This window comes from Emys orbicularis, chromosome 4 (genome assembly GCF_028017835.1).
Source record: "Emys orbicularis isolate rEmyOrb1 chromosome 4, rEmyOrb1.hap1, whole genome shotgun sequence".
In the NCBI taxonomy this organism is placed as follows: Eukaryota; Metazoa; Chordata; order Testudines; family Emydidae; genus Emys; species Emys orbicularis.
Genome location: NC_088686.1, coordinates 151,115,823 through 151,184,718, shown reverse-complemented (window position 1 = coordinate 151,184,718; position 68,896 = coordinate 151,115,823). Strand labels below are relative to the sequence as shown.

At 53.0% G+C, this 68,896-nt stretch overlaps 5 protein-coding genes across 6 annotated transcripts in view; 2 read left to right on the top strand and 3 right to left on the bottom strand.

Annotated features, from left to right (window-relative positions):
* Positions 1–182, bottom strand: part of TMX2 (thioredoxin related transmembrane protein 2) — a 9,877-nt gene extending 9,695 nt beyond the window's left edge. The window contains exon 1 of the mRNA XM_065402757.1: positions 1–182. This exon is cut by the window's left edge and continues 43 nt beyond it. Coding sequence (XP_065258829.1) covers positions 1–146 — 146 coding nt within the window. The 5' untranslated portion in view covers positions 147–182.
* Positions 183–597: 415 nt separating this feature from the next.
* MED19 (mediator complex subunit 19) lies at positions 598–3,806 on the top strand. The gene is made up of 5 exons (XM_065403559.1): positions 598–832; positions 1,731–1,987; positions 2,200–2,296; positions 2,458–2,552; positions 3,424–3,806. The coding sequence occupies exons 1-5, from the start codon at positions 598–600 to the stop codon at positions 3,490–3,492; spliced, it is 753 nt and encodes a 250-aa protein (XP_065259631.1). The 3' UTR covers positions 3,493–3,806.
* Positions 3,807–16,804: 12,998 nt separating this feature from the next.
* Positions 16,805–56,357, bottom strand: ZDHHC5 (zinc finger DHHC-type palmitoyltransferase 5). The gene is made up of 12 exons (XM_065402720.1): positions 56,256–56,357; positions 41,332–42,742; positions 24,791–24,912; positions 24,033–24,190; positions 23,220–23,392; positions 22,863–22,965; positions 22,658–22,749; positions 22,028–22,160; positions 21,497–21,620; positions 19,704–19,816; positions 18,146–19,017; positions 16,805–17,041 (listed from the first exon to the last, which is right to left on the bottom strand). The coding sequence occupies exons 2-12, from the start codon at positions 41,433–41,435 to the stop codon at positions 16,876–16,878; spliced, it is 2,160 nt and encodes a 719-aa protein (XP_065258792.1). The 5' UTR covers positions 41,436–42,742; positions 56,256–56,357; the 3' UTR covers positions 16,805–16,875.
* Positions 56,358–59,255: 2,898 nt separating this feature from the next.
* Positions 59,256–64,079, bottom strand: CLP1 (cleavage factor polyribonucleotide kinase subunit 1). Of its 2 annotated transcripts, XM_065403170.1 has the most exons (4): positions 63,983–64,079; positions 62,406–63,028; positions 61,730–61,837; positions 59,256–60,354 (listed from the first exon to the last, which is right to left on the bottom strand). In XM_065403170.1, exons 1-4 carry the CDS (start codon positions 64,077–64,079, stop codon positions 59,683–59,685), a joined length of 1,500 nt encoding a protein of 499 aa, XP_065259242.1. In that variant the 3' UTR covers positions 59,256–59,682. The 2 variants fall into 2 exon arrangements, with proteins under 2 accessions (XP_065259242.1, XP_065259241.1); XM_065403169.1 differs by lacking the exon at positions 61,730–61,837.
* Positions 64,080–67,715: 3,636 nt separating this feature from the next.
* The window catches only part of YPEL4 (yippee like 4), a 5,398-nt gene continuing 4,217 nt past the window's right edge, over positions 67,716–68,896 (top strand). Inside the window, exons 1-2 of the mRNA XM_065404380.1 lie at positions 67,716–67,856; positions 68,156–68,199. Coding sequence (XP_065260452.1) covers positions 67,716–67,856; positions 68,156–68,199 — 185 coding nt within the window. The remainder of the gene's footprint in view (positions 67,857–68,155; positions 68,200–68,896) is intronic.

Here is a 68,896-nt window from a genome sequence, read left to right as displayed (position 1 = left end):
AGCCCCTGGCAGAGCGGCGGCAGCTTGCGCACCAGCAGGAAGGCGGCGGAGAGCAGCGCCGAGAGCGGGTAGTAGGGCCGCGCCAGCCAGCGGCAGAGCCCGGGCACCGAGTAGAACAGCGCCAAGAGCGGGGCCAGGACCGCCATCTTCACCTACACTGACCGGCCCGCCGCCGCGGGGACGACCACGCACGCACCACCGCTTCGTATTGGGCAACCACGACGCCAATCATGATGAAGGCGGGGACTGATGGGAGACGTCCATCTTCATTGGTCGCAGCCACTGCCACTCACTATCAAACACATCCGATTGGATATAGGGATCGCAATGGAGACGGGATCGCTAGAGCAAGGGAGCAATCAGATATCGAGAATTGGAAAGACGTGAGTTCCAGATCAAGTTGTCATCATAGTGCGCAAGGGAGACAACCAATCACGTCAGGGCGGAGTTAATGTACCTTTTTGTCCAATCAGAGACACACAGGGACGTGATATGGGGCGGAGTAAAAAAGAGATTAACCAATCAAAGACATGTATACGATGGGCCGCCCTCCAATGAGGACGAGGCGGACGGTCATGTCCCCGAGGAACCAGGCCAATGGGAGGAGAGCGCGTGGAGCATGCTGGGATGATGGAGAATTTCTCGGCTCTCTTCGGAGGGGCCGAGCCACCGCCTCCCGCCGCGGCTACCGCGCTGGGCTTCGGGCCGGGGAAGCCGGGGGGTCCCGGCGCCGGGCCGCCCCCCGCAGCCGCCGCGCCCCAGACCGTGGAGGACGCCGCCCGCAAGGCCGCGGCTGCTAGCGGCCCCTTCTACCTGATGCGGGAGTTACCAGGTACGGGGCCAATCGAGCTCGTGGGGGCGGCCCTGAGGGGGCTGGCCAATCGCATTGCTCAGACGCGTCTGATTGGCCTCTCTCTCCACCTATCTATGGCTGGGGCTGCTTTCTCCAGCCCAATAGGCAAAACAGACGGGCCAGTGGAGGCGGGACTTGGGGGGCCAGTGTGTAAGATTGCGTGGATTGGCAGCTCTGGGAGCCAATAAGGATGGAATAAGACGTTTGTGACGAGTCGGGGAGATGGAGTCTCGTAGCCAATGGGAGGATAAAGTTTGTGGGCGATGGTGTCGGGGGTGGGGGGCTGCTCCCAACTGGGTCCGCCTTAACCCTTTCCCAGACTCCTCTGGGCCAGTGCTGGTGGTGGGGAGGGCTCAGCAGGGAGGGGAGGATGGGGAAGGGCAGTGGAGGTGGGGGCATGTTACGCTCTCACCCGACATAGACCCAAGGCCCTGGCTGCTCATTCCAGTTCCCCCGGGGGCTGGGCCGTTTTGTGGGGTTAAATCCCGTCTCCGCTCCCCCATTGCCAGCTGGACACGCACGTCTCCGTTGCTCACTGTGGTGCTGCCATGCCCCGATCCGAACTGGCCTTAGCGGAGGGGGTCGCCCCCCGGTCTTGAGCAGTCCAGGCTCCGTTGTGCTCTGCCTGTAGCCAGTGCGCCACAGACATTAACGAAGCCTCACAGCCATGCTGGGCCAGGCAAGTGCCAACCCCAGCTTGCAGCGGGAGAGAGAGTTGAAGTGAATTTGCTCAGGGCCAGAGGGGAAGTCAGTGGCAGAGCTGGGCAGGGAAGCCAAGAGTCCTGGCTCCCAGTCCTGTGTGCAGACTGCTCCATTTCGCTGCCTTCAGCAAGGCTGGGTGTCAGTGTAAAGCGCTGCTCTCCTGGTTCCTTCCCAGGCAACATGGAACTGACGGGCAGCACCAACCTGATCACACACTACAACCTGGAACACTCCTACAACAAATTCTGCGGCAAGAAGGTGAAGGAGAAGCTGAGCAACTTTCTGCCTGACCTGCCAGGGATGATTGACTTGCCGGGCTCGCATGACAACAGCAGCCTGCGCTCCCTTATTGAGAAGCCACCCATCTGCAGCAGCTCCTTCAACCCCATCACTGGCACCATGTTGACTGGCTTTCGCCTGCATGCCGGCCCGGTGAGCTTCCCCCTGTGCTGCTGGGAGTGGGAGGGTAGCATTGGGGTCAGGGAAGGGGGGACTCTGAGGTTTGGGTTGGGGGAGATGAGGCAAAGAGTCTGCTGAGAAAACAAAACACCCCTGCTGGTTGACAGGTGATATGTAGTGGGAAGGGAGGTGATGTTTGGAGAAACTCCACCACCCCCACCTACCCTGATCTTTGTCTCTTCCAGTTGCCAGAACAGTGTCGCTTGATGCACATCCAGCCACCCAAGAAGAAAAATAAACACAAGCACAAGCAGAGCCGCACCCAGGATCCTGTTCCCCCAGGTAAAGGCTGCACTCCCCAAATCCAGCAATTCCCTCTCCCAGACATAGAGCAGCACCCCCCAAATCTTCACCAGGCCCCAGTAATGTCATAGCTAGGCCAACCCTCCCCCATCTCCCAGGAGGGAACTCGCTTGAATGCAAATATATGTCTCTCTTTGCAGAAACCCCCTCAGACTCTGACCACAAGAAGAAGAAGAAGAAAAAGGAGGAGGATCCAGAGCGGAAGAGGAAGAAGAAAGAGAAGAAGAAAAAGAAGGTAGTTGGCAGCAAGGGGGAAGAACTCCTGGTTCACTTCCCCACCAGCCTGGCTATGCTCACCTTACTGGGGAGGGACAGGACTTGGAATGTATCCAACCCCCTCCTGGTTACCCCCCTGCTCTGGAGCCTCTGTCCTAACGTAACGGCCCTGGAGAGATGGGGTTCGGATGTCGCTGGTGATCCATGTGGTCCCACCTAGAGCCGGCAGAAAAATAGGCTTTTGCCCTCTGAAAAAGTGTCTGAGACAGAGAGAGAGAGAGAGAGACCCCCTCAGAGGTGGGTGGGGACTATGTGGGTGTGACCCCTCCCTGGGGGGTGGGGGGTAGTTTTTTGGAAACTCAAGACTCAAAGATTTTTTGATTAAGAAATGCTGGTGTGGTGACTCCTGGGAGTTGTAGTTCAGGTGCCTCATACCCCCTCTTCTATAGGGCAGGCTTCTTGGTTAGTCTACGTCTCCCATGATGCACCACTTTCCCACTCCATGAGAGTCCCTGGCCATGGTACACCATGGGAGATTTAGTCTGGCTAGGGAGCCTGGCCTAGAGAGAGGAATGGAGACACGGAGCGCCTGAACTACAGCTCCCATGAGACACCAAAGCTGCATTTGCAGATTGAAATATTGGGGGTGTTTGATTTTTAGTAGGAAACTGACATTTCCTGTGGAAATCGCATGCTGTTGGGGGACAAGTGGGTACACATAGAAACCCCAGTTGGGGGGCTGGAAAACACTGAGGCCAAAAATTCTGAGTCTTCTTTCCCCCCCTTGCTCTGATTGGTCCCTGGGCTGAGGAATCCTGTCCTGACTCTCAACCCCCATAGCCCCACTGTGAATCCTCACAGGGGTCGGTCTGTCTGTCTGTCTGACTTAGAACCGGCACAGCCCAGAGCACCCAGGCGTGGGCAGCTCCCAAGCCAGCAGCAGCAGCAGCCTCCGGTGAGGTGCCAACTCTGACCGTGGCACTGGGATCACTCCAGAGAGACGCCCATCATCGACTTGCTGGGGAGAGCGGCGCTGGAGGCGACATTAGGAATACCCCAGAGCGGCTCGCAGGGGGGAACTGGGCTGCCCCACCGGGGGCCCGTGTGTACAGACATCCCAGGGCATCAGCCTGGTGGGAGCACAGACTCCGCTGGAGAGGGGGCACCGGCTGCTGCCTTTAAGGCTTGCTCGTCCCTTTTATACCAAATAATCCTCTCGGGAGCAGAGGCTCTTTTTTATTCACATTTTAATTAAATCTCTGCTTGGAGGAGACGCTGGTGGCTCTGTTTGAAAGTGCCCTGCTCACTGCCTGTGCCTGGGTAGGCCTGGGCTCCCCACCCCTGGGCCAGGGCAGCAGGGCAGAGCGGGTGCTGGCCCAGCCACCAGCAGAGTGAGCCTTCAGGACATAGATTTCAGCAGGGGCCTGGGCTGCGGGAAGCAAATAACAGGCCGGATGGGCAGAGTTCAGCCTCCTGGCTGTGTGGAGTAGAGGGGAGGAAGGGGCCGAGTCTATTTCCTAAGGGGGCAGGTGTCCGGCTCACAACTCTCCAGGGCGTTAATTAGACCCAATCCTGACCGGGCAATGGGGAGCAGACTCCTGCGTTCAGCCAGGCAGCTCTGCTGCAGGGCTCTGGCTCTAGCATGGCTGCCCGGAGCTAACAGCCCAAGCCTCATGGGGGTGGGGGACAGCCTGTTGTTTTCTGCTGCCCTGGCCAGCTGGGATCACTGGCCTAACAGGCCAGCAGGGGGCAGTACCCTCACTAAATAAACCACACGGTGCTGCAGTGCCCAGGGCTGGAGGATGCTGTTCCTACTCTGCTGCTGAAGGTAGTGACTGCCCGAGTCAGTTTGGTTCCCTGTGCATCCCCTAGGAACCCTCCCACCCCAGCCAGGCTCTCAGCTGCCTCTCTTCCTGTTAAGGGGGCAAAGTGGCTGGTGCCTTAACCAGTGGTTCTAGTTCCCTTCCTCCTTCTGCGGGGAACTGCTTCACCGTGGAGGCCTGGCCGCTGTGTGCTGCTCCTCAGGGCTTGACTCCCAGCAGTTCCCAGGGGGCCACGTGTTTTACATCAATGGGAGGTGGACTCCCCTGAACTAGCCTGAAGCAGAACAAGCTCACAGCACCCTCTGCATGGAGCATCTTGCATGCGTCAGGGGTCAGCTCTCCTGTGGTGGGGATCCCCTGTCCCAGCAGGTTTTGGGGCCTCTTCGCTCTGGACTGGGCTTCCTCACTGCTCCTCAAAGCTACCTGTGGCTCTCTTCTGTGCCAGCTGCAGGGCGGGGGCAGGGGGAGGTGTCACCACTGCTGCACTGGGGTTTTTCCCCCAGGCTGGGTTTTTGTTGGGGGAGGGAGAATGCGCCCTCTGCCCTGTAGGTGTGAGCCAATCACAGGCTATCTCCATGGGGTAGCAGCTGCTGCCTTCCTGCAGGAACCATGTGCCCTGCCTGGCGTGGGGCGTTCAAGCAGGAGGAGCTCCATCCCTTTCCTGTGGTCCTCTCCTGGAGTGGTGGCTCCACCCATCCTGTCCCCGCACAGCCTGCAGGGTTAAGCTGCATGCATGCTGGGGCGGGGCAGTGCAGTGCAGACCTGCCTCCCAGTGGTGATGACAGACTGGGGCCAGCTGGGAGGCAATGTGGGTCAGCTGCTGCAACCTCAGAAGGCAGCAGTGGCCAGAAATCCACCCCAGGTGGCAGCTCAGCCCCTCCCCAACAGCTGTGGGGTGGCCGTTGCCTCTCCCCCCCCCCCTCCACTCCCTTGAATCAGATGCTGTCTGACCCAGGCAGCTGTGTTCACCAGGCCCCCTGCAAAATACCACCGTGCAGCCTGGGTCCAATTCCTTCACGCAGCCCCAAGGGTCCCCGCTCCAGGGCCTGGCTGAACTGACTGCTGCTGTCTTGGAGGAGGGTGGCGGGAGACTCGAGCCTTTGCCATCCCCCCACCGCAGGATCTAGGCGATGGCAAACCGCTTCCCCTGGCAAGAGAGGGTAGCTGGGGAATCTGGCCCCAGCAGCAGGGCCTGTGTGGGGGAAGGGCCTAGCTAACTGCATAGATGGGAGAGGCCCAAAGAGACAGCAAGCTCCGCTTACTGTTGGGCAGTGCCCCGGAGCAATGGAACAACCCTTCTCCCATGAGACCTGTAAGGCCAATGCAGCTCTGGCCCAAGTATTCAAGTGTGCAAGCTTGGGATAACATGGCCAGCATAGAACCCAGGAGTCCTGACTTCCACTCCCTGGCTGTAGCTACCATCCCACACAGCTGTAGGCAATAGGGTCACCCTTGCCCCAGCCCCAGCCAAGCAGGGAGCAGAGCTGCTCAGGTGATTACAGCCTCCTCACAAGGTTGAACTGGGTTGGGGGTGGGGCACAGCTGGGTTCCTCTCCTGCTTTTACAGTGGAAGAGGGGATCCAGCCTGGGGCCCAGGTGCAAAGGGGCCAGCTGCTGCCCCCTGCTGTCTGTCCCCCCAGTAGGGCATCCCTTCTAGTCCTGCTGAGGCTAGACATTCTCTGCCTATTCCCCCTGCCCCCCCAGCACCCACTGAGGTACCCCATATCTGTCCCTAGGCTCCAGCCCCCTTCCTTTCTCTCCCCCTACCGTCCTAGTTCAAGGAAGCTGTTCCCAGCTGTTACTGCACCTCCCTGGCTGAAATATCCACAGGCACAGGAGAGCTGTGCTTTGGTTACAGACAGGCCAATACAGAGATGCCCAGCTGGCCGCCCCCCACAAGGACACTCAGGGGAGGGTTAATGAGCTGGTTGGAGCTCTCCCTGGAGCAGCCAGGGCATCCTGCTGTCTCATGCACTGGATGGGGGCCCTCTTGGGACATATGCTCTGCCTGACCCTCACTGGATCCTGGCTACCACCCCGGCGTGGCGGCAGCTTTGCCCCATTCCCCTGCAGTCCCACCAGCTAGAGTTGGGAATTGACTGCCTTTCCCTGCCCCGGGAGGCCCCTCTAGCTCCTTAGGGCTGGCTTACGCACCTGTCATTCCTGTTCTGCCAAGGGAGAGGGGTGCACTTTCAGAGCAGCCAGCCCCATTTCTGACCCAGCTTCAGCCACTAGGCATGTACACAGCTGAGAGGGGGGATGCAGGTGGAGCCCAGTTCTGCCACATCCCACCCTGCCTCTAGACCTGGGCTAGAGTTGTCTCCCCTCCTGTTGGGAGGGTTAATTGAAGGGGTGACCACAGGTGCAGTAACCAGGTTTCCTTTGCTCGGGTAGTCATGCCCACCCCAATCATTAGCGTGTTGTGTTTCTCTCTCCCTGTTTGCATGGTGCTCAGCTTGGCCGTGGCAGCTTTGCTTTCGCTTGCTCGTTGCCAGTTTTACACTCAGGTTCCCCACAGCACATGGTGGGGATAGTCGGGTTGCAACCATTGCTGGGAAAGGCGTGTTTGCTTTAGTGAATCGCAGAAAGGTTTCCTTTACTTGGCTACGCACACACGTTTGGGGGCAGATTTGACCCTGACATTCAGGTTTCCAAACTGCCTGGAAGTTCTAACACTCTCCTAATGTGACAGCCAAAAATCCTAACACCCCACACACACACACTAAGGAGCAGGTGGGAAAGCACAAGGGTGGTTCTAGTCAGTTCCTACTACAAACAATGAATGAATGAGGAAGTTGTTCTCCTGCATCAAGCCTGCCAGCTTTTCACAGCAGAAACGAGGGCGTGAGCCGTAGTGATCAAAAAGGGGCACAGATCTGAGCCTAGGAACATTTATATGTTTACTGCAAACAGCCACTCCTACCACAGAGCAGCAATTCACACGGAATAAAGTCAATGTTCGAGAGAGGGCGAATAAAGGGTGTGTCCAGTGTTTTCTGCTTGTCTTATTCTCCACTTGTATCTCAATCCCTTTTGGTATCTTGGTTCAACCTCATTTTCATAGCTGTTGCTCCTTTCTGAACAGTTGCCATCAAAGTGCAGTGGTTTCTCCCAGCCACAGTTTGAGCCTGTGCCTTGGTTTCAGACGCCACCCGCATACAGAAGTTACCCAGCTAAGGTGAATCCACTCATTTGTATGGAAAGATCCTCCCCAGTGGGCCTGCACAGGCAATGGCCTGTCTAAAAGGTTTAGCATAGACAGCACCACATCACAAGTGAGGGGCCCTTTGCTATTAATTTGTGGAGAAGGACCTCACCGAGATGGGAACAACACTGCAGGACCATCCACAGAGGTGAAGTGGTCACTGCTGCAAGAAGGAATGTTGGAGGAGGCCAGGATAGCAGCATCTCCATGGAGTCCAGTGTAGGGGAGGAAGATCCCTATGATCCAAGGAGATTGACACTGAAGAAAACTTACCCCATTAGACACTTAAGTTGTGAAGTATCAAGAAGTTCAGGCTGAGCTTTCAGACACTTTGCAAGGGCTGCATCCATATCCCCATCACATTTCTCTCCAATAAGCACCTTACAACTCAGATGACAAGTAGCGGGGCAATCAGGGCTGGCTGGCTACAGTATGGAAAGTTGAAATAGTTGCCAGACATCACAGTGGGGGTTTTACTGTTGACTTCAATAAGGGCAGCCCCGTTAGCCCTCACAGCCAAAAGACAACCCAATCACATGGGAGGGACGTGTTACAGCTGCTTCACACCAGGTCACAAGCTTTATTCCCAACCTTTGACCATTTCTAAGCAGCCAAGAGGTTTTGATGCACATTGACCCTAAACCAAGCCCCAGCTCCAAGCCTGAGAACAAGACTGGTTGTTGCTAAACATCCTAGATAGGAATAGTGCACAAGCAGAGCATTGGAAATTGGTTCATAGACTAAGAAGAAAACTCCGTGCTCCTCTGGGATACTCTGCTAGGACTGCGCTAGTAACACGAGTCCAGTCACAGTACAGCCAGGACTGATGACCTTATACAGGTAACTTATGTGAGGACCAGTCCCCCAGAGATAGTGAGCCGAGGTCAGAATGCACAGAAGAGTCCACCTGATGGAATGGGCTCTGGCCGTCTCTAACGTGAGTGCACCCAGCCTTGTCCTGACCCATGTGGGGACATGAAGACCCTGGAATCCGTCTCTCTCCAAAGGTTTGTCAGAGGAGACATACATGATAGTCCTTTCCCAGAGGATGGGAAAGACCTCCATCACCAGAGGGCTGCAGAAAGAGCAGCTGCGTTCAGAGGCATGGCAGCCAGAGTCCTCTTAGGGTGATCCACAAAGAGTGATTTGCTTCGCCACCTGCTTGACCTAGATGCCACACCTGGGGGGGGGTATCACCACTGGGCTGGGCTTGGCTGGGTTCATGTTCTTCCTTCTCCCTCAGGTTGACACTTAGGACCTATTGGGTGAGCCAGGTTCCAGTGCCCCACCTCCATAGCTTCTCAACACAGAAGAGAACCTATCCCTCGCTAGTTGTCTATGAAACTCTGACCCAACTGAATCAGAGCCATCTTCTGGAACACCTATGCCCAAAGCAGACAGGAGCCACCTCCGCGCCAGGATGTTTGGATTCCTGCAGAGATCCTGCACCCCAAGAGTAGGGTTCTAAGTCCCAGGGCAGGTGCATCTGTGGTCACTACAGTTTGGACTTGTGGAATTTAGGCAGTAATTCCATATCTCAAGTGCTCCCAAGTCAGTGCATGTCCAAGGGTCTGCTAGAGGCATGGGGAGCTGTGTGGTCTGGAGCCTTTGAGGATGGTCTCTTGTACAGATATGCCATAGCTCCCATAAAAAGTTACAGCCACGGGCTGCAACTTTCCTGGGGTAGTCTCTGCTGCTAATTCTGCCACACCTACAACACCCCAGAGTGCTAAAAAGCGTTTGAAACTGACCCTTGGCTAGCAGCTATGTATTCCAGCTGTCCCACAGGGATGAGGCTTTGGGTAATAGAAGGGGAATTCTCATGACTCAGCAACCCACTGGTAGAACAGAATTTTTAAACCCTTCCGAAGTGCTGTTAGTCTGATGGAGGAACAACCTTTCTTTGGAGACACCTACTACCTAGCTCTCTCTAGGTGCTTAGATGGCTCCCATTACTGCCGTATCTGAGGGCCTCACAAACAATGACCCCTGTGGAGGCAGGGGAGTGTAATTCCGCTTTTACCAATGGGGACCTGAAGCTCAGAGATGGTAAGGTCTAAGCAACTTGTCCAACAGCACAGGAAGTCTATGAGAGTTGGAACAGAACCCAGCTCTCCTGAGGCTCAGTCCAGCCCACATCCTCCTTACACAAAAGTGTACACTAGCACCCTTTGAAACACTAGCTCGGAAAATGTGTTTGTCCTAAAAAAGTCCAGATTTGCTTGGAATGCATAGGACACTGTTTCTGCAAAGTCAAGGGGGAGGGATAGCTCAGTGGTTTGAGCATTGGCCTGCTAAACCCAGGGTTGTGAGTTCAATCCTTGAGGGGGCCATTTGGGGATTTAGTTGGGGATTGGTCCTGCTTTGAGCAGGGGGTGGGACTAGATGACCTCCTGAGGTCCCTTCCAACCCTGATAGTCTATGATTCTAATTCAAATGGATCATTACAAAAATGACCCTGATTTCAGCCTTTTGCTGTAACATTTCTGCATCCCGCTGTAGCTCAAAAGTGACTTCACTATGCTTCAAACTGACCATCTTGTCACTATACTTTGAAACTTCTGACCCAGCTGCATTTGAAGGAAATAAGCTAACACTATTCATTTTTGTTGGGGAAGCTCTTGGACCCAATTTTACTCCCACTAAATTTCAATGTCATTTTTTGGTTACTAATTTCACTGGATGTAGAATCATTCACTGTATGAGAGATCGTCAGCTGGCTGAAGTTTAGAAAGAAAATAAGGGTCCCGCTATAACCGACAGCTAACAGATCTTCCTCTCGCTCAACAGGACATGACAGCATTTGCGATGCTGCAGCATCAGAGTTCGAGGCAGAGTTCTCTACAGAGGAAGGTGGTTTCTTATGGAAAAATGATTGGTAAGGTGCCATGGATGCCAGTCCATGTATAAAGCTGATCTTGTAATTCCCAACAAAAATAGCCTCATGCTTTCAAACTTTTAGTACCAACTAGCAAATGCCCTGCATACTCGGTCAATTAAATGGTTTTCAGAGAAGACAACTCCAAAATGGCTCCCTCTTCATTTGAGATTTTAGCAGTGTTGCATGTTCACATCCCTCTTTTAGACCAACAGAGAGTCACATGACACCACTCACTTTGAAACAGAGGTGGACTGACGCTGGCTTATGAAAGAGGCAAGTTTTCAAGGGCAGAATAGTCAAGAGTTTAAGAAACTCCTACCTATTTGAAAACTTGGACACAATTCTGTCAATGAAAGCAGGGAGAAAACCAGGTGAGAGAATATTCTTAGCAGCCTCCAACCCAAGCTGAGATACTTGCCTCCTACGTTCCCTGTTGGCCGAAGGGGAATGTGCACAAGTCCACTTTCCAGACTGGGTAAAGAAAAAATAAATGACTTAAAAGATCACTGAGGAGGTCTGTGGTAGAGCCCTGATCTTTGCTGTTAGACCCATGGCTTATCCACTCAACCATAGAAACTCACACATTATCTTAGGCGGTGGTGTTGTAGCTGTGCTGGACCCAGGATATCAGACACATGTTGGGTGAAGTAACATCTTTGATTGGACCAGCTTCTGCTGGTGAGAGAGCTTTCAAGCTTACACAGAGCTGAAGAAGAGCTCTGTGGAGCTCAAAAGCTTGCCTCACCCACAGAAGTTGGGCCAATAAAAGACAGCACCTCATCCACAATCTTGTCTTGGTTTATATTACCGAGATCAGGGCCCCATAGTACTAGGAATGCTAATCCTTTGATCTACAGATGAAAAAATGAAGGTTACTTGTAACTGGAGCTTTTTTCGATGACTCTGCATATCCATACTTATGGGTATAGAGCTGCCTGGTGGCGCTTTATGGTAGAACCTTCTCCAAGCAGTGCCTGCTAGAGTGCATGTGCACCCCCTCCCACTCCTCTCCTCAATGTCTCTGAACGTTCCGAGGGCAAGGCTATAAAAAGGGGTGCTGCACCCTCTGCCGCCTCAATTCCTTTCACTGCCAACCCAGAAGACCAGGATAGGACTCTGAGAAAGAGGGGAAGGTCCACGGATACTACAGGCAGCTCAGGAACTTGAGCTAACCCCATCTGGAAACAGCCTGAGCAGACAAGCTATGACCCATATGAATCTTAGCATAAGTAACAGTCTGGATGACATCCTAAAACTCTTAGTTCTATCTAAGTAGTAAACAAGAGCTGTCTTACAACCTAACAGGTTGTCTTACAACGCAGGCTCCACTTTACTAGCATGAAGGTTGGGAAAGAAAACTGGCAAATTTAGTTCTCTGACTGATGTGAAACTCAAACGCTACTTTTGGTAAAAAACCTAGGATCAGGTCTAAGAACCACTTTCTCTCTGTGAAGACTAGTAAATGGCAGGTCAGCCATCAGATCATGTAGTTCATTCACTCTTCTGGCCGATGCAATAGTGATTAAAATAATGAACACTCTAATTTGGGTTCAAAGGGGTGACCTTATATAGATAATACCAAATTAAGGACCCAAGATGGGACAAGATCCCTTGAAGCAGGATATATATTAGACATCCCCTTCATAAACCTTTTGACAGAATCATGTACAAACAATCTACCCTCAACCAAATCACTGTAAACTGAAATAGCAGCCAAGTGAACTCTTAAAAGAAGGATTAGCCAATCCTTCAGACTTTACACACATTAAATACTCCAGAACACAGGGTATAGAAGCTGGAGAATCAGATTTTCTCTCCCTCCAAGCGACAAATGTAATCGTTTACATTGGTAACATGGTCCTGTCGACAGAAATTAGCAAAACATTCTGTACCAAGGAAGAACATGACTGCTCACAACTAGGCAAAGTCCGATGGCCCACGCAGTTAGATGAAGAGACTGTGGGTCTGGATGGAGAATCCTGTCTCGTTGCTGTGACAAAATATCCAGAGACAGTGTACCATCCGTCTGACAGATGACACAGGTCTTGAATACCACTGCTGTCTTGGCCAAGCTGGAGCAATCCAAATCATGCTTGCCCTGTCCTGCCAAATCTCCATCTCCTTTTTCTGAATGGCGGGGAGGAAGCATACAGCAGGCCCTTTCGCCCATGTAGAAGGAAGGCATCTGAAAGGGACTGACGGTTCCTCCCAGCTCTTGAACAGAAGATGGGGCATTTTTCATCACAAAACAGGTGTGCCTCAAGTTGACCCCAACAGGAAAAGATATCTTGAATTACTCGATCCTTCAGGGACCACTCGTGAATTTGAGAACTCTCCCTGCTGAGAAGACCTGCTGGCAGGTTGCTTTCCCCGGCTAAATACAGGGCCATTGGATAGATCTCATGCAGAATACACCAACCGGCATATAACTGGAATGAGCGAGCTCCCCCGGTTTGTTCAGATAATACATAGCAGTCGTATTGTCTGTTGATGCCTGCACCATGCTCCATTGTATATGAGGAATGATCTGAGCACCAGACGGATGGCTCTTAATTCTAACACACTGATGTATATGGTCTTTTCTTGGAAAGCCCCTGATCGTAAATTGAGACACATGGGCTCCCCATTCCATGTTGGAGGCGTCTCATGTTATCGTCACCAATGGGGAAGGGGAATGAATAGCACACCTGGGAGAACATTTGATCTGTTCGTCCACCAGCTCAGTGAATCCAGAATGTCCTGAGGCATGGTGACAAACATGTGAAGACTCTCTCGACTGGATGTATAAACTCACAACATCCAAAAGTAGATTGACCACATTCTGATGTGAGCAAAAAGGGTATACACACACTCAGGGACTTGAGGGTCACTCTGGATTCTTTGAGCCCATGGAGCTTAGCATCAGTCTGCTCTGAAAAGAGCGAAGCTCCCTCACAGGGGAGGCCTTGAACGGTTTGCTGGACCTCATGCCGGAGACTACTACTGTGGTGGCTATGGACCTGGCCACTGAATCTGCTGCATCCGCAATGAAGCCCTGGCTATCGACTTCCCTTCTTCCACCACTGACAACTTCTGCCTGGACTCTTGGGGAAGCGACTCCTTGAACTTCAACATGGAGTGCAGCCCCCTGGTAGAGTAAACTTTTCTACTGAAAAGCTCCAGCTTCTTGGAGTCCTTTGCCTGAGGAGTCATCCCCTACAGACCTTGCCTCTCCCTTTCGTTGGCTGCAGACACCACTAAGGATCTGGAAAGAGGGGGGATGAGTATAGAGGAACTCATAAACCTGGGCAGGCACATGAGAACATAAGAACGGCCATATTGGGTCAGACCAAAGGTCCATCTAGCCCAGTATCCTGTCTGCCGACAGTGGCCAATGCCAGGTGTCCCAGAGGGAATGAACAGAACAGGGAATCATCAAGTGATCCATCCCCTGTCGCTCATTCCCAGCTTCTCGCAAACAGAGCCTAGGGACACCATCCCTGTCCATCCCAACTAATAGCCATTGATGGATTTATCCTCCATGAATTTATCTAGTTCTTTTTTTAATCCAGTCTTGGCCTTCACAACATCCTCCGGCAAAGAGTTCCACAGGTTGACTGTGCATTGTGTGAAGAAATACTTCCTTTTGTTTATTTTAAACCTGCTGCCTATTAATTTCATTTGGTGACCCCTGGTTCTTGTGTCATGAGAAGGAGTAAATAATACTTCCTTATTTACTTTCTCCACATCAGTCATGATTTTATAGACCTCAATCATATCCCCCCTTAGTCGTCTCTTTTCCAAACTGAAAAGTCCCAGTCTTATTCTCTCCTCATAAGGAAGCTGTTCCAGACCCCAATCAAATACTTCCTCTCAGCTCTTCTTGAGGTGGAGGTTAAGGGAAGTTGAGATTTGCCACAGGGCTTTCACTGGGTCCATAAAGGTCTCATTGAGGGGGCAGGGCTACTTTTGGCGGCCATGCTATGGCCAGAATGTCAATCAGGCTGTGGGAGGATTCTTTCACTACCTCCGCCTGCAAGCCCAAGTTCGAGGTCACCCTCTTCAGTAGCTCCTGGTGGGCCTTATAGTCGTCTTGGGGAGGTGACATGCCTGGCCCCTGACACAGCCTCATCCGGAGAGGGCTCTAGTTGCTGCTTAGGCAGGTTTCATATCCAGAAAACTTTCCTTTACCCTTCAATGGAATAGATCAAGTGGGGAGGGCTGGGTGGCGCCCTTATTTCCCATCTCTTTCATTACCATCAGCCTCCATCTTCCCCAAAATGCAAGCACTGCCTGTTTCACAGCCAGGCCCTGGCCCTCACCAGGTTATGCAGATGCCCTACTTGCAAGCTCTCACAGACTCATCGATAGCTGCCCTTCACCCGAGCCTTACTCAGCCCTTCACTGATAGTTTCCAAAGTCAATTTGTCTTCCCACTCCTCACACACCACCAGGTAACAAGGAACTGACCACTACTAGCAGTTATGCCTCATTAGCAAGCAGGCCTTCCCCTTTGCTACCACAGCTCAGAACACAGCGCGAGGACCCACTCATGTACCTTCTGGAGACCTCTCTTGGCAACTCAGCTTAATTCTTTGACCTTCTGGCTCTTCAAGACTTAGGCAATTTTTCCGCAGATCTTTCTTTTGGATGGAATAATGGGAAAGGAAGATACCAAAGGAGACAACGCCTCCCCCTAGGAAAATGAAACAAAAACCACACAAGCCTGGAGGGTGGCTTATTAGATTTTTTTTATTCCTCGTTTTAAAATGGCTAATCATAATAAAAAATAAAAGTGCGGCTCTGTGGAGGCCACAAGAGAGATATTGCCATAGAGAAAGAGTCAAGTAGTGCCTGGAGATTAGGTTGGATTTCTGCTTGGTTTGCTTTGACTTTCATGGGGTTTTGGTGTGGATGTCTATAATTTTTTTGGCATATGACATGAAAATATTGCTTTTTGGGGTTTGGTTTTGTTTCTTCTTTTTTACTCTTCCCCAGTTTGGAAATAAAAACAACCGTGTGACAGTGAGAAACCATAACGGAACCATCAAAAATAAGAAATGTAAAAACATCAGAGAGAAGAACTGCTAAAATTGGCTGTGGGGGAGGGATTAGATACAGGTCAAATCTCTGTACAGGGGTACACAGCCCTCAAGCCCCCCACTGCTCTTCTGAGCCCCAATGATATGTCTCTAGCGCTGTGCAAGTTCATCTGTTTGTTGCGGAAGGGGTAGCATCGGGAAACAGAAGAAACCCACCAGTCCCTTCTCCCCACTTTGCTGGGAGTCAGTTTCATGACACATCCCATCTCATCTGAATACTGGGGGCTGTAAAAATGGGAAACTGAGTCCTTAATTAAACCCACCCGTACAAGGGAGACATGGATTTGCTCACCCCACTCAGCTAAAGGGGAGGTCACGCCTAACCACTGCACGATGGGGGTGGGAGGGCTGCCTTCCAGCTCTCCCCCTTGCTTTGCTTCCTCAGGATAGGAAATCTGCCCAGGAACCAGAGAAGCCAGAAAGGGGGAGATGAGACACAAAAGGCAGGCCGGGCCCAGGACCTTAGCACGGCTGCTAGAGGAAGGACAGGCCGCAGAAGAACTGAGCAATGGTCAAGCCTAGGATCACATGAGCAAGGACCTGGAGTCTGTCCCTAAATATAAAATACTTTCCCATCCCTCCCATGCTGGCAATTCCACAGGTGCCTCCTTTCGAATTAACCAGGCACCTGTGGTAGAAAGCCCCCCGTCCCCCACCCCTCTGGATGTATATACTCTATACACACACACACACACACCCATGTCGTCCTTCCTGGGGCCGAGTGTCCTAAAGGGGCACGTGGGGCCTGGGCCCTTGCGGGGTGATTCTTCCCTCTCTCTGGTAGATATATAATTTCTTTTATATTTATATTTATATATAGATATTTATATATACACACACCTGGTAACTCAGAAGAGGGGAAAAAAATAGAATCCGTAACAATCATAAAAAAAATTATCCTTGTTTTAAAAACGATCCGTTCCTACCGCACGAGGCGAGTGATTGCACGAGGTCCACGCGTATCTGGCCCATCGGTGGTGGCGCAACTGCAGGCTGCGCCTCCCCCCACCAGCTGGGGGCGCTGCCGTGATAGTCCTCCCCCCTTTCTTTCGGCAGTGTGTGCTACATTTGCAGTCAATCAGCTGGTTGGGAGGAGGAGGGGGACCGAGGCTGCGTTGCAGCTGTGATGATTTAGGGGGTGCCCAGGGTCTCACCCCAAATCCCAGGGGTCATATTTTAAAAGGTCACTGTCCTCTCAGCTATTTCCCCCCGCAGTTGGAGGATTCTAAAAAATGTCCATGCATGTGAGAGAGCAGGGTGCCTTGCTCCTGAGCATGGCCCCTGCCCACCAGGGCCCAGGCGTTTTGGTATCAGCCAGGGAGTAGGCGACAGTGGGGAGAGAGCTCCGCCCCTCATACAGAGATCTCATAAGTGGTCCCGCCCACTCCAGAGACCTTCTTGACTCCTCCTCGAGTTGGGCTGCTGAGAGGTGGCTGGCCAGGGGAGGGGGAGGCCGGGCCCAGACTCTTGGTCTGCCCATTGGACTTGCTGTAGGCGGTTCTCATCTGCACCTCGTCTCTGGGGAAGGAAGGACACAAGGGCGTCAGGAAGTGACCACACACCACAGGGCTGGGATCGGTGGAACTTTCAACCACACAGCACAGCACGCTCAATGGCAGGGGGATGGAGAGGGGATCCACACACACAAATGGGGAAGAGAAGGAGGATTCGAGGTGCGTCCGACACCCCAGGACAGAGGGTGGGAAGGGGAGAGTAGGTATGTACAAGGAAAGGGGCAAAGGGCCAGGAGCACACTAAACCATGAAGGTGGACAGAGCCCAGCGCACCCCTTCTGGGAGAGAGATTCCCACTGCACTAAGGTGAAAGAAGGGTCTCGCACACTGGGAGGAAGCCCTGCATTCCCCCAGGAAAGAGGGCTAGAATCCACATTGCCCCCTCCTCCACTGATCAAAGGATGGGAGACACCCACACAGCCTGTGCACTCCCCAGGGAGGGGTCGGACACGCAGTCATGCACAAACACAAACACACACAGCCTGTGCACTCCCCAGGGAGGGGTCGGACACACAGGCGTACACACGCACACGCGCACACACACACACACACACAGCCCGTGCACTTCCCAGGGAGGGGTCGGACACGCAGGCATGCACACACAGCCTGTGCACTCCCCAGGGAGGGGTGGGACAGACACACCCACACCCTTGCTTTCTCTCTGGGCACAGGAGGGAGAGAGAGGACACACCCCACACTCCTCAGAAGGGTGGAGGGAGGTCTCACCCCCTTACACTGCACTGGGGATGGGGGAGAGGTAACTCACAGACACAGGGCACTTCCCAGAGAGGGGGAAAGGCAGAGCAAGTCATGGCTCTCCCTGGATGGAAGGGGAGAGGAGGGGCATGGCTTGGGGGGTGGGGGAGAGGAGGAGAGGGTTTGTCTCACACCACGCTCTCTGGCTCATGTGTTGGAGGGAGGAGGGGGAAGGGCCAGACGAGGGCAGGCAGGACTCCTTGTGGATCACCCCCAGCCTCTCCCTCCTGCGTGCTGTCGGCTCCCTCCGAGCTCCTCCGTCGGCATGGCGGTGGGGTGCTTGCCCAGGCAGCTTGTCCCCCGCCGAGTCAAGGAACACATAAAGCGCGCGGTGGGCAGAGTTGGTACTTACTTTGGTGCCAGTAATGGCTGCAAGGCCACCTCCTCTGTCTCCGGGATGCTGGCCTGAGGCGACTGTTTTTGGCTGCTGTAAGACACGACTTTGCCCAGCTGGGGGGCAGTGAGCGGGTCGGGCGAGCGTACTCGGAGTGGCTCCGGTTTGCCGAAGCGGGGTGGCACTGGGCGGGTCAGCGGGTTCTTGCCCAGCGGTGAGCGCTTCGAATCGTCCGAGGAGGAGCTGGTGCGTGGGGCGTTGCTGGAGCCCGGTGTTGACTGGATGCCCGAGTCCACCAGCCCCGTGTCCTCCTCCCTGGCCAGGGGCGGAGGGGTAGGCGACTGCTGCAGCAGCTTCTCCCGCTCCTGCATGGAGGCCACAATGTGGCGGGAGAGATTGTCATAGCGCATGGGCAAGAGCTCGCATGGGGGTGGGTGCTTGGGCGAGCCGGCGCCAGGGAAGTGGCTGTGCAGGTCGGCCTCACGCTGCTGGGTGATGCGGGCCGAGAGAAAGGGCGAGGTATAGCCCATGGGGGGCTCCGGCTCCGGCCCAGCCTGCACTGACTCGAAGTCGGGGCTTTCAGAGGGCGTGAGCAGGCTGTCGTAGGATAAGCTGCCATTGCGCGTCTGGTTCACCAGACTCTTGTAGGAGGTGGAGGTGGTGCCCTCTGAGCGGATTGACTGAAGCTGGCCCAGCTCGAAGCCCGTGCCCTGGGCCGACTTGAGGCTAGAGGAGCGTGAGCCGCTTGACAGTGGGTCAAAGTGGAAGCTCTTGCCGAAGGTGGGAGAGCGGAAGCTCTCGGGCTCCAGGCTCGGCTCCGAGCGGTAGCTGGGATTCCGGCTGCTCTCGGCGATGGAGGTGGGCTCCTTCAGGCTGTCCCCTCGGCTCAGCTGCAGGGCACAGGAGATGCACGGTATAGTCAGAGACCCCCTCACCTAATACCCACAGAACTAGAGACCCACTCCAGCCTGCCCTGCCCCCCATACTGTCCTGGGGGCTGGAACAAGGCACCTCCAGAGACAGCCCAGACCCTACCCCATTTCCCAGGGTTCAACCCTGCAGACTCCTCATCAGGCATCCTCAGAGACGGGGCAGAGGAGCTCAAAGCAAGGTCTCCCCTAAAAGGGTCCGGAGCCCCCTCACAGCCCAGCCCCCACATTCCCCCCAGCTCTGCCCCGTAGGGTTGGCATAGGGCATCCCCGGAGGCAGGGCAGAGGACACATCCCAAGAGATAAAGCAGGGGGAACTCAGCACCCCACCCTGCACTGCCCTGCGAGATCAGCTTCAGGAGCTGGGGTAACATCCCCTTAAGAAGGGCCCTGGCCCCTCTCCCAGAACTGCCCTCTGAGGACAAGCCTGAGTCCTGTGGGAGTCGTGAACCTGTCCCCTTATAACATCACAGCCCAATGGCAATGACTAGGAGGGTGGCCTGGGGCTGGACCCAACCAAGACGTTCTGAGACACTTAGTCCTTGCATATCCCCCTTCCACTACCTCCACCTGCCCACGGGCAGCTCCTAAGAAGGGTCACTCCCCACCCCCACCCAGCCCCCAGGGCCTTCCAAGGGCAGCATTACCTTGGCGCTGGTGGAGTGCGGCATGGCAGCTGAGGCGCTGCTGCTGCTGTAGCCAGGGCGGTACTTGTACATGGTCGGAGTTGGAGGGCTGTCCCTGCCTAGCAAGCTGCTGTCTGTGGAGGGGAGAAGAGAGACACACACACACTCACACACAGCATTCGTGGCCTCACCGCAGGGTCCTCTCCCCGCAGTTGGGGGACACCACAGTCATCGTGCTGATCCGTGAGAACCGTCTCTGAGCCTGGGATAGGGGGTTGGGATGCCAAGGAGGGGGAGGAGCTGGGTTAGATGGGCCAAAGGGCAGCACTGGGAATGGGATGAAATGGAGCAGGAGGGTCATTTCCCAACAGTGAGATCAGGCAGGCAGCTTCCAGCCCTGCGTGCAGCTTGGCCAGCGCTGGGTCATGGGTTCTCGGCTCCACTCCGCTGAGCAAGGGGTCCTGTGACTGGTGGAGAAACCCCACACTGAGCTGCGCAATACTCAAGGGGCTCCACTGCTTGGGGCTTTTCTAACCATGCTGGAGAAACGCTGCGGGGGAACAGTCCTGCCCTGGCGCCCAGGGGACGGGCTTTGTGGATCGTCTTAACACTGCTCCAACACAAGAGCCTTGCCTGTTCTGAGCGCAGGCAGAAGCCCGCAGCTCTCCTCTTCCTGACGAGGGAGGGTGGGGAGGCGTGCTGGGCATTTCGGGAGCTCTGTCCAACTGGCGTTACAGACGTCACAGCTTGCCCTCACCTCCTGCCTCAAGGCCAAGAATCTTGCCGTCACCTTCTAGGCTCTGCCCCTGCCCAGATCTTATCCGCCTCTCCCAAAGCCTCTTCTCCCGCTGCTCCAACTCCTCCCACACGAACCCTGGAATTGCCTCCACTCTAGCCCCATTCTGTCCAAATGCCGCCTCTTCCACCACACCCTGTAGTTCTGCCTATGGAGCCTCGCTACATTCCAGTACAGACCCATCCTGTGGGGAGTATGAACTGCTGGGTCCAGTCAGCTGGGAAACAGGTTGGGACAAGGACAGGGTCTTCCTCTGCAATGACCCGTTGTGCATTCTAACCAGTAGCTCATGCCTCCTCTCCCCACAGATAGAGCTCAACACCATCTCTCAGAGGCAGGCAAACACTTGGAGAAACCGCAGCACAGAGAGGGGAAGCCATTCACCCAAGGTGTCACTAAGTGAGTCAGTCAGAGCACAGAGCTCTGGACTCCCAGGAAGGTAGTCTAGTCACCAGACCATGCCTCCTCTCCACACACATTCCCTTAGATTCCCTCTCCCAGCGGGGGACAGAGCTGGCAGGCCAGGAGCCAGCGATAACGCCTACATGAGAGAAATTAGCACTAGCATCTGTGCTCCCACCTACACATCAGGACAGTCACCACCATCGTGACATCAGGCTACAGACAAGACTCAGGCCCCCTCTGGATCCCTGCTTCCCACACACGAGGGTAGCAGCACAAACCATTCTAACTCGCTAGTCCAGAGAGCCACCGCAGCAACCTTCCCGGCCAGGGATCAGTGCAATCTAGGCAACGCAGTCACCAGCTCCGCTTTGCCCTTCACTAGGCTGTGTGCAACACAAACTAAGCCCTGCAAATGCTCCAAGAGACATTCCTAAAACTGCCCAGCCGCTTCTACGCACAGCTCTGCTGACACACTTTGCTTCTGCTCTGCAGCCTTCTGCTATCCCAGCCCTGGGCTCTGCCGATGCACCTCGATCCTGGTCTGCGCCCCTGGGCTCCCCTCCCTGCGTCGGGTGGGGCACAGCTGCTCGTCAGCCTAGCATGCCTTCCTTACCCTCATTGGTGGCCAGGGTTAAGTGCGTCCTCAGACCTGTGTAGCGGCTGAGGTCTGGCTTGGGTGGGGGTGGCGGCTCAGCATCGGCAGACTGGCTCTCCATCACCTCCAGGCTTCCTTTGGACTGCAGAGACAAAGGGCAGAGGAGCAATCAGAAGGGTAGGGCAGGACGCAAGGTCCTCCCCGCTGGGCTCAGCAGCAGTGAGGTGGTGTTAAAGGGGCCTTGCTGCCTCCTGGCGCTGACAAGGCATCCCAGGAGCAACGTCCACTTGCGGCTCGGATGCTGGGTGGGAAAGGAAGAGGTGCCTCAGAGCTACCCGGGAGGAGAGAGGGAGGGAGGGTGTGAGCCTCATGCAGCAGTGGCCGCCACATGGAAGGAACACGGCTTCAGTTGCGGGGCAGGCTGGACGAACACAGTGAAACCACAGAGAGGGGAAGAAAGGGAGCACGTGAAAGGCTCACTCGGTTCCTACTCACGGCTGCACACTGCACCCCCTGGGCTCTCCCCGCCCAGGGTGCCGTCCTCCTCACCTTTGTTCTCTTCAGTTCAGCCTGGATACCGTTGTCCATTATCTTGACAGTGACCTGTCCATCCGACACCTCAGGCCGCAGGAAGGGCGGCTTCACCAACACTGTCTGCTCTGCCTTTGGTCGTCCGAGGTATCTAGTGAAGCATAGGGGAGAGGTAAGCACTGGACTCGACACGCGAGCGGCTGAGCTGGGACAGTGCCCTATGCACACAGACTGCTCCTGCCTGGTTGGCACCCTACAGGAAGAGCTGCACGCCCCAGAGGGACCCCCACGAGAGGGAGGGGGAGAAAGAAGAGCCATGCACTCTATGATGCTAAGCCCAGAATGAGGGTGCTTTTAGCCATGTAGTTCCCCAATCACCAAGCAATTCTACAGGGGACATCAAAGCCTCCCACAAAGCCAGGAGACGCCCCTGAATGCAGCGCCCTCAGGCGAGTGCCTCAATGAGCAGGATGCTGGTGGCTGCGCTGAGAACACCCAGGGGCAGGTTTGGATTTAAAGCAGAGGATCAGGGACTTGCCCTAGCGAAGCAGACACTCACATGAGGACATCCACCTCCCAGAACAGCTAAGCAGGCCTGGGACCAAGGGGCTGGCTCGGATCTCCCTGTAGCAGGTGGGGCAGACTTACCTGGGGGCTGGGGAGCTGCAGAGAACACGGCTGACGTTCTTACAGCAGCCATTGGTGAAGGGGTTCACACCACCCCGGAATTTACCCGTAACCTGTGGGAGACAGAGAACCATTCAGGGGAGCCAGTACGGAGATGCAGGGAGGGGAGGCCGGCCACCGCTCTCCCTCCCACCCTCCAAACACCTGTGGCCTGCAGAGTACGTACCTGTTCATTGGTAGTGCGTCCCCTGGCTACCAGCACCACGTGGAACCCCGTAAGGCCAGCGACAGGGATGAAGAACAAACCAGCCACGCACATCACAGCCATGCTGCCAGCAAAGTCAAGGAACCAACCACAGTGCTGGTCTCATATACACTCCCCGCTCCAAGCCCTGCTGCTCATCCTGCCCCGACTGGGAATGCTCTTCTCCTGGCACCCCCATGCACCTGGGAGACATCCCTTCCCCAGCCTGCAATGCTCATCTCCTGGCACCCCCACGCCCATGGGAGACACCCCCTCTCCTGGTCTGGGCTGCTATTTTAGGCAGGATTTCGCTGCACCGTGGAGATGGGAGGAGGATACGTGACGGCCATGCGGACCCCAGAGAGCTCTTCCACCTGGTAGAGGACATAGAGCAGACCAAAGCCGAAGACGCCCATGATGTGCACGGTGAGCGAGAGCAGGAAGAGGAAGAAGTAGCGGTAGTTGCGCCGCCCGATGCAGTTGTTCACCCAGGGGCAGTGATGGTCAAACTCCTGCCAGTTACAAGGGAAGGGCAGAAAACAGTCAGAGGCTTCTGTTCAATAGCACAGGGCTACAGGCACTAGCCAACCTGCACCATGGGACAAGCAGAACACAGGCCCCCTGCCACCCCACCCTGCACGGAGAGTGGAGCACAGGACCGCCCTGCCACCCCACCCCACAGCTCCTCCCCCACAGGGAGAGCAGAGCACAGGACCACCCTGCCACCCCACCCCACAGCTCCTCCCCCACAGGGAGAGCGGAGCACAGGACTGCCCTGCCACCCCACCCCTTCCCATGGTTCCTCACCCTCCAGGGAGAGCACAGAGCAGGACCATCTACCTGGTATCAGTGTGTAGGACCCTCACTGTCTGAACTTCTCATCCTCATGGTGATCAGAGCAGAAGGCTCTCCCACCCACCTGCCACAGGGAAGCAGAGCACAATATGCCCTTGTCCTCTAGGGTCCTCACCCCATAAGCCATAGGGCAAATAGAGTGCAACTCAGACAGACCCACCCTCCATGTCCTGCAGCCAAGCACAGCACAGGACCACCACTGGCATGCAGAGCTGTGCAATACATAGGGTGCTGCGGGCACAGTAGCTCAGATCACTGCAGTCCAGCCTGCACCCTGCCCTGCCGGCGGTTCCTCACCTCCACACAGTTGTCACAGACGCTGCAGTGGGAGCAGCGCGGGGGCCGGTAGAAGCGGCACGTCGCACACCATTTCATGCGCACCTGGATGCCCTTGATCTCCACTGTCTTGTAGAGTGGGGCTCTGAAGTCATCCTCCTTGTCCTCATCTTCCTCTGCTGAGGGAGGGGAAATGCCCAGCAGAGCAATAAGTCAGAGCACTGGGAAGTCACAGGCCAAACCCAGCTGCTATCTACCCCCAAGAGTTGGGAGAGCTTCTGAGAACCCCAGTCTTTGCTGTCCCGATGCTGTTGCACTGGACACCTCAGCTGCCCCCTAACAGGAAAATCCCCAAGTCTGCATTCTGAGCAGGCATGGGGGCCGTCTAGAGGACCCCAAATATTGAACCATCTATCGGGAGGGTCTCCTAGGCCTTGGCCTCTCAGATGTCTGCTGACCATGGGAGGCTCAGGGACCTGATCCAGGAATACAGGATTTATATCTGTTTTGGCCATTGGTCCATCTGATCCAGAATGCTGGCTCCAACAGAGGCCAATACCAGACATGACAGAAAAAGGAAAACCCTCACAATGCATGTCCCAGCACAATACCAAATGACCAGGGCAAAGAGGTTCTTTCCTCAGCTGTGTGGCCAGCCTTATGCCCTGAAGCTGGAGATCTGGGGTATCAGCCCCTGTCCCGTCATCAGCAGAACATGGAAAGAGTTGGCTCCTGACAAGACACTTCCTGGATTGCACTGAGACGGGAACAGCTCTCACCTCGTGGGAATATGCCCGGGTCCATGAAGGTGGCCATGCTGAAGTTGGCCAGCACGAAGAGGAAGACAACAGCATTGTAGATGGGGATGATCGGGGAGATGTACAGGCTGAGCCCTGGGCACCTGCACACAGACACAAGAGATGAGACAATGAAAAATCACCTCAACTCATGACCTAATTGGACTCTAGATAGGATGCCCCCAGCCCTTCCCACCAGCACTTCCCCAATTTAGTCTAATAACTGCATTCTGCAACCCCAAGAGAAGCCCTTCAGACTCATCTAGCCAAGGAGGGACTCCAGGCAATGCTGTTTGGAGCTGTGAACTGGAAAGGGGTGAGGACAGAGTCCTGCCTTCAACCCTGTGTATGAAGGCAGAAAGAGTAGCCTTTGATACCCTTTCCCCAGCTGCTGCTCCTTGCTGCAGAGCTCAGTAGGGCAGCAGCTGGGCAGACTGGATGGACGTGCTGGGCACTGGACAAGCCGTCCCTGCTGTGCTTTGCAGTGTCCCAAAGTGGAAGGCCACATTCCACCCCCGACAGGTGGGTCATATTTCCCACTGGGCAAACATTGGAGGAGGGGATTCACACTCCCCAGGGGAGCTTAGGAACCACATTGCACAGGAGCCAAAGAATTTCCAACACACAGCCGTTAACCCTTCTCCTCCCGCAACAGGCCACTCCCCTTGGTTCTCTCCAGAAGAGCCAACCAGGACAATAGTGCACTTGGAAACTCGCCTGCAGCCTTCTCAGTAGGACAGGGGTATGCCAAATAGCCAAGCAGCACTAGGAGACTAGGGTACACAGAACTGATTGCGTCCCTCCTCTGGGACAGAGGGGGCACTTGGGCCCTCCAGCAGAAACAATGCCCAACAGTACTGGCCTGTCTTCTGGGCCACAGGTCCCCTGGCTAGATCCTAATCTTGTTCCACTGAGCACCAGCTCTTGCTTGAGCTGGCTGGTATAGAAACTCATTCCCATAACCTCTCCCTACCCTCCTGTAGCTGACTTTGAAATGCAGCACATTCCCTCCACACTCTGAACAGTAGCTGCGGGGCATAGGGAACCCAGAGAGTCCAGGAAGGGAAGTGATTAGCAGTGGGCACATAAGGGAAGCATTCTGCTGGGCCCCTCTGACCAGCTTGGAAAATCCACTGGAAGGGGAGAGTGAAGAACAGTCCTCCCCTTCCATCCCATCACAAATGTCCCCTCCAAATTCAGCCATGTTGGAGGACAAGATGGTCATGCCCCAGCAGTTAAATGATGGTTCCATCCTACTGTGTGGGATCTAACCATGCCCCCAGTCTGTGCTCAAGGAAGGATGGCCCAGCGGTTAGGGCTCCAGACCAAGACTTAGGAGAGCTGGGTTCAAGTCCCTGCTCTGCCACAGACTCTCTGTGTAACCTTGTGCAAGTTGCATGGCCTCTCTGTGCCTCAGTTCCCCCTCTGTACAATGGGGATAATAGCACTGCCCTGCCTCACACGGCGTATGAGGGTACATGGGGTATGAGTTGCTGAGACACTACAGGAATAGGGCCTGCAAAATTACCCAAGGCAGACAGAGCCCTGGACAAACCAAAAGCAGGACTAACCCAACTCATTAAGGCAAACTAGACAGGGAGGGAGAGAAACAGGACAAGCCAGTCTGACCAGTAGCTCCACACACAGAGAGCTTGCAAGGGAAAAATATGTCCCCCACAACATGTGCAGGGAGACCAGGTTAGAGTGGGGAAAGCAGCTATTGAGCAGAAAGAACCCAAGCAGAATGTCCAAGTGAAAAAGACAGCCCTATGTCTGAATGCTGGGACAGTCAGTTAAGGCTCCCCAAACAGTCCTAACTCTGCCTTCTGCTGGGATGTGGGGGGGGGGTCAAAGAAGTTCATTGTCTGCTCCCCAGTGCCCTCTGGGGGACAAAGGGAAGTCACAAGCATCTAGGCTGTACCGGAGGATGGGATACTTTGGGGGGAAAAGGTCTCTAGTTATAGCAAGGAGGATGGAATCAGAGTGGAAATCTGGGAAGGGCCCACCTTTTTCTTCTGTGATTATACAGCACCCACACAATGGTGCTCTGGTCCATGGCTGGGGCTACTAGGTGGTACCATAATACTCCTAATAAATAATGTACAGTGCTTAGTTCAATCGTGCTCTGGTCCCTAGCCAGGGCCTTTATGTGCTACTGTAATACACACAATAAAATCTAGCTCAGTCATGGGCGGTGGGTCTGAGATCCACAATGGCTAATACTCTGCTATTGCTAAGCCTGTTTGGGTGGAGGTCAAAATAGGGTAGACAGTGATAAGGGAGTTCCAACCTTATTTATAGAATCCCCACCACGATACCCAGACCCACTGGAATTAACCAGACCCCATACAGCAAAGGGCTCCTATAAACCTTGAGGTGCATTTCAGTGCCGAAGGCCGGGATGCAGATGGACTGGCAGAGCTGATGAGGGTGGGGCAGGACGGAAAGGGCAGGAGCCAGACTGAGGTGCATTAGCAAAGTAGAAGGCATGACTGGAAGAGCAGGAGTCACTACAGAGTAGAATTGCGTACTGTGGTGCAAGTGATGATACTGGTGTGACATCCCTTAGAAATCTGCCACCACCCACTCTCCAGCTCTGGAAAACTCTCATGGTGTGGGAGGGCGAGGTGTGCCATGGGGGAGACAGGGCTCAAGTGCCCCTCATTCTAGATAGAGCCCCCCCATTCACTCACACACACACACACACACACACACACACACACACACACACACACACACACACACACACACACACAGCTGGGTGTTTGGCTGGCTGGCTAACAGCTCCTCCAGAATCCCAGGAGGGTTTGGAGGGATGCTGAGAGTGGTGTCAGAAATGGTACACACTGGTAGGGGAATCACCGTCCCTCCTCCCCTGGAGGAGCTTGGGCTCAGGAGATAGTGGGCTTCCCCCTTGAAGGCGCCGGTGTAATACCCTAATCTGCTTTGCTGCTGGGAGTTTAATCTCACAGATCTAGGGCAGCATCTGTCCCTCTCCCCCCACCCCCAACTCAGAGCAGTCTGCAATACATGCAGAGGGATTTAGGCAGCAGGACCACAGAGACAGAGAGGAGAGCGCATGGCCGGCTGAACAGGATGACATATGGCATGACTGGGGTAATCCATGGTAGCCTCAGAGTCTGGGGCAGCAGTTGTGGGGCACACACTAGATTGGGCAGGGATAGCCTGCCCCATTGCTCATTGTTCCACTTCCAGCCCCTCCTCCGCTGCCAGACGGGATCATTTAACATTCCCTTTAAAGGGACAGCTAGGACAGAAAAGCCCACTTTAACCATCCTCTCACATGCAGGTCAGTGGGAACACAGACAATCTCCAATGGAGGGCAGGGGTGGGGCAACAGCAGCCACGTGTGCTATATGAACCCTGGCTCTGGACTGCTAACCAAAACCAAAGTGCGAGATGGGCCAGGGGAAGAGTATGTTCAAATGCCAACACCTACAGACTAGGCCTAGCAAGAGGCAAGCAGTCCAGTGATGCCGGGGGAGGGAAAGGCTAGGCGGCAGGCTGCGGGGAAGAGGGGAGGGCTCGGGGAACTGGACAGTGTCTGTCTGCTCTAGGGCATCAGTTCAAATCCAGTGGTTCATAGTGAATTACTCCTATCCCACTTTTGTTTCCCATCATGCTGCTGAAGCAGTGATGCAGTCAGAACCATCACAGCCATTTGTACTGCTTGTGCAAGGGGAACTGGGAAGGGCCTTGGTACATTTCTCAGTGGACAGATGTTTCCATCCCAAAGTCACCAGCACTTACTCAATCCTCCCCATTAGTAGTCTCAGCAGAGGGACTATGGCTGGACAGGCCACAGATTGAAGAGTCTCTCATCACCCCAGGGCTAGAGTTAGACACTGCTGGGGGAAGCAAGCACTGCCACTGCCTGTGCTGTCCCTGCACACCCGCTCTGTTAGTGGTGCCTGTTCTGGGAGTGCCTGGCAGGGCGGGGAGCTGCCAGCAGGTGGAGTGAGGCCTGGATGGGACTGGTAGGAAGAGGAGCCATGTGCTGAGAGGCAAGGGAGAGGTAAACAATATGTGCCTGTCCTGGAAGCCAAGGGAGGAGCCGCTGCACACACCTGTCCTGGCATGCAGCTTCAAGCAGTGGGAGAGAGAGATGAAAGAAGGGCAGGGAGGCAGAGGGAAATAAGGGCGTGGGGAGAAAGGAGAGATGGCCAGAGAGCAGGTAGGTAGGAAGGGAGGTAGGTGCTGGTGGCCCCACCCAGCTGGAGGCGGTGTTGGGCAGGCTTGCTCATGTCCCACCTGATAATTAACCCAATTAATTCCCCTCACTCTCTCCTGGCAGGGCAGGGGAAGGGAGCCTGCATCCAGGTCAGTGTCCCTCCCAAAATACTCCACTACCAGGCGGGCTCTCACTTTCTCACACACCCTGTTTGGCCTGGGTGGGGGAAGTGGTGACTCTCTCACTGACTGAACAGGCTCAAAGGATGCTTTGCAACCCAGGAGGGAAAGGAGTCGCCTGGACCAGGACTAGCAGAAGTACTGGAATGCCATTCCAGCTCCTAAAAAGGGTGCTGAAACCGTGTACTGGAGCATTCTGGCATGGCTTGAGCCCTGCTCCTGGGTATTGTCCCACACTCTGCTACAGACCTGCTAAGTGATCTTGGGCAAATCACTTCCCTTCTGGGTTTCCCCATCAGTCTCTCACACAGAGAGGCGAGGGCGGGGAGAAGGCTAAATCCACTAATACTCTCAAAGTCCTTGGATAGCAGAGGTGCTACAGACTGCAATTTCTGCTCCAACAAGCCCCTCTTGCAATGAGCCATAACCTAGGTTCCTTCCTACCTGAACAGCCACTAGCCACAGAAAGCACAAGTCATGCACAAGTCAGAGACTGGGAACAATGTACTACGCAGGCTGTGTGAAGTGAAACTGAGGCAGCCTGGCGTGTCACGACCCCGCCCCTAGCACGTTCATTCTGTGCCTGACTAGCAGCATCAAGCTTGGTTTGCCTGTGACTGCCACGAGCGCCCAAGCAGCCTTACACCATCCCTGAGTCTACCCCAGGTTTTAGTAATTTTATACCAGTACCAGAAAGGAAACAAAAGTGTGTGGGGTAGAGGGGGTGGCTTTCAATCCTTTCCGTTCCTGGCAGGGGGATTCCCTGCACAGTGATTCTGAATGGCACACGAAGCTGCACTCCAGAAGCCAGCCAGGGGGCACCCTGCATGGGAAAAGCCTTGCAAAGAGCAGGCAGACAAGGAGCAACACCACCAGGCTTTTGAAGGACACCCTTCCTGGGGTAGCTAAAAATCCTCCCTTCTGCCACAGCTCAGACCACATCAACCCCCAAATCCTCCCTGACTCCCCCCTCACTGCCTTCCCCTTCAAAGCTCTGCACTGCTCAGCCCCTGCCCAAGCCGCCTTCCTTCCTCAGTGCATCCAAGCTGCCCCTTATACGTGGAGCTGTTTCCTGGGCACCTAATCACCACCCCTTTTGTTTGGATAAATTCCTCCTTAAACCTTGCATCTTTCAGTGTCAATCCACTCTCAAAAATGATCTTCATCTCATTGGCACCCTGGGCATCTGGCCATCCCTCCCCCTCTCCTGAAGCGATACCTAGAACCGTCTCATCTGTTCAGGGTAGCCCGACAGCTTCTTAGGGCACAGACTGTGTTTTCCTTTATGGATTGTACAGCACCAGGCGCACTGACTGGGCTGGCCAAGCAGATGGGGAGGGACTGACTCTACAATTCACCTCAGCAGAGGCCTGACTGCCTGACGCTGGAGTCCCTAGAAGGCAGACGGTGTCAGATAAGGGGTGGTGCAGAGAAATCCAGCAGCCCATGACTCACTGAGGAAGAGGGAAGTCCCTCAACTTTAAGGGCTTTAAAGACCACTTCTGCCACTTTATGTTCTCTACAGTGGCTGCCTACAAAGACCTGTGTGAATCAGGCCAGGAACCAAACATGCACCGTCTGAGCAAGGAGGGAAGAAACCGAAGAAGTGGGCTGTAGCCCACAAAAGCTTATGCTCTAATAAATGTGTTAGTCTCTAAGGTGCCACAAGGACTCCTGTTCTTTTTGCGGATACAGACTAACACAGCTGCTACTCTGAAACCTGCTATGGGAGGGTTACACTTGGCAATTGAGCCTCATGGTCCCCACGTTACACATGCTGCTGCTGAGGGATCACAGCATAGGATAAATAAGAGTGCCGTTTGTACAGGTGGAAGCCCCTCTGAAATCACACCCAACACATGGGGCTTTCCTTAGGGAAAGGTGAGGGCAAAAGCGACACCAAGACGCTGAACCTGGCTCGCTATCTCAGAATATGTCACATCAGTAAGGGTATGCATCTCTTCTCTGCACAGTTAACCCAGACTCTAGCCCAAGACCCCTTACAATCCACACAGAAAAACCCCAAACTGGGAGGTGGTTTAAGCCTAGTCTATCTTACCTGGGGTGGGGGGAGTTAGAACCCAGGCCCCACTTTAACTTGGGCTGGAACCTGCCCACTTTGCAATGAAGACACAGTCTAACTCACTTGAGTGCTGATAATCCTCCATAGTCTCCCCATAATTCCTCCCAAAGGACAGACAAGTTCTCTTTCAATTGACAATTGACTAGGAAAAAATCCTAGAGCATCTCTGCACACAGAGCCATGGGATATGTTCCCACACACACACACCCACACACGGTCAAGTGCCGAAACAGTGAGGACAGAAAAATGTGGATAGGGCTTTGCTGTGGGGAAACCCTCAGGCTATGCTAACCTCGTGCCCAGACCCAGGTGCCAAGCACCCATGTTAACTGTGCAATGAAGCCATACCCTGGACTGAGAAGGAGGGAGAGACCCCTCATACTAACCACCCCATCCACTAGGCAAGGCTACAGTTTTCCTAGGATTACAGGTGACTCCAATACCCCTCATTGGTAACATCTGCCAAGCATTCCTGCAGGGCAAGAGCTGAACTAGCATGGCTAGCAAGGAGAGCCAAGACACCTGTGAATCTACAGCATACCAATGAGCCTGTACTTTGGGTTTAGCAATATATCTGTATAGGATTTGTATCCTCTCCCCACAAAAGCTGGCCTGGGAATTGCTCAGCGATTTGAGGTGCTCATTCCACCTTTCTTCTGGTGTCCAGTCCCTGCCAGCAAGGGGAACTCGGGACCTGAACTCTGAGCCATGCTGCCATTAGACTGCAATTCCAAATGTCATCATAATGGAAGACCCACATGCCATATCACAGGACCCACGACTGTGAACAGTGAAACTTAGCCTCTGTAATAACTGCCCATTTCCCGCCACTCAAACGCTCCTTGTGAGCTGAACTGCGTGACATTGGCCCAGGAGGGAGTGCGGAATGGTTAGAAAAGCCATTCAAGGGATTGGTGGAATGACGCTTTTCACTTTGCTAGTGTTTTTGCAAACAGATAAGACACTCATAGGGCCCCCAAAAGGGCAGAGCATCTTCCTCTGCTCCTCACTGCCAGAGAGAGAAGAAAGTATCTCTTGATCTGGGGCCACTGGCAGAGGTGAGGTGACTCTATTAATCAGCCAGGAAAGATACAACAGGGACAGCACATGGGGCAGAAGTTGGCTGGAATGCAGGACCTCATATAGCTATCTATACCCAAGGACATTGCAAAAGCAGCTGAACTTCACTTCTTCAAGACCACCCACAAGGCAGCTGAAGAGAGACTGCAAACAGCCAAGCTATAAGCACTGAAGGAGTCACTCACTGAGTTGCCATCAGTTGATTAGTTTCTGGACTGCCTGCAGCCACATGGAGCTGTGAAGCCCCTGGTGGTGCATAGCATGGTGCAGCAAGAGAGATAGGGAGTTGGGCAAGACTCCAATAGCAGCAATGTACTCGCTCAGCTGTGAAGTCAGGGCTTCAAGGTCAGCGATTGTGAGAACCACTCGCACTTTCTCCACTCCGGAGGGCCAGAGCTCTGTACCCACTCAGCTCCTGGCAGTCTAGGAAGGGGGTTGAGACCTCAGCTCCCTAGCAGGTCCATGCAGGTGAGTCCAGGGGAGGAGATGGGCTGGTCCCCTCTCTGCTCACAAGGCGGGGAGTAAGTTTGGTTCCCTCCCTACAAGGCAGCCCCCACATTCACGGCAGCTTCCTCTCCTCCCTCCTACCACAGGGAGTTGCTGAGTAGTAGCTGGCCCTGCAGAGCTGAGTCACCCCCAATCCCTGACCTTGAACCCTTGATTTTACAGCTCAGAGTGACTATTAGCTATTGTTGGAATTTTGCCCAACTCCCTAGCTCTTCCCTCTGCTGAACAGGAAAGGAAGTGGAGGAGAGGTGCTTTGGGAGGGCAGCAACTTGTGGGGAGGGAACTGAAGAGGAAGATGTGGTTGTTAACTGGCGGAGAAAAGGGAGAGCCTAGTAGGACTGATGTGGGGGGGGGGGGGGAGTCACACTTATAATTTTGGAATGGCTCCCCCCTCTCCAAGAGCAAGATTCTCTTCCTTTCAAGAAAGTAAAAGTAAAGCCCTACTGAAGTTTTCGGGGTGAGAGGGAAGGGGAACAGTCAGGGAGACCCATTGAGCCTTTGTCACTAGGTCCTAGTTACCTCACTTTGCATGAGAAATGCCCAAGTAGTGAATGAGCCAAAAAAAACCCCCAAAACCCAACTAAGAATGTAGAAAGCTGGACCTTTGCAAGCTAGTAGAGGCCATGCACAGCTGCAGGTGTGTGTCTGGGACAGAGGAACTTCACCTTCTAATAGGAAAGTTGCACCTTTCACGCTATCTCCTCTCTCCCTCACAATGCCAACAAAGCAAGTAACCAGTCTTCCAGCAGGGAGATGTACTGTTCCTGAGGGGAATGAATGGCAGAACCCCTCATTGGGCATTCCAGTACAGAGGGCAAATTCAAACCCAAGCAGGGAGGAAAGTGGACTCCCTCCCCTGGACATTTCAGGAAGAAGCAGTCAAGTTTCTAAGAGACAGTGATGGACACTCAAAAATGAGCTGGGTGAGAAAACAAAAGCAGCCTGATTTCAGCCCCAATCGTGATCCTAGTGTATCAGAATCATAACAGTTCTGAGGGAACAAGTCTCCAACTGCAAAGGGAGCAGAGGGATTAACTCCAACAGTTTATCCTCCTCCCCAACTCTGAATGAGGTCTGGAGTGCCCACAACAAGTACTTTAGTGGGGAATCTTTTTATTCCATTCCAAGAGTGTTTTGGGTGTTCAGAGCCTCCACAACACATTCTTCTCCATGTAGTTAACAGAAAACAAAAGCGATTGCATAGCACCAGCTCCCCAATCTCCCCTATCTGCCCTGGGGAAAGTCTACACCCACCCATATCAGGTCTAGTTATAGCCCACCAGGCAGGCAAGCTGCCAAACCAAGACCATTCAGTACACAGTGAACTTTATACCCAGAACGGCAGGCTGGGGATTCAAAGCCATTCCAGTCTGGGATTTCAGAGCAGGAGTTTAGGAACTGAGCCAAAGCTCAGAGATGCCCAGATTCCACAAGGAAAAAAAATTTCTCTTCCAGATCTGTAGGATCCACACCCCAGGGGATTAGTGTTCCTGACTCCAGCCACAGCAAGACCTGTACTTCCAGCTTCCAAGCACAGCAGTAGCCACAGCACAGCACACTAACAACACAAGTCACACCTTCATGCCACCCATGGGCAGTGGAAGCCATGCTCAGGGCACTAATGGCAGCATTCACATGCCCAGCCTTTATGTTGTGGAACCTGCACACCAGCGTGCTAGTATCAGGATTCACATTACCAGCCTCTAAGTCAGGGATCGGCAGCCTTTGGCACGCAGCCCGCCAGGGTAAGCCCCCTGGTGGGCCGGGCCGGTTTGTTTAACTGCCGCGTCCGCAGTTTCGACCGATCGCAGCTCCCACTGGCCGTGGTTCGCCGTTCCAGGCCAATGGGGGCTGCGGGAAGCGGTGGCCAGCATATCCCTCAGCCCGCACCGCTTCTGACAGCCCCCATTGGCCTGGAACAGTGAACTGCAGCCAGTGGGAGCTGCGATCCCGCACCTGCGGATGTGGCAGGTAAACAAACCGGCCCGGCCTAGCACGGGGCTTACCCTGGTGGACTGCATGCGGGATCCCTGCTCTAAGTGCTCTGGGTGTGTGGAATCCACTCTTCTAGGAAATGTGAAGCCTGACACTAGTGCACTTTGATGTGTAGATCCTACTAGCTAATTGTTCCAGACTTCACCCTCAAAGCAAACAAAGATTCGCATATCAGATACTAGTGCCAGGATTCCCCCACACAGCTTCCCAGCACAGTGAGATTTCCTCAAGGGCAACAGTGCCAGGATCCACCCTCCAAGCACCAGAGATAAGAAAGTCCTAGGCAGGTTCCCTTTGCTCCTCGCAGAGCAGAGGCCCAGGCTGATGCTGGAAGGAAGCCTCATTATTTGAAGATAGACAGGGCAATGCATTCCTGCCTTTCATGCTCCTAGCTAGACTGGACTTCCCACACTGAGTAACAACATGCCCAAGGAGAGGCAGCAAGGACAGTGAATGTTTCCATGCTCCTTTAGCCTACACCAAACCAGGAGAGGTGGGGTTCTCCACATAGCAGCCTCAGTGACCATCTGAATCCCAGGGAACAGAGGTTTGCTCTTACGTTTAGAGAGAAATCAACTGATTTCCAGAGGAGCTGTTGAGGCTTGTCTTTCCACTGTAGATAACAACAGAGCGCTTGGAAACTCAACAGTTCCAGCCTACCAGGCAAACTGAGTCATACCTTGGGAGCTGAGGCATAGATGGTTTCTCTGCTAGTCACACTTGGAGAAACCAGTTACTCCATAGACCAGAGGGGGGCAAACTACGGCTTGCGGACCACATCTGGCCCGCAGGACCCTTCCCTCTGGCCCCCGAGCTCCTGCCAGGGAGCGGGGTCAGGACAGGCTTGCAGAGGAGCCAGCCCAATTCCCCCAGCAGCTCGGTGAGCAGGGCGGAGTCTAGCCCCTGGCCCCTTCCCTTCTGCTCCCTTCCCTCCCTCGCAGTCACAGTTCCCCCAGCACCTGGGCAGCATGGCTGCAGCTCCGGCGGGCCGGCACGGCTATAACGCCGCCAGACCTGGTGCTCCAGGGCGGCGCTGTCAGGGGGCGGGGAGCAGGGGGAGTTCCGGGGGGGGGTGTTGCAGGGGGGCTGTCAAGGGGCCTGGGCCCTGCTGCCGGGGACAGGGGCAGAGCAAGCCAGGGCCCCCCTCCGCCCCCAGCATGCTTGGCCCCTGTCCCCAGCAGCCAAGCCCAGATAGGGAGCGAGCCCTGCCCGACTGCCAGGGAGAGCAGCCAAATGAGCAGGGGAAACGCACAGGGAAAGGACTGAGCCCCCCTTTCCCCCACCCCACAGGTAACGTGGGGCAGGGAGAGCAGGGAGGGTTGGATAGGGGACCCCAGGAGGGGTGGTCAGGGGGTGGGGAGCAGGGGAGATTGGATAGGGGCGGGGATCCCGGGGGTGGTCAGGGGTGGGGAGCAGGGGGGGTTGGATGGGGGTGGAGGTTCCGGGGGGGTGGATAGGGGGCCAGGCCACACCTCGCTGTTTGGGGAGGCATAGCCTCCCCCAGCCTTCCCTACTTGGCCCTCCATACAATTTCTGTATCTGATGTGGCCCTAGGGCCAAAAAGTTTGCCCACCCCTGCCATAGACCATGCTCTTTAATGCAGCCAGATCTTCCTCTCTCCCCAAAAATAGCAGTTACAGCACAGGCTCAATCCCACCCCCAAAACCCCCTCCTCTTCCTCTTCTAGTGGCTATTTCACTTCCCCCGGGGAGACAATTAGTTCACAGGAAACAACCCCCCACGTCTGACTCTGGTGCTGCACTCTGACCTTTCCCTCTGTATAGTTAAGAGTAGATGCTGCTGGCATTATCACATTCACCTGGCTGAACTGTCAAGGGAGGGGATATACTGGCCTTTCCAGTTTCTCTCTAAACCCTCATTGCAAATAACCCTCCAGCTCCATGTGGTTGCATTTTGTCATGACTGCAAGGGGTGCAATCCAGCTAGGACTCTGCTCAGACTCCCTGTGATAGGCCCACTGGGAGGCCTGATACCACAGCCCACCCCAATTCCAACCCGATTCCAGGCAAATCGGATCACTGTGTCGTATTCCACACTTCCTGCTTTACTTTCACTATTGCCCACCCATCCTCATGGGGCAGGTGCAAGCTCCCATTTCCTCCTATGGAAAGGGAAGTTAGGTTTTCTTGGCCCATTCAGTCCTTGGATTCTCAGCTGAGACTGACAAATGGAAAAATCAATACCAGCGGTTTTTGTGATATGGACTCATGTGACTGTCGGAGACTGAGCCTTATCAGTAATCAGGCAAGCTCAAAGAGCTCAAGAGAGATCAGAGTGACCATAAATCTCAGCACCTCAGAACAAAATAAAAGATCCACTATAAAACAACCCAGCCTGCCCAAAATAATGCCACCAAAATGCCTCCAATAAACCAAGTGAAGAGATGGGCATATTCACTTTAACAAACATGCAAGGCACTAAAGTATCATAGGAATAGGCTCATCGTAAAGAAAGAGACAACAAGAACACGGGCCGATAGCCATCCCTGCAACCCATACACTCTTCAACTCATTTCAAATAGGAACCAAATAGCTGTGAGCAGATGAATTTCCATCACTGCTGATCTGGCACAGGTTTGGCTGGGGCCCCAGAGGCAGGACAGAGAATCCATACCCCATTCACCATCCCCCTGACTGAAATAGAGCTGCAGCTGTCACTGCAAAAGACTATATTCCATTTCATACCTCCTGAGATAGTACTTTTCAGGGTACCTGACTTTCCGATGCTTTCAAACTACAAGTACTATACAGCAAGCTGAAAATCCAACCCCATCCTTGCATTTGGATGGTGCTTTTCTGTCTGCAGAATGCCCATAAGGAAAAGGATTGGGGTGACCGAAGGAGGACAGGGAATGAGGGGTTAGCAGCCACTGGTTGCTTTTTTTGGTACAGACTAAAACATAAGAGATGGCAGCTTGTTTGGGGAAGTGGGCAATTGTGCTGCTTAATCAGGGAGCCAGAGAGAGGGCAGCTAGGAATTCTGGGAGGAATTTGAGCAAAGGGACAAATAGCAGCTGTACATTAAGAAACCTCTGTGAAAGGTGAGATTATATAGATGGCCAGATTGTCTTCAAAGGGGAAAGACAGTGAAAACTAGATTTACTGAAACTCAGGGGAGCGGGCCTGGAAGGGTGTGAAGGGAGAGGGGGAGAGAAATGGACCCCAAAGGGCTTTCCCTGTCCTAAATGATAGGAAATGTTCAGGAGAAAACCCCAATACAAATTCACAGCTTCTTCCTCCTTCCAAGAGGAGAATGGGGGACACAGCTCACTTCCTTCTTTATTCTCACTCAAGTCAATGCTGTTTTCTCAGCTTCATCCCAATAGTGGCCGACAACCCTAATTAGTTTAAACCATATTATGTGACTTGATGCCTCTCCTAAGTCCATATATTAAAATGGACTTGTTGACTTAGGCGCGTAAATCCTAGGTCAGGTCTCAGATGGACTAATGGGCAGCACAGATTACATGCTGGAAAGATGCAGTGAAGGATTCACATGGGCCACAAAATTAAGAAGTCTCCAAAGACAGCCATCCAGGCAGAGTAAATAGAAACCCAGGCACCGGTCCGATTCTCACACCCCATTGCTGAGCAATGTTATCACAGGCCAACGAGGGGCCTGCAAGTCTTTACACGGAACCTACTTTTTTCTCCTCATCTCTCTTCTGTTTGTTTAACTCCATGTAACTATGTGTGTTTTGTTTTCCAAATCAAATGCTTTAGGACCAATGCCAGCAGCACAGCCCTTGTAAGCAACCCTGCAATAAACAAGACAGTCCTAGTGAGCAATCCTACTGGAGGCAGTTTGGGACTGGGCTGCTCCCACACCTGACCACAGGCTGTGGAGAGAGCAGACTGAAACATACCAGGCTTGCCCCAGTGTCACCTGATTGCTGCTGTCACTATCCAGGGAAACGAGAAGGGGAGGGGACCTGTCTGTAGCCACAAACCAGGCGGCTCACAAGTGACAGAGGAGGGAAAATACAAGGACAATGATTCAATCTCAAGAATTGCTATCAAGTGAGAGTAAAATCAGATTTGCAGCCTTATGTTCCTTTCCACTCCCTCCCACTCAAGCAGCTGTGTTAAAAAAAAAAAAAAAAAAAGGATCCAGAGGGGACTCTGTCTCTGAGCTGAAGGAAACAATACAACATAGCCCTCAATAATCTGACTGGCAATGTACTGTTTTGGCCTCCCTGAGCTGTGCTCCTGTCTGGCGGTGCTTTGAGTTTTAATCTGACGCTGTAAAGTAGGTTAAACAACTTCAACTGACCTACAATTAAATGACTCTGCCCAAGTATTTCCATCCTGAACAAACCTGCTCAACAGTGCAGGTGTTTAAGTAATCGCAACAAGGCTTTGCAGCTCCTCACTCATTCCATCTGGTAGATGTGCTCCACAAAGACCAGACATCAGAGCAGCTAGTGTTTGAGAGGCACTGGGAAGAGGAGAGACCCCTAAAGAGGAAGGGCAGCATCCACCCAGGCAGGGAGGGGAAGAAGAGCTTGATTGACAGTTGTCTCCACTGGAGTTGGGTAGGTTCTAACGGGACACGTGTCTTCTGCATCAGTCTCGACTAGTCTATATTTGGTACGTTTGAGCCCTGTCTATCCCGAGTACCTGATTAATCTTTGCTCAGTGGCTGAAGCTTCACAACCACTTCCCCCACTCCACGGAGGTTGAAAGAGAGAAGGAGCCATTCTCAAGTCTCAGCAAGATTAAAGCCAGAGATGGGGCCAGATGGCCAACTAGAGGGAGCTGAACTAAAAAGTCCACCCTGAAAAAAGTGGGCATCTGAGCCCCCAATGCGCTTTCCTCCTCTCCCCTCTACAATGGGACCAAGCCCTAACACTGGCAAGATTTCACTTCACGTAAAAAAATCAGGATATTTCTAATACAGTACTGGGATAATTCTAACACTCCCAGAACCCCTCACATGTGGTTACCAGCAGGCACTGGAGAGAAAACCCAAGGGTGGCTTGAATAGTACAGGGGCTTCAGCAAAGGGGCCACATCTCATTGCTTTGACAATGAGCCTCTCCAGCACACAATCATTCCCTCTTCCCCACTCCCTGTGCGAGCTTTAATCCCTCAGAAATCACATGTGTACTGCTATTTTACTGAATGGAATTAGAGAGACTCTCTCATTCACGTGGTCTGGGGTTCTGGCATACCCTAGTATTTAGGAGAACCACAGCCACACCCTACATGCAGTGTATAATATGCAGAATCTTAAAGGTCAAGGGCACCTGAGCTACTCAGTTCTAACTCTCACAGCTTGGAATCAAGACGCTTTTCCAAGAATGGGGGATGAGATGGGAACAGCAACTCCTCACATAAACTGAGTCCTTCCCAGGCCTTGAGGTCTTACTCTGTCTGCAGAACTTAGTCAGCTCTGCCCCAAACGAGGATGAAAAAGAACCCTACCCCAGAAAAACTTACCCCACCAGAAAAAATAGGTTGATGCCCACCACAATCCAAGGCCCCTCACAGCTGAGGGGTGAACATGGGGCATGATTCTCCCGTAACATCACTGCCTGGCACAGGCATCCCCTAGCCCTGTCACATCAACCAGCACTATTATATCTCAACGCTCTCCCATGCCTACCAGTATCCAGCATGATTATCTATCACCACCCTTACTCATCAACTCCTGGCATGGTTATTCCCCAATCCCACAGGTAAATCAAGTCCCATTCCAGAGATACTGAACCCCTCAGACCACTCTCGGGTAAAATCTCAGATTAACTGCAGTGAGTGAACCAGATGGGGAGGGGCTGTGTGGGAGTCAAAGGGCATTATTCCTTGGACCTTCCCTTGTATCTTCCAAGTCAATTCTGTTAACTCTCTAAATAATTATTATACACACACTCCTACCATCCTTCCTGGATCCAACCCACTGCCTGTGGCTTTGGTTATCCCCAATATATGAAAACTCTTCCAGATTCATCACAGATACAGAGGTCACATGGGGCCACTATTCACACACAGGATGATTTGTAATATGATCCTTGGGCTAAGGCTTGTGTGTTATTCCAAATGTACAAAGACAGCAAGAAGCTGAGAATTGTGGCTCGACAGCTACAAGGCACCTTGCTCTCGCAACTGGATAGGATTCAGTGTGTGCCATCTCCTCTGACTTCATCTTGACTGGAAAAGCCAAATAAAATGTATCTGAACCCAGCTGAGGTGGTGGGGCTGGTTGGGGGCCACTCTGACGCTAAAAAGCACAATTGCAGAGCCCAGACTTTAGACTCGAAAAGGCAGCATCCCCTCCCATCTCTTCAGCAGGCTCCTGACGAGAGATTAACTCCTGTATCAAGTCACCTCACCTCTCCCCCTGCCCAGCTTTGACCTCCACACTCAGTCATAGTAGAGTATGGGACCAATTTGATGTCTTAGGTAGCCCTGAGTCACTTTGTCAGCAGGCCCAGCTCCCCATACCTGGCAAACTATTTGTAACTCACGTGAAGGCAAAGAAGAGGGTGGTGGCTCCCACTAGGAAGATGGCAGCAGCTGAGACCGGGACATATTTGCTGGGTTTGAATCTCTTTCCAGATGCTGCTGGCATGTTGGAGCTCTGGTGGGGGATCCGCCCTGCAGCATAGCCCAGGCCCAACTGGAGTCAGAATGGACACGAAAAGGGGGAGGGGACCTTCGGAAGGGAGCGGGGGTAGAGGGAGAAGACGGGAGGGAGAAGTCGTGGGGGTAAGCAGTTACCCAACTTCCTGAAATACACTTAGAGAGTGTTCCAAATGGAGCAGGAGGAAATAATCCAGAGGAAGGATCCACACCGATTCCTGAAGGGAGAGGCCCAAGAACACAGCCAAGGGAGTCCACGCTGCTCCCTGAGAGTTTGGGGATGTATGGAAGGAGATTTAAAAAATAAAATGGGAACCTGAATTCCAGTTTAAACTACTGCTGGAACACGACAGCTGGGCGCAGCCAAACTACAGGTGCAGAAGCACCTCCCCAAGCAGCTTGTGGCAAAGGCTGGCTTCAAAAGTGGAGGCAACGAGATTTTATAAGTTAGGGTGGGGAAAGTGGCAAATGGAAGTTGCAGAACTCTGCAGCACATGGAGAGAAGCCAAGCTGAGGAAGTCCTTTCCACCCTGGTGAGTGCTCCGGGAAAGTTGGCCAACTCAGGAACAGGCCGCCATTAGATTTCTTTAAAAAAACCCACACCAAAATCCCAAGGAAGCCTCCTCTCCTTTTCCTTTTTAATCTGTTCCTGGTATCCAGCAGTCCCCTCCAGTCACCGCTCAGGTGGACAGAGTTATCCTGAAACAATGTGCTTGTCTTCCTCACACTGCTTGGCCCTCTCCTCCCCCTCACCCGAGGCAGTCGCAGAAACACACTCCCTGATTTCACCAGGATCTGAGGCTGGCTAGCGGTGGTTGTTTAATTTTATTTATTTCTCTCTTGACGGCTAAAGCTGGGTAACAGCTGGTGCGAGGTTGAGCTGTAAATCCTTTTCTTTGAAAGGGGGGGTTAGAGGGTGAAGTCAGTTGGCTTGTGTGTTTTCGTCCTCTTCCTATTTGTTCCCTTTTGTATGACACCCAAAACTCTAGTTTCCACTTGGTTTTTATGAACAAAATTGAATTTCAAATCCTTTCTGTGGTGATGGTCTCCACAAAATCCTGGGCAGGTGAGGTGAGACTTGAAAGTTTTCAGACAATTCTGTTAAAACGCCAGAATGCAACTGATAATTAAAACAATGCTGACTGGGCCCTTCTCACCCATGGCCTGGGAATCTAAGTCTGTTCCAAGCTGCTCCATTTTCATCTCCCTCCCCCATATAAAACCATTCCTCAATCCATATTTGTTAAAAAAATCATAAAATAATTAAAACTTGACATCTGGAACTCCACACTTTATCTAGGGGAAAAAAGAAAAAAAAAATTAACAAGTCAGGAAAAATAACCATTTAACATATATTTAATATTAATGATGCACTCTGCATCTTCAAGGTACTGTATAAGCATTAGTTTGAAGAGGAAAACATGGTCTAGAGGTCTTAGAACCAGGTTGGGGATCAAGAGATGTTGAGTTCTCACCCAACTCGGACACAGACTCACTCTATAGGCTTGGGCATGTCACTTAACATCTCTGAGACTCAGTTTCTACATCTGCATAATTGGGATAATGATACACAACTCTCACTGAGACATAAACTGTTATTTTTAGTCAGTAACTGACGGCCTTAACTAACAAACAATCAGCTAACATGCTTATCTACTGTAACAGGACAGTCAACACATCTGAAAGGACGTTCCACTGAATAAGGCTGCAAATTTTAAAGATGCATACAAATAAGTGTTCTATCAGACTTTGGGAATTGATTTTGTTTTTAAGGTCTTCGGCATAGGCCCATATTCCCCTTTCCCCAGCACAGAGTAATCACTGTTCTGCTTTGTCCAATCTCTCATCCCCAGCTGCTCCTACTTTCTCATCCAACCCAATCACTTGACACTGAACATTTCATCTTCCCTTCCAATCCTTCTCCACTGCCTTCCTCTTCTATCCTCACAGGCAACTCCACTGTCACAGTTTCCCAGCTCACCACCACAGCAGCATCTTCAACTCTTCCTTCCCCCCCGGTTCCCTCTATGTCCTGTTTCTTCCTCTCTGATATCACCAGGATCTGCCCTTTCCTCGCTGACCCCACCACCCACACCTTTCGCCACATCTCGTTCATCTCTCACCTCCATTTCTGGGACCTTCTTCTCTTCCACCTCTCACCTTTCCCCCTTTAGGCCACCATAAATCCCTCCATTATTTCTCATTCTCTCCACCTCATCAAATTCAAGCTCTCTCTTTTCAGCTGCAAGATGCCTACTCACTATTCTAATTTTGTCCTCTTCTTACACCCACTTATTCATTATAGCTCCTCCCAATGTTCTCTCATTACTCCTCCTTTCATCACCTCTTCCTCCTCAGCTTTGGGTCTTCCACTATACTTCCTCTTAGATGCCTGAACAGTTTCACTCTTCCTGTTTGCCAGGAGCCCTGTCTCTCCTTAAAATCCATTTCTCTGAGAAATCTTTCCCATTGTGTTTTCCTCCCCACAAGTCTCTCCACCCCTTGTCTGAACTGCTGCCCTGTATCTCATCACTCCAAGACTATCAGACCTACAAGGCAAGGAACGCAACTTACTCTATTCTTTGTAAAGAACGGTGCACATGCACCATGCTAGAGAAACAATTTGTAATGATTTCACAACATTTCACTACTTAATTTCCATTGCCACTGCTAATCATTGCAGTTTCTGTTTAACTCCCTGTAACACAATGGTACAAGCATTACAAGTAGAATGCTTGTGGAGATCAGCTTACTGGGGAGGAGAGGGGAGTTCTGTCTCCATGACCAATTCCATAGTCTGTGTTGTTTTGCCAAATACAGTGGTGGTTTGCGTGATGTGGTTATCTATCCCAGAGCATATTAAGGCAGAAATCTCAACTCAGTTTACATGGGATAGGCCACCAAATAACCAGCACACTTAGACTGTAAGTTCTCTGGGATAGGGACCATCTTTTGTTTCTGTGTTTGTACAGCACTTAGAACAATGGGGTTCTGGGTCCATGATAAGGGCTCCTAGGTGCTACATTAACACAAATAATAAATAATAGGGCAAGAGCTTTTTGTAACTACTATCCCAAGAACACATCCAAAACAGCAGCTTACAGAGGAAAGGCCCTGTACCCAATTCCCAACCCCCTCAGCCATCCAGTCTACCCTTGGTTAGTGTAAATCTACAACTCATTTGGAGAAGTTAAACCCCCAAACTGCACTCTCTTCACCATCCTCTGCCTTTGTACCCCATGAAATGCCCGTTAAATTTCTTCCATTTCTGAATGGAGATGCACTGGCCAGCCCAGGAGATCAGCCTCTCCCTTCCACTGGAATCTGAATTGATAATTTTATTAAAATAAAGAAGATAGTCACATAACGGACCCTATTCCATTTTTAAATTCATCATCCAAACTTAAGAATTTCAACTATCCCCATATCGACTGGGTATGACACCTCAGGACGGGATGCAGAGATAAAGTTTCTTTACACCTTAAATGTCTGCTTCTTGGAGTAGCTAGTCCTCCCACAAGAGGAGTGACAATTCTTGATTTAGTCCTAAATCAACAGGATCTGGTCCAAGAGGTGAATATAGCTGGACTGCTTGGTATTAGTGACCATAATATAATTAAATTTAACATCCCTGTGGCAGGGAAAACACCACAGCAGCCCAACACTGTAGCATTTAATTTCAGAAAGGGGAACTATACAAAAATGAGGAGGTTAGTTAAACAGAAATTAAAAGGTACAGCGCCAAAAGTGAAATCCCCGCAAGTCACATGGAAACTTTTTAAAGACCCCATAATAGAGACTCAACTTAAATGTATACCCCAAATTAAAAAACAGAATAAAGAGAACCAAAAAGTGTCACCAGTTGCTAAACAACAAAGTAAAAAAAGCAATGAGAGGCAAAAAGGCATCCTTTAAACAGTGGAAGTTAAATCCTAGTGAGGAAAATAGAAAGGAGCATAAACTCTGTCAAATGAAGTGTAAAAATATAATTAGGACACCAAAAAAGAATTTGAAGAACAGCTAGCCAAAGACTCAAAAAGTAATAGCAAAAAAATGTTTAAGTACATCAGAAGCAGGAAGCCGGCTAAACAATCAGTGGGGCCACTGGATGATCGAGATGCTAAAAGAGCACTCAAGGACAATAAGGCCATTGCAGAGAAACTAAAGGAATTCTTTTTGCATCCGTCTTCACGGCTGAGGATGTGAGTGAGATTCCCAAACCTGAGCCAAGCTTTTTAAGTGACAAATCTGAGGAACTGTCCCAGATTGAGGTGTCATTAGAGGAGGTTTTGGAATAAAATGATAAACTAAACAGTAATAAGTAAGGCTACATTTTAGTCACGGGTATTTTTAGTAAAAGTCATGGGCAGATCATGGGCAGTAAACAAAAATTCACGGCCCGTGACCTGCCCATGACTTCTACTATATACCCCTGACTAAATCTGGGGGGAGAGCAGCCTGGGTGGGCCCGCAGATGCTGGGAGAGGGCAGCCCCGGGGGGTGGGGTGGGGGGGGGGTGCACCGTGGAAGCTGGGGGAAGGGGCGGGTGCGGCCCGGGACCCCTGCTGGTGCTGGGCGGGCAGGCAGCAGCTCGCAGCCCGGCCGGGATCCCAGCTGGTGCTGGGGGGGCGGGATTGGCAGGGCCAGCAGGTTCCCTACCTGGCTCCGCGCTCCCCGGAAGCGGCGATATCCCCCTCACTCAGCTCCTGGCAAAGGCACGGCCAGGCAGCTCTGTGCACTGCCCCTGCCCAGAGAGCTGGCTTTGCAGCTCCCATTGACCGGGAACCGTCGCCAATGGGAGCTGCGGGGGCAGTGCCTGCAAGCAGAGGCAGCGCCCAGAGCTGCCTGGCCACACCTCCACCTAGGAGCTGAGCAAGGGGGGTGCCAGGCGCACTGGCCGCTGCAGAAGTCATGGAAAGTCACGGAATCCGTGACTTCAGTGACAAACTCACAGCCTTAGTAATAAGTCACCAGGACCAGATGGCATTCACCCAAGAGTTCTGAAGGAACTCAAATGTGAAATTGCAGAACTAACAACTGTAGTCTGTAACCTATCATTTAAATCAGCTTCTGTACCAAATGACTGGAGGATAGCTAATGTGACGCCAATTTTTAAAAAGGGCTCCAGACGTGATCCCGGCAATTACAGGCCAGTAAGCCTGACTTCAGTACCGGGCAAACCAGCTGAAACTCTAGTAAAGAACAAAATTGTAAGACACACAGATGACCATAATTTGTTGGGGAAGAGTCAACAGGGTTTTGTAAAGGGAAATCATGGCTCGCCAATCTACTAGAATTCTTTGAGGGGGTCAACAAGCATGTGGACAAAGAGGATCCAGTGGATATAGTGTACTTAGATTTTCAGAAAGCCTTTCACCAGGTCCCTCGCAAAAGGCTCTTAAGCAAAGTAAGCTGTCATGGGATAAGAGGGAAGGTCCTCTCATGGATTGATAAAACTGGTTAAAAGATGGGAAACAAAGGTTAGGAATAAATGGTCAGTTTTCAGAATGGAGAGAGGTAAATAGTGGTGTCCCCCAGGGATCTGTACTGACAGACTGCAAAGAGCTACAAAAGGATCTCTCAAAACTGAGTGACTGGGCAACAAAATGGCAGATTAAATTCAATGTTGATAAATGCAAAATAATGCACATTGGAAAATATAATCTCAACTATACATATAAAATGATGGGGTCTAAATTAGCTGTTACCCCACAAGGAGATCTTGAAGTCATGGACAGTTCTCTGAAAACATCCGCTCAATGTGCAGCGGCAGTCAAAAAAAGCTAACAGAATGTGACGAACCATTAGGAAAGAGATCGATAATAAGACAAAAAATATCATAATGCCACTATATAAATTCATGGTATGCCCACACTTTGAATACTGCATACAGTTCTGGTTGCCTATCTCAAAAAAAAAAATATATATATATATATATATACACACACACACACACACACACACACACCTCTACCCCGATATAACGCGACCCGATATAACACGAATTTGGATACAACGCGGTAAAGCAGTGCTCCGGGGGGGCAGGGCTGCGCACTCCGGCGGATCAAAGTAAGTTCGATATAACGCGGTTTCACCTATAACGCAGTAAGATTTTTTGGCTCCCGAGGACAGCGTTATATTGGGGTAGAGGTGTGTATATATAAGAATTGTAAAAGGTACAGAGAAGGGCAACAAAAATGATTAGGGGTATGGAGCAGCTTCCATATGAGAGAGTTCAAAAAGACTGGGATACTGTTCAGCTTGGAAAAGAGAGGACTAAGGAGGGAATATATTAGAGATCTATAAAATCCTGAATGGTGTGGAGAAAGTGAATAGGGAAGTGTTATTTACCCCTTCACATGACACAAGAACCAGGGGTCACCTGATGAAATTAATAGGCGGCATGTTTAAAACAAACAAAAGAAATACACTGTCAACCCGTGGAACTCATTGCCAAGGGATGTCATAAAGGCCAAAACTATAACTGGGTTCAAAATACAATTACATAAGTTAATAGAGGATAGGTCCATCAATGGCTATTAACCAAGGTGGTTAAGCCTCTGACTGACAGATGCTGGGACTGGATGTCAGGGAATGGCTCACTTGATAACTGTCCTGTTCGTTTTATTCCCTCTGAAGCGCCTGGCATTGACCACAGTCAGAGGACAGTATAGTGGGCTAGATGGACCATTGGTCTGACCCAGTTTGGCTGTTCTTATGTAAGAAAAAGGTTTTATTGGCATGAGTTTAGGATGAGTGTTACCCATGAGCTGTGAAGCTCTTCATATTATCAGAATACACAAAATATTGGAAAGCCATTTGGGAGTTTATATATAAACTCCCAAATGGCTTTCCAATATTTTGTGTATTCCGATACCTGCTTTGAAGAAACACCCCAAAATAAAACTTTAATACATTAAACTTCACCCAACCCACCCTATCACTTGTGGATTCAGGGGAAAAGGCCTCTTTTGTATTTACAAGGTTTGCTTGCAGGTGATTATTTGTAGTAAATGGTTTCATCTAGAACTTCCTGTTTTCACTCACATGTTAATGTCCCTGAACAGTATCATTTTAGGCTGAAATTTTCCATGCTTGATCTTGGCCTAAAATTATTTTTTCTAGAGTAAAAAATGTAACTAGGTCTAGACTAGAATTTAAAGGTGTGTGATGTTAGACTGAGTTAGGTAGCTGGATCTAATCAAAGTTTTAGAAGGTGTAACATCACACCTTTAAATCCTCAGCTGGACAAGGTCTGTTTTTTGGGAGTTCACACCTCTACGGAAGCATAGTCCATATGTGCATTGTTGCAGCCAGTGATGGGTGCTTCTGATAGGCAGTCTGATTGTGTGGATAGGACTGAGGCAGGAGATGTGGGTTTTATTCCTGACTCTGCAACTGGAGTCACTGTGACATCTTGGGCAAGACATTTCACCTATGTGCCTCATCTGTAAAATGTGGATAATACTTGCTCTCCTTTTTAAAGCACTTTGAGATCTGTGGCTGGAAAGCAGGGCTATATGGGTTTACTAGAACGGTAGTAGTAGCAGCAGCTAGGCCGGCATACTGGTATTAAGCAGGCACCAATTTGGTGCCTGTTACCTCTGGAGTAAGACTTTTGCCCCTCCTTTTCCTCCTCTTTAAAAAAAAATATAGAAAATGAAATGCATAAAACTACCACCGGTGCAAAGTTTAGGTCTTATAGTAGGCACTGCACATAAGGAAATGCAAAAATAAAAGTTGTTCCTCCCAACCCCTGGCAACATTAACAGCTTGTGTGTAATATTTTCTATTCAGTGTTTTTTTAACATATTCTCTTTAAGAAAAACAGGAGAAGAAAATTGATTAAATGATACAGGGACTTTTTTTTGTTTGTTATTTAATTACAGTGCCTAGTCCAACGGGGTCCTGATTCCTAATTGGGCTGTCTGGAGGCTAACTCAGTACAAATAAGATATTTCATATGAACAGTGTGCCCAAGTTAATGTTGCTATGGGAATCTTAATATTTATATTTCCTGACTCTGATTCTGAGCTGTACAGCTCTACAATTGCATTAATACAGGACTAATTTTGCATTTAACTTTGTTAATTTTAATCTGTAGGTTACATCTGAATCTATCTATATAATATATTTGTATTTAATGAAAAGATGCCTTTCACTTACCCAGGTACTGTAACGTCAAGGCCCTTCATTTTCAGTTTTTATTTTGTTCAGAATTTCTCAGTGTTCATTACAAAAATTTTAAAATGTATGAAAATCAGTGCAAAAAAATAACTTCACTTTTTTGGGTAATAGTGAGGTGAATATTAGGGGATGGGAGGACAGAAAAAAAGCAACAAAAAGAAAAAAGCAAAAGTATTGAAAGTAAAAGCAGTTTAATGCTGTGGTGTATTTTAGGAACTGCCCATTAACAGTAAGTACATATATGCACATGTGGGTTTTTGCACATCTTCCATTAGTTTGCTTTACATTTATACTTAAGACTAATTTATTATTAACATAAATACACCTACATCTAATGCATTGGATTTCCTTAAAATAATCAGGAATTTCATGTACTTAAGTGGTCCAAATTTCAGGTGAATATTGGTAAAAATCAAATAGCTTTTGTAAAACCTGGGAATTTTTTGGTAAAAACTGAAAGCAAAGGGCCTTATGTTTCATGGATGACCTTCCCTGCAGAGGTGCTGTCTGGAACTCCTTTCAGATCCCATTAGCATCTCTCCCAGCTGGAAACCAAAGGCTTTTGTAACAGAAGTGATGTACAGTACTTCTTTTGGTGAAGTGTGAGAGCCTTGGTCTGGATTGGCTGTGTCTTAATGGCCACTGGACTGGCCTATTTAAAAACACCATGTAAATCTCCCATCCCAGTGCCACACTAGGTCAGGCCAAAGATCCATCTAGCCCAGTATCATGTTTTCTGACAGTGGCCAATGCCAGGTGCCCCAGAGGGAATGAACAGAACAGGTAATCATCAAGTGATCCATACCCTGTCACCCATTCCCAGCTTCTGGAAAACAGAGCCTAGGGACACCATCCCTGTCCATCCCGGCTAATAGCCATTCGGATATATCCTCATGAATTTATCTAGTTCTTTTTTGAACCCTGTTATAGTCTTGGCCTTCACAACATCCTTTGGCAAAGAGTTCCACAGGTTGACTGTGCGTTGTGTGGAAAAATACTTCCCTTTGTTTGTTTTAAACCTGCTGCCTATTAATTTCATTTGGTGACCCCTAGTTCTTGTGTTATGAGTAAACAACACTTCCTTATTTACTTTCTCCACACCAGTCATGATTTTATAGACCTCTATCATATCCTCCCCCATCGTCTCTTTTCCAAGCTGAAAAGTCCCAGTCTTATTAATCTCTCCTCATATGGCAGCCGTTCCATACCCCTGATCATTTTTGTTGCCCTTTTCCGAACCTTTTCCAATTCAAATATATCTTTTTTGAGATGGAGCGACCACATCTGCACGCAGTATTCAAGATATGGGCATACCATGGATTTATATAGAGGCAATATGATATTTTCTGTCTTATTATCTAGCCCTTTCCTAATGATTCCCAACATTTTGTTCTTTTTTTGACCACCGCTGCACACTGGATGTTTTCAGAGATCTACAATGACTTCCAAGATCTCATCTGGGAAGGCAATTTGGATTTATACAGGGCAGGGTGTAATTTGGATTTACACAGAGAAGGAGTGACACAGAGCAGGGCATAATTTAGATTTACTGAGATGGGGGGCAATATTCAGAGCAAGGAATAATTTGGATTTTATACATAGTTCCCTTGGGGGGTAATTTTTCAGTTATTTTGTAAATGCCACCAAACAGCAGCACAAAACTAATGTGCCTGCCAGTTAGTTTATGGCCCCATTTGATGGCATCCATAGTGCATGCTGGAAAATGCTTGTGTGTGTGATTGATCCATGCTGCACTCTACCCAAAATGCACCATAAGACAGAAGCGGCCTGTAAACAAAGTTGGGATGCTAGATTTTCAATCACAGTGGGACATAAGAGTCAGTGCATCTCAGCTCAGATGTTAAACTTTGACAAAATATACACTTTATTATACAAAAATATCCCATAGGCAATAGCAAAAACTACCTCAGTCATCTGAGATCCAAGCTGTCCTTGGACAAGTAACTTTAAAAAAATCCCCCCCTCCCACTAACCCAGGTTTACCCAGGAAGGGGTCAGTAGCCTGAGTTTATTAGAATGGGGTGAATTGTAGGTTCCTTTTGGGGCTGTAATTGTAATCTATATTGGGGTAAAGAAATTTGAAAGTGGATGCAACTGACATTTACTCAGGTGGATGAGTGGTAACTTTTCTGATCTATGGGCATATAATACAGGGCAACTATCTGAGAAGTCTATTTTAGGTACTTATCTGCCCCCTCCCATCACCATAGTACACCTCACAATACCCGTGTGAGGTAGGGAAGTGCTATTACCCCCATTTTACAGATGAGGTAAGTGACTCGCCCATGGTCACCCAGGGAGTCTGTGATGGAGCTGGGAACTGAACTTGGGTCTCCAAATCCTAAAATAACACCCTTTCTTTTCATGCACAGGGTAGGGGGACTCCAAGAGAGAGAAAACAGGTTTCATGCAGGGGAGGCACTGTAATCCAGTGGAGGGAAGAATTTAATTCAGGGAAATGGGGATTCCAAAACCAGAAAACAGGACTTGCACAAGTGAACATTGTTTCAGAGTGGTAGCCGTGTTAGTCTGTATCAGCAAAAACAGCAAGGAGTCCTTGTGGCACTTTAGAGACTAACAAATAATCCAAGAGGGGAGAAGGGGTGGTACATCAGGGAACATGGCATACAATCCAGGGATGGCGGCAACAGGAGTGGAAATATAGATGGGGTGGGAACATAACTGCATGTGCTGGCTAGAGAATAGGGATGTAAAGCCAGGGAAATTAATTAATTAGGGATCACAAGTGGGGTTATAGTGGCAAAGGCAGACTCAAAAGATAGTAAGGGTCCACACCAGAATAAAGGGGGATAGGGGAAGGGAGGGTTGCACATGGGTGACGGAATTCAATACAAGGAAGGAGGGCTGTAGGGTGGAGAGAATCAGCAGGAGAGTCATACTGAATAGGGGGGTCACACACAGGATACAATGAGTGGGGAAAGGTCACATATGGGGAAAAGAGTCTCTGTGGGGGAAGGGAGTCACACATGAGGGGAGGGAACCAGGGGTCTCCGGATCACACACAAAGAAAGGGCTTCTGTGGGAGACCAGATCTCTGGGGGGGTAGGGGTGCTGAGAGGAGTCTCTGTGGTGGAGGAATCTATGGAGGCGGGTATACTGAAAGGGGAGGGATCGTAGGGGCAAGGGTCTGTTGGGTCTCTCTTTAGGGGGAGGGGAAGTGTGGAGAAGGGCTCTATGGGAGCGGGGATGTCTCCCTGTTTGGGGATGGGTCTGTAGGTGCAGAAGAGGTCTCTCTCTGTGTAGGGAGGGGCAGGGTGGGAGTACTAGGGAAGAGGCATCTGTGAATGCTGGGGTTGTCTGTAGGGGGAGAAGCACTGTGGTGGATGGGGTGCTGAAGGCAGAGGGATCTATGGGTGCTGTGGAGTGTCTCCATAGGGGAAGGATCAGTATGCAGGAAGGGTCTGTGGGTGCTGAGGGACGTCTCTGTGTAGGTGGAGGGGCAGGGGGGAGAAGCAGTGTGGAGGCAGGGGTCTCTGGGGGAGGAGGAACAGTGTGAGGTGGGATATGTCTCTGTGGGGAGAGGAACAGGCTAGGGGCAGGGGTGCTGAGAGGGTGTCTGTATGGGGAGGGGCAGTGCATGGGTTGAGGGATCTGAGGGGGAGAGGCAGTGGGGGGGGAGGAGTAACGTGGGACACGGGCATTGGAGGAGGAAGGGGGTCTGTGGAGGTGGGGGCGCTGAAGGAAGAGGGGCAGTGGGGGGTTGAGGGATCTCAGGGGGAGGGGCAGTGGGGGGGAGGAATAGCGTGGGACACGGGCACTGGAGGAGGAAGGGGGTCTGTGGAGGTGAGGGCGCTGAAGGAAGAGGGGCAGTGTGGGGAGGCAGTGGGGGGAGGAGCAGCATGGGACACGGGCACTGGAGGAGGAAGGGGTCTGTGGAGGTGGGCGCTGAAGGAAGAGGGGCAGCGCGGGGGCTGAGGGGGGAGGAGGAAGGGGTCTGTGGAGGTGGGGGCGCTGAAGGAAGAGGGGCAGTGGGGGGTTGAGGGATCTCAGGGGGAGGGGCAGTGGGGGGGAGGAATAGCGTGGGACACGGGCACTGGAGGAGGAAGGGGGTCTGTGGAGGTGGGGGCGCTGAAGGAAGAGGGGCAGTGTGGGGAGGCAGTGGGGGGAGGAGCAGCATGGGACACGGGCACTGGAGGAGGAAGGGGTCTGTGGAGGTGGGCGCTGAAGGAAGAGGGGCAGCGCGGGGGCTGAGGGGGGAGGAGGAAGGGGTCTGTGGAGGTGGGGGCGCTGAAGGAAGAGGGGCAGTGGGGGGTTGAGGGATCTCAGGGGGAGGGGCAGTGGGGGGGAGGAGTAATGTGGGACACGGGCACTGGAGGAGGAAGGGGTCTGTGGAGGTGGGGGCGCTGAAGGAAGAGGGGCAGTGGGGGGTTGAGGGATCTCAGGGGGAGGGGCAGTGGGGGGGAGGAGTAACGTGGGACACGGGCACTGGAGGAGGAAGGGGTCTGTGGAGGTGGGCGCTGAAGGAAGAGGGGCAGCGCGGGGGCTGAGGGGGGAGGAGGAAGGGGTCTGTGGAGGTGGGGGCGCTGAAGGAAGAGGGGCAGTGGGGGGTTGAGGGATCTCAGGGGGAGGGGCAGTGGGGGGGAGGAGTAACGTGGGACACGGGCACTGGAGGAGGAAGGGGTCTGTGGAGGTGGGCGCTGAAGGAAGAGGGGCAGCGCGGGGGCTGAGGGGGGAGGAGGAAGGGGTCTGTGGAGGTGGGGGCGCTGAAGGAAGAGGGGCAGCGCGGGGGCTGAGGGGGGAGGAGGAAGGGGTCTGTGGAGGTGGGGGCGCTGAAGGAAGAGGGGCAGTGTGGGGAGGAGCAGCGTGGGACACGGGCACTGGAGGAGGAAGGGGTCTGTGGAGGTGGGGGCGCTGAAGGAAGAGGGGCAGTGGGGGGGGATGAGGGATCTGAGGGGGGAGACAGGGGGGAGGAGGAGGAAGGGGTCTGTGGAGGTGGGGGCGCTGAAGGAAGAGGGGCAGTGGGGGGTTGAGGGATCTCAGGGGGAGGAGCAGTGGGGGGGAGGAATAGCGTGGGACACGGGCACTGGAGGAGGAAGGGGTCTGTGGAGGTGGGCGCTGAAGGAAGAGGGGCAGCGCGGGGGCTGAGGGGGGAGGAGGAAGGGGTCTGTGGAGGTGGGGGCGCTGAAGGAAGAGGGGCAGTGGGGGGTTGAGGGATCTCAGGGGGAGGAGCAGTGGGGGGGAGGAATAGCGTGGGACACGGGCACTGGAGGAGGAAGGGGTCTGTGGAGGTGGGCGCTGAAGGAAGAGGGGCAGCGCGGGGGCTGAGGGGGGAGGAGGAAGGGGTCTGTGGAGGTGGGGGCGCTGAAGGAAGAGGGGCAGTGGGGGGTTGAGGGATCTCAGGGGGAGGGGCAGTGGGGGGGAGGAGTAACGTGGGACACGGGCACTGGAGGAGGAAGGGGTCTGTGGAGGTGGGGGCGCTGAAGGAAGAGGGGCAGTGGGGGGTTGAGGGATCTCAGGGGGAGGAGCAGTGGGGGGGAGGAATAGCGTGGGACACGGGCACTGGAGGAGGAAGGGGTCTGTGGAGGTGGGCGCTGAAGGAAGAGGGGCAGCGCGGGGGCTGAGGGGGGAGGAGGAAGGGGTCTGTGGAGGTGGGGGCGCTGAAGGAAGAGGGGCAGTGGGGGGTTGAGGGATCTCAGGGGGAGGGGCAGTGGGGGGGAGGAGTAACGTGGGACACGGGCACTGGAGGAGGAAGGGGTCTGTGGAGGTGGGGGCGCTGAAGGAAGAGGGGCAGTGGGGGGTTGAGGGATCTCAGGGGGAGGGGCAGTGGGGGGGAGGAGTAACGTGGGACACGGGCACTGGAGGAGGAAGGGGTCTGTGGAGGTGGGCGCTGAAGGAAGAGGGGCAGCGCGGGGGCTGAGGGGGGAGGAGGAAGGGGTCTGTGGAGGTGGGGGCGCTGAAGGAAGAGGGGCAGTGTGGGGAGGAGCAGCGTGGGACACGGGCACTGGAGGAGGAAGGGGTCTGTGGAGGTGGGGGCGCTGAAGGAAGAGGGGCAGTGGGGGGGGGGATGAGGGATCTGAGGGGGGAGACAGGGGGGAGGAGGAGGAAGGGGTCTGTGGAGGTGGGGGCGCTGAAGGAAGAGGGGCAGTGGGGGGTTGAGGGATCTCAGGGGGAGGAGCAGTGGGGGGGAGGAATAGCGTGGGACACGGGCACTGGAGGAGGAAGGGGTCTGTGGAGGTGGGCGCTGAAGGAAGAGGGGCAGTGGGGGGGGATGAGGGATCTGAGGGGGGAGACAGGGGGGAGGAGGAGGAAGGGGTCTGTGGAGGTGAGGGCGCTGAAGGAAGAGGGGCAGCGCGGGGTGCTGGATATTGTGCACGCTATGGGGCAGGGCCGGTGAGGGGGCAATGGGGGGCGCTGACGGGGGAGAGATCGGGGGGGAGGCTGTGCGCGAGCGCAGAGGGGGAGGGGGTGGGTCTCTCTCGCTCGCTTGCTCTCTGGACCAGAGTGTCCGATGCCGGGGGCGGCTAGGCCCGGAGCGAGGCCCGGGCTCCCCCAGGCGCTTTTCCCCGGCTCCCCGCGATGGGTGAGGGCCCCGGCTCCCCACCCTGCCCATGGAGGTGGGCCCGGCCCAGCCCGCACTCACCCGCACCGCACAGTCGCTCCCTCCGCCTGCGCCCGGCCCGGCTCCCTGTGTGAGAGGCGCGTCCAGGCAGCAGGGAGGAAGCGCGCGCTCCCGAGCCCATTCGGGCTCGCGCTTCGCTCGCCGGTTGGTCCCAAGGCGCGCGCTCCGCCCTCTCCTCCCCCCCACCGAGCGGCCGTCGCCGGGTCGCGCGCCCGTCCGAATACTGCCAGTAGCTGATTGGCGGGAGCGAGAGAAGGAAGAGTCGTTGCACATGCCCAGAGAGGTGGACAACCACGTCATCGCTCTGCGCGTGCGCCACAGCCTCTCGCAATCAGAGAGGAGGGGTAGGGTGCAGAGGAGCGGACCATTGAGCGATGGGATGTTCGGCGCGTGCTCAGGACCTACTCGGTTGCAGAAGCCACATTCGTACCCGGCCACGCTGATTGACAAACTCCCTGTCCAATCAGTGCTCATCCCCGCCTAGCATGATAAAACGTGCACTGCCAGTGGCTGATCCGGGAGATCGCCTTAAAGAACTCGCCCCTCTGGTTAAACCGATTATTGGGGGAGGGGCTTTATTTAAAGCAATTTGAAAAACAGCCGGGCGGATTGATCCCCCCAACCCAGTGAAACCATGGGCTAGCCCATCCCAGTGTCTAGGGGGTGTGACCCCCAACCCAGTGACTCCATGGTACAGTTCACCCCCAGCCTGTGCAACACCCCCCATCCCAATGATTCCATGGTACCGCCCCACCACCATCCCATTGTCAGTGGGTGTGACCCCCACCCCCATCCCAGTGACACCATGATAAAGCCCACCACCAGCCCAGCATCTAGGTTATCTCCTTGCTCCCACCTTATACTCCAAGCAGGATGCCGAACAGCTCAGGTGAGCTGTAACGGAAAATGAGGAGGAAGGAATAGCTCACTATTCTCTGCAAACACCTGCATGTTGTTAAGAGACAATGGCATGACAAGACAAAACCAGAACACCCCAGAGATCAAAAGGACTACAGCAATTTAAAAAGGAACTCTCTCTTGAGAGGGGAAGTTGTTCCAGGCAATCAGACTCTGTTTGCCAGAAGCTGCGAATGGGCGACAGGGGATGGATCACTTGGTGATTACCTGTTCTGTTCATTCCCCTTGGGGCACCTGGCATTGGCCACTGTTGGAAGACAAGCTATTGGGCTAGATGGACCTTTGGTCTGCCCCAGCATGGCTTTCTTATGAAGACTAATATGCAGGGCCCTTGCTGGGGCATATGAAGTTAGATGAGGTAATGATCGGGGGTGGGAAACTGTTAGGTAAGACAGACATGCATATAGCAGAGACAGTCCCTGCACTAAAGCAGTCATAGTTTAAATGGACAAGAGACAAAGGGAGGATCATTATTGTCTTTTTACAGAGGGTAACTGAGGCCCAGACATGCTAAATGACTTGCCTGAGGTCACACAGGTGACCTGAAGCAGAGCCAGGAATTGAATCAGATGTCCTGAGTCATAGCACAGGTAAGTCCAGCCTCCATCTCTAATGCTGGTGTTCTACCACCTGAGCTGGGTGAGCTCCAACCATCATGCAAGGGGCAGGAACAAGGAAAACACCTGATTGACTGACCTTCCACCCCACAGGCTTATGAGACACAAAATGCACCTCTTAGCCTTGGTTTGTCTTCACAGCATCATGCATATCCCAGCCACAAGGTCCTCTTGTAACAGTTGCATGGCATGTCCTGTTTTATTCCCCACCCCGCGCTGGCCCCCAAGTCCAAAGCACTTCCAGAAAGTTAAAGGGACTGGTGATCACAGGAGGGGAGATGCAGAATTTGCACCTCTGAGGGAGTAGTTCTGATGCAATCCCAGAACACATGAGGTTTTCACACCTCTGACAACTGGGATGTGCATCTGCTTAAGCAACTGGTCCTGACCTGTGACTTGTGAAGAAAGTTTTGATCCTTAGAACAAGTGAAAGCTTGAGTGTGTGTGTGTGTGTCATTAACTCAGATCACAGTGCTCTAATTAAACTGGGAAATTCAGGTCTGTCCCTTCCCCACTAATTCACTCTCTTTGATAACTGAATCATGTAGTCAGTGGAGCATTATTGCTTTGATACAGGAAGTCACTATATGGGTTTAATCAACAATGCCACCTCCTGGCTAGAGAGGTCAGGACAACCCAAATTCCTCAACCCAAAATTCACAAACTTTTCCTCTTGTGTGCTTAAAATCCCACAATCCTTTCCTCTCTCTCTCTCCTGCTATGCAGTCTCCAGCATTACATTCTTCCCCTGCCTTCTCCATTTGCAAACCTTTTTCTCCCCTCTCTTACCCTGAAGTGCCACCAACTAGCAGCAGTTCCTTGCCATGGTTTTCCCTTCCAGTGGCAAATTCCTGGCTTCATACCCAGTAAAAACCACTGTCCACTTTTATTGCAGTAGCAGCCAGTCATAGATGAGGGCCAAAGTGCTAGGTGCGGTATAAACACAGAACAAGTCTACCACTCTAAATATAAAATGAGACAACAGCTGAGTACAACTGACAGGAAGGTGGGGAAACAAGGAAATGATCACAAAGAGCAGTCACAGGATGCCAGCCATGGGTGCTGTATGCATTACAGCACAGGTGAGCTTTAAGGAGGGAGTTGAAGGAGAAATGCTCAAGATGTTTATAGGGAGCTCATTCGATGGTTAAGGGGAAGTGTGAAGTTATTTGTTGGAATATTGGAGAAATTGGTGATCCAAGCTGGCAACAACGTGGAGCAGACATCTGCATAGCACAGGAGAGGTGAAGGGCCTAGACAATGAAATTGTTGGTTCTTCTTAGCCTGGCTCCTGGGATGATCAACTGTACTGAAGTGCCCCAGCCTACTTCATATGGCCCTGTTCCAATCGGTCTAGTTTCTCTGTGGGCATCACATTGAAATTCCCCTTTCTAAGCCCCAGCAGTGCCTCCTGTGTGCGAGCCCTGCAGATCCCTCTCTCACACTGTAGGAGGTTACACAAAATTCATCCACTGTCACCAGAGACCAGTAAAATACCAGGAAATTTATTAAAATTACAAAAATATAAAACAATATTGATCCTCTTCTACAAGAGGAGGCCCACGAAGCATTGGCTGTGTAAAAGGGACAATGGGTCCAGATTTCAGGGACTGAAATCTAAGGAGGAAAAGGGAACCTAGAGAAGGATGCAGACAGTGAACCATCTACAGTTACATTTAATCCCACATTCCCTCCCTGCTTCTGTCTACAAATTAATCCGCAAGCCTCACCTGACCCACTTCGGTTTCTCCCAACTGTTTGATCTGGACAGCAGCCTCTACCCCTTCCCACACTGGTTTCAAATGATTCAGTCTGTGTGGCAGTTTCCACCCCCTTCAATTGGTAAAAGTTCTGTCCACCACGGAGACATTATAGGCCTGGTGGACTCCACCTCTTCTGCTCCAGTGCAGCCCCTACTTAAGGTCCATGAAGCGAATGTCCATGATCAGCAGGAAGTTCTTGGGCAGTGGGCGAGGTGCTGGTGATAGCACTGTGAAGACCTGGCGATCTACGTCCACCCCAGTGACGACGATGAAGCCAGCCACGCTGGTCTCGGAGATGTTCTCCTCACTGCCATCAGCAGTGCTGACGCTCAGCAGGTGGTGCACCATGTCACGGCCTGGTGTCACTGGCACAAGCTTGAGCTGGTTATCCTCCTGCGACATGCCCAGGGGCAGGCATGAGTCAGGGATGGTGGGAGCCCCCACCTTGTAGATCTTGACATCAGAGAATTTGACGTCGAAGGCGTGGGGGTAGAAGCAGCCACGGAAGCCGTAAAAGTACTCACGGATGCGGTCATCCCGGCACTCCCTCCGGAAGTCTTTGGAGCGCTCTACCACCCCACCCGATTTGGGGAGCAGCACTGTGCGCACAAAATGGGGCAGATCCCGCTTCAGCTCATTGTATAGGCGCTCCTGGTCCAGCACTACCACCACATCCACCTCAAAGGCTGAGGCAGCATGCACCAGGGCGTGGTACCCGGAGCCCTTCACCCAGCCGCACGTGTTGATGACGCAGCCACTGACTGAAGCCCGGCGGTTCACTTCGCAGCGCTGGTTAAAGACGTCAGCCAAGCGAGATGTGATCTGCAGAGAGGAAGCAGCATGGCTAATTGGAACCCAAGGAAGATGCCCGGTGACTGTACTATCTGAAGTGGCTCCACCCATGGTCTTTCCCTTTCTCAAGGTGGGGCTTATATCCTTTGCAGGCTGCCACTAGATGGTGGCCTGATCACATATAAATTGCCCTTGAGCAGCCCTAACACTGACATTTTACTCAGTGGAGGAGAAATGGAAATGCAAATCTTTCTGTCCAAGCATCTCGCTTTAGATACCTTGGCATGGCAAATTAAGCATGGCAGAGCACAGCTTCATAAGAGAGATACACTCCATCAGAAACTGTGTCTTGTCCTTTACCCATGAGGCAGGGGATACAAATAACTATATTTTGTTTAGTTACTTAGACAACTATTAAGCACCAGTGCATTTATTTGCTTCTAGAAGGCTAATCAGATTGGACATTTAACACCCTACCTATTGAATGGTCATTAAAGTAAATGATCATTTCTTCTGGACCTCTACATTTGAGGTCACAGAGGCGAGATTTGCTTATTGTCGTGCTGGAGACAGTCAGAAGGTATGATACAGAGATTCAGAAAAACAATGTAGGTTTGTGTCTACAATGAAATATAGCAAGTGACAGTTATTGCTGCTTTAGAGAGACAATATCATCACCCCTAATGAACAGGAATGTGTGAAATGCTAAACTCTGCTCTTTTAACACAGAAGTTGCCAAATAATCAAACAAACAGAATATCCTTTTTATTAACTGTTTTTTTTTTCATCTTAAGTCTTTTCAAGCTATATTTTTTAATAAAGGTTTCTCTCAATCAAGATAAGCTACCTGCAAGGACAAGTAATTAAGAAGATTCTCTGTCTTTGGACAGTATTTACATCTTGGGTTAATAAATGTCAGTGTTCATCTCAAACCATGCAAATGTTTGATTGTTGTCCCTATTCTGCAGATAAGGAAGTGACTTAAGAACGGCCTTACTGGGTCAGACCAATGGTCCATCTAGCCCAGTATCCTGTCTTCTAATAGTGGCCAGTGCCAGATGCTTCAGAAGGAATGAAAAGAACAGGGCAATTATCAAGCAATCCATCTCGTTGTCCAGTCCCAGATTCTGGCAATCAGAGGCTTAGGGACACTCTGGACATAGGATTGTGGCCCTGAACATCTTGGCTAATAGCCATTGATGGACCTAACCTCCATGAACTTATCTAATTATTTTTTGAACCCAGGTATATTTTTGGCTTTCACAATGTCCTCTGTCAAAGAGTTCCACAGGTTAACTGTGCACTGTGTGAAGAAGTACTTCCTTATTTTGTTTTAAACCTGCTGTTTATCAATTTCATTTGGTGACCCTGGGTTCTTGTGTTATATGAAAGTGTATTAACTTGCCACGGTCACACAGGAAGTCAGTGGCAGAGTTGGTCCGAGAGCCGTGACTTCCAGTCCATGATGCAAGCCTGTTTCCTTCCAAGGTAGCGCAAAACAGATTAAAGAGTACTGAAGATAAAGAGGAAGCAACAAGTCAAAAGCCCTCCTTCTCATTTCATCCAGACTAGATGATGAAAATACAGCTGAGCAGGGCCAGAGGTGATCGTGGGGTGGGGAGACAAGGGAATGTCACCCCTTTACTCCCAGTAATTCCTTTTTCTTTGGATCAGTCCCCCAACTATCTATTCATGTGAGTTCAGTCTCAGCATGGGGCAGTCTCTGCCTTTCCCCACCAACAAGTGTGCATATGTGAATTCACCTTGCTGGATTGGTCTAGCCCAGGGAGGATGGAGATGCCTGAACCATCCCCTGGTGTGAGGGGGGTGTGCACATTGGCATTCTCTTTCCAAAATACTCTGCCCGCCTACCCTTTTCTCCAGTAGGACCAGAGTACATGTACATATCAGCATCCCATCTCCAAAGGGCAATGTTCCATGTACAGCCTGCTTTACTCCTCCCTCACTCAGAACCAGATGCTTTGGTCATTAAAGGTTGCTAGGTCTCCAAAAACAACTGTGTGTGTGGGAAAGAGCCCTGGCTGCCTTGAATTTCACCCCCCAGATCTGCCACTGCTCACCTTGTTATAGAGTTTGATGTTGGTGCCTGGAGTGGTGGAGCCAAAGTGATAGACCAAGGGGGCCTGGACAGAGAAGCCCTCCTCTACATCAGCAGGCCGCTCGATATACAGTGCCCCCATGGTGCCAGGGATGGAGACCGAGCCTTGGCCCACGTCCAGCTCCACGAAGGTGGGTCGGCGCCCCAGCCGCACAGCATAGTTCAGCAGCAGCCGGCACACTGTCGACTTACCCACATCCGTAGGCCCCACCACCATGACCCGGGGCCCCCGCTCATCCTCGCGCTCTGCCTGCCGCCGCATCTGCTCCAGGGCTGTGTGGGTGTTGAGGTAGAGCAGCATGGGCGTGTCCTTCGATATGTAAGCCACTTCAGTGCGGCCGCTCAGCTGCACTGTGCAGCCATGCCACGTGAACACGGCCACCTTGGCACCAGCATCGAAAGTGAACTTCTTGTTACGGGTCAGCTCGGTGCCGAAAATCTCCGCCATGCCTGCCAGCAGCTCCAGCTGGACAGTCTGCGAGGCCTCCACCTCAAAGCGAAGCTCCGTCTCCCGCTCCAGCTCAAACTTTGCCACCTGCTTCTTCTCATCCCCGGCCTCCTCTGCCATCTCTATCCCATACAGGCCTGAAACAGACACAAGGAATGAGGTCACATCACAGGGAGTATAATGCTCTCCCATCACCCCCCCCAAATTCCACTCTACTCAATCCCACTCTCTGGTCCCCTATCTGCAGCTGGTAGAGGGCTCCGTTCCCTGCGATGCTCTACACTGTCACCCAGACCCCGGCATTATTATATACGGATGAGAGGAGGGTTCCCACTCCCCACACTGCGATGCAATTGGTTATTCTGGAACTCCACTAATTAAACGCTATTCCTCACCACGCCCAAAGAGCACCCAGGCTATCGAGCCACGGAGACGATGGCCATGGAAACGGCTGGACCAGAGAAGGGAGGTCACTGCTTCACCCCCTAGACACTGCCCCAGGCAAGACAGCTTCGGTCACGGCAGCTTCATATGGGAAAACAAACCACTGGGTGGGTGAATGGGAGTCACTACAGCGTCACTCATACCAATGGCAGCACCCCCACACCCCCCTATGGCAGCACTGCCCCCCCCCCCGCTGTGGCCAGGCTCCTCACCCGCTAGGAATGATGGGGTCCCCCCCCCGAGAATGGCGGCATCACCCCCCTCGTACCCAGGGCTCACCTTCAAGCAGTGGCGGGCAACACGTGGTCCGTCCGGGCAACCCGCTGGCGGGCGCGAGACAGGCTGTTTACACGGACCGGCCGCAGCTCTCAGGAGCCGGAGTTCGCTGCTCCCGGCCAATGGGAGCAGCGGGAGGCGGCGGCCAGCACGTCCCTGCAACCCGCGCTGCTTCCCGCAGCTCCCATTGGCTGGGACCGGCGAACCGCGGCCCCTGGGCGCTGCGGGCGGAGGATGCGGATTACCCTGGCGGGCCGCGTGTTGCCCACCACGGCCTTAAAGGCAGCAAAAGGCGTGACTGGGTGTCGCCATGACAACAGCCGGCGCTAGGGAGCGGGCCGAACCCAACCGGCCCTAGAAGAGTCACTCACCCGCCGCCGCCGCCGCTGCCTGGCGATAAACCAACCAACCAGGAGACCCAAGGCCACGCGCACATCCGGCCCCGGGGCCGGAAGTGCGGGAAGGCATAGTGCCTGACGGGAGAAATGGCCGGCCCCGGAAGTGCAGGGAGAGGGGCGTGTTGCCTGCTGGGGGATGTAGTTCTCCTGTATAGGCCGAACCCGGAAGTAGAAGGTTGGACTGGCGGATGAGCGCAGGGCCTGCCGGGAGATGTAGTTCCCAGATATAGGCCAAACTATGCTGCGGAGAATGGCCCTGATCTGGACTGGGGGTCCGGCTGCAGCCCAGTGGGCAGGTCCGTGGCAGGGCCACACGGCTGCCCAGCTGTGCAAGAGCGACATTGTATGCAAATCATGTAAGGGTTGAATTGCATATATGCAAATAACGCGCACATGGATGTAAAAACTTCAGCCCCTGGTCGACAGCCCCTGGCCTGAGCAATAATGGGGCCGGGACATGGAGCCACACAAAACTTAGCAGCAGCGAGGCTGGGGCGGTGTTGTATGAGGATGTGTATGGGGAGAGGGTTGCTGGTGGGTGGCTCAGTGGGTTCTGAGTGCATCTAAGTCAGTGCGGTGGGTGGATGAGGTATTTGGGTGCAGCCTAAGTTGGGTGGGTGCTGAAAGATCTGGGAGTGCTGAGGTAGCTGGGCAGGGGGGCAGGGGATCTCTCTCAGGGTCTGGGCTCTGGCTTGGGCCTTTCTGGCCAGGGTCTGGTTGGGATGTCTCTTTTGGAGGCTAGGCTTTGTGGAGGACAGAGGGTCTCTGTGGGGCAGGGTTCTGGCTTGGGCAGCTTGGGGGTAGTGCTGAGTCTTCCCCCCGCCCCCCTCCATCTTCTCTCCCTGCTACCTGGGCCAGCTGCCTGAAGCCTTTTGCCATGGGAGCCTCTCACAAGGTGCATGCCATTCAGGGGGGGCTGGCAGGGGGGCTGCCTGATGCTGGAGTGTCACACAAGATGCTGGATACCTGGTGATCATGAGCCAATGTTGCTATTTGGTAGCGATTGGGAAGGCCACCACTTGGAGTGTCATAGATTGGGGCTCCAGTGACTTGTGATTGGTCACAGATCCAGTCAGTGTTTGGGGGGAGCAAAAACTGAGTCAGTGTTTGGGGGTGTTGCAGATTCAGCTATCAGTGTTGGAGCTGTCACAGAACAGGGGCTGCCAGTGTTTGGGGGAATGGCATGCCATGTGGGTGCCAGTGTTTGGGGCAGTGAGATAAGGGGGTGCCAATGTTTGGGGGAGTAGTATGCAATGTGGGTGCAAATGTTTGGGTCACTGAGATTAGGGGGTGCCAGTGTTTGGGGGAGTGGCATGCCATGTGGGTGCCAGTGTTTGAGGAAGTGAGATTGGAGGTGCCAGTGTTTGTGGGAGCAGCATGCCATGTTGGTGCCAATGTTTGAGGCAGTCAGATCAGGGGGTGCCAGTGTTTGGGGCAGTGAGATCAGGGGTGCCAGTGTTTGGGGGAGTGGCATGCCGTGTGGGTGCCAGTGTTTTGGGCAGTGAGATCAGGGGTGCTAGTGTTTAGGGGAGTGGCATGCCATGTGGGTGCCAGTGTTTGGGGGAGTGAGATCAGGAGGTGCCAGTGTTTGTGGGAGCAGCATGCCATGTGGGTGCCAGTGTTTGGGGGAGTGAGATCAGGGGGTGCCAGTGTTTAGGGGAGTGGCATGCCATGTGGGTGCCAGTGTTTAGGGGAGTGAGATGGGGGTGCTAATGTTTGGGGGAGCAGCATGCCGTGTGGTGCCAATGTTTGGGGAAGTCAGATCAGGGGGTGCCAGTGTTTGGGGCATTAAGTTCGGGGGTGCCAGTGTTTGTGGGCACAGCATGCCGTGTGGTGCCAGTGTTTGGGGCAGTCAGATCAGGGGGTGCCAGTGTTTGTGGGCGCGGCATGCCGTGTGGTGCCAGTGTTTGGGGCAGTCAGATCAGGGGGTGCCAGTGTTTGCGGGAGCGGCATGCCGGGTGGGTGCTAGGTTTTGGGGCAGTGAGATCGGGGGACAGGGCTGGGGCTGTCACAGATTTGACAGGTTTGGGGCTCTTAGTGCGCTGGGTATCTCCAGCCAGGTAGGTCGCAGTTGCTCTGCAGCGGGGAGCCCCGGCCTGGGTTCTGGGGGGCGCATGCAGATTTGCAGCCCGTGATCCCGAGCTGTCTCTCGATCCCCACTCCCTGCGTCAGAGGCGCAATACATGATTTATTACCTGTGCGCCGCCCGCGCATCCCGGGGTACTGCTGGCCCTGAGCCTCCCCCCGCCGCTCCTCCCCTGCCCCATGTTCACCCCCCTCCAATCACTGCGCCCCCCACCCCCGCAGCCCAGCCCCAGTGGCCCCGGTCCCCTCCCTCCCCGCGCCTTCCAGCCCCTTTCTGACGTAGCGGGAGGTGGGGGGGGGGGATGACTCAATGTTATGATGCGGTGCCACAACACACAGCCACATTCGGCTCCAGCCCGAGCCCCAGGGCCCCATTCGCCCCCCAGCCGCGGTTCCCCGGCCCCCTGAGCCGGCCCCCTGCGCCCTGCACAGCCCCAGGGCGATCCCCCTCCGCCGGAGGAGCGGCCGCGGGACGGACAGACGGGGCGCTTGGGACGAGATTTCAAGGTGAGGGGCGGCGGGGGTCTGAGCGCCAAGGGCTGCGCGGAGAAACTTTGTCCTCCCGCCGCAGCTGGCCCCGCAAACGGAGCCTGGGTCTCTCCCCTCCTCTGCATCATCCATCAATCCAGCCCGTGACGAGAGAGCCCAGCCCCCCCCATCCCCTCCCATCCCACTTGCAACTTTCCCACGCCAGATCCTCCTCCATTTCCCTTCTCTGTGGGGAGCTCATCCTTGGGAACCCCCCACCGCCCCCAGATGTCACCTTCCACCTCACCCCCCCCCCCTCTGGTCCCTTATGTTATTCCCTGGGTGAGAAAGAAGGGACCGACCTTGTGGGGTTCTGGCACTGGGCTGCTCCAGTTTGTGAGCCCATTGTCCACTAGCGAGGAGGGAGCATGACACTCATGAAGCAAGTTGGGGGCTGTCTCAGTCCGCTGGGTCAGGCTGGTGCCAAACTCAGGCAGGGTTTTTTTAAAAGACAGTTCCGGGCAGTGACCAGCATGGGGCACTGTCTCTGGGCTGGGGGTTGGGAGCTGGGGAGACATGGGGCTCAGTGGTGGGAATGGGTCTGTCCCAGCAGGGGGCGCTCTCGTCAGGGCAGTGACAGCAGCATGGGGAGAAGAGACCCAATGACGAGGACCATCCCTTTGTCCCAGCAGGGGGCGCTGTCCCCAACGCAGGGGCGTAGGTTGGCCAGCCAGAGAATTGGCTCACCAGGACTGTGCATTTCCTTTCTAGCTCTAGCGGGGGATGCTTTCTGGGTTGGGGGGCAGCGCACGGGGGAGAAGAGAGCGGGCACTGAGGGCTGGGGAGCCTTTCCCCTTCCCTATCAGAGGGTGCTCTTCCCAGTGTCCCAGGTGGAGGGAGCCAGAGTGGGCGCTGGCCAAGGGGGCAGCCCCCCTGATTCATTGCCCTCCTCTCTCTCGTTCTCTGCAGGTGACTCCCCTTTCGGCCTGGTTCTCATCTGGGGGGGCCCCGGCTGTGCAGCCCCCCCAAACTCTTCCCACCCTGAAACACGGCTCTAGCCAACCTGCTTCGCTGCTTCACCTGCGACCGACTGTGTGGGGGGTGCACAGCGCCCGCCCCCCCACCCCGCCAGGGTATCGCTCTCCAGCCTGTCATGCCCAGCTGTGAGCCAGGGCCGCCCGCCGCCTGCCTGCCCACCAAGACCTTCCGCAGCTACCTTCCGCACTGCCACCGCACCTACAGCTGTGTGCACTGCCAGGCCCACCTGGCCAAACACGATGAGCTCATCTCCAAGGTACAGCCGCTCCAGCCTGCCAGGGGCCTGCACCAGCCACCAGGCTTCCCCACGGCCACTGTGAGCTTCTGCAGGGCCGGGCCCTGCCGGTGCCCAGCTGAGGACCCCACCACTGTGAGCTTCCTCACAGCCATGCCTTGCCACTGCCAATCTTGCCCATGGCAATGCCCTATCGGTGCCCATCCAGGCCCTGGGTGCTGTGAGCTTCCCCACGGCAGTGAATGAAGGTGGATGGTGGGGACCAGGGTTGTTTCAGGGGGAGGGGGGCAGGGTATAATTCCTGTCCTTTGTCTCTGCAGTCTTTCCAGGGGAGCCATGGCCGCGCCTACCTGTTCAATTCTGTGTGAGTGCCCCTCCGTGATCCATCACTCCATCAGTTACAAGTGGGGGAGAGTACGGGTGGGGGAGAGGGGGTGGGGAGTTTGCAGCCAGTCAGAAGGGAGCAGGCAGCAGCTAGAGCTATATTAGCAGTCGTTATCATTGAGAGGTGTATTATGGTAGTGCCTTGGTCACCCAGCGGTGGAGCAGGACCCTGTTGTGCTAGGCGCTGTACAGACCCAGAACAGAGATGGTCCCTGCCCCAAAGAGCTGATAATTTAGGCCATCTCTGTTCTACATGACCCAAAAGAGGGTGACTGTTGGCATCTGAACTCAGAGGTGGAGTCTCTGGAATGGGGTCTCGAGATGGTGAGTCCCGGGGTAGAATCACAGCAGTTGTCATGGTGATGTATAACCCTGCCCCAATGTGCCTCACTCTCTGGGCTCCACTAGAGCACACCACACCCCATGTCTCAGCACCATTCCCCAGCAGACAATTGCCTGCTCAAGCTGGCAGTAACTTGTCAGGCCCCATATCCAAAACCTCTTGCGCTGTGGTCTTTCTCCCCAAAGATGTCTCATATGGGTTGGCTTGTCTCCAAGCCCAGGGTTCTCCCTGTTGGTCCGCTCCAGGGTGATCCCAGCAAGGGGCTGGGATTGTAATGGGGAGGGGATGAAAATCCACCACAGCCACATCACTGTCAACTCTGGCAGGGGGTCAC

Excerpts from the sequence above, each read along its gene's own strand:
- MED19 (XM_065403559.1), top strand. The coding sequence starts at position 598 with ATGGGAGGAGAGCGCGTGGAGCATGCTGGGATGATGGAGAATTTCTCG. Across the intron at positions 2,297-2,457 it reads CCAGGATCCTGTTCCCCCAG|AAACCCCCTCAGACTCTGAC; the intron begins GTAAAGGCTGCA and ends CTCTCTTTGCAG. Across the intron at positions 2,553-3,423 it reads AAGAGAAGAAGAAAAAGAAG|AACCGGCACAGCCCAGAGCA; the intron begins GTAGTTGGCAGC and ends TGTCTGACTTAG.
- ZDHHC5 (XM_065402720.1), bottom strand. The coding sequence starts at position 41,435 with ATGCCAGCAGCATCTGGAAAGAGATTCAAACCCAGCAAATATGTCCCG. Across the intron at positions 23,393-24,032 it reads TCTGTGACAACTGTGTGGAG|GAGTTTGACCATCACTGCCC; the intron begins GTGAGGAACCGC and ends TGTAACTGGCAG. Across the intron at positions 19,018-19,703 it reads CGCACTCCACCAGCGCCAAG|CTGAGCCGAGGGGACAGCCT; the intron begins GTAATGCTGCCC and ends TGTGCCCTGCAG.
- CLP1 (XM_065403170.1), bottom strand. The coding sequence starts at position 64,079 with ATGCCTTCCCGCACTTCCGGCCCCGGGGCCGGATGTGCGCGTGGCCTT. Across the intron at positions 63,029-63,982 it reads GGCAGCGGCGGCGGCGGCGG|GCCTGTATGGGATAGAGATG; the intron begins GTGAGTGACTCT and ends TGTCTGTTTCAG. Across the intron at positions 61,838-62,405 it reads ACATCAAACTCTATAACAAG|TACTCTTTAATCTGTTTTGC; the intron begins GTGAGCAGTGGC and ends CTTTATCTTCAG.